At 37.6% G+C, this 72,089-nt stretch overlaps 3 protein-coding genes and 2 pseudogenes across 4 annotated transcripts; 2 read left to right on the top strand and 3 right to left on the bottom strand.

Moving 5' to 3' along the window:
* Positions 1-4,802: 4,802 nt before the first annotated feature.
* On the bottom strand, positions 4,803-5,848 carry LOC143544486 (protein SRC2 homolog). The gene is made up of 2 exons (XM_077036584.1): positions 5,381-5,848; positions 4,803-5,344 (listed from the first exon to the last, which is right to left on the bottom strand). Exons 1-2 carry the CDS (start codon positions 5,814-5,816, stop codon positions 4,881-4,883), a joined length of 900 nt encoding a protein of 299 aa, XP_076892699.1. The 5' UTR covers positions 5,817-5,848; the 3' UTR covers positions 4,803-4,880.
* Positions 5,849-12,281: 6,433 nt separating this feature from the next.
* LOC143544501 (mediator of RNA polymerase II transcription subunit 14-like) lies at positions 12,282-20,644 on the top strand. Its single transcript, XM_077036597.1, has 8 exons — positions 12,282-12,807; positions 14,295-15,380; positions 15,508-15,593; positions 15,866-16,040; positions 16,113-16,839; positions 17,526-18,496; positions 18,575-19,584; positions 19,656-20,644. Exons 1-8 carry the CDS (start codon positions 12,598-12,600, stop codon positions 20,446-20,448), a joined length of 5,058 nt encoding a protein of 1,685 aa, XP_076892712.1. The 5' UTR covers positions 12,282-12,597; the 3' UTR covers positions 20,449-20,644.
* A 5,423-nt stretch (positions 20,645-26,067) lies between these two features.
* LOC143544491 (heavy metal-associated isoprenylated plant protein 35-like) lies at positions 26,068-29,956 on the top strand (annotated as a pseudogene).
* An 8,612-nt stretch (positions 29,957-38,568) lies between these two features.
* On the bottom strand, positions 38,569-40,825 carry LOC143544500 (putative protein phosphatase 2C 40). The gene is made up of 3 exons (XM_077036595.1): positions 39,606-40,825; positions 39,265-39,529; positions 38,569-38,813 (listed from the first exon to the last, which is right to left on the bottom strand). Exons 1-3 carry the CDS (start codon positions 40,623-40,625, stop codon positions 38,686-38,688), a joined length of 1,413 nt encoding a protein of 470 aa, XP_076892710.1. The 5' UTR covers positions 40,626-40,825; the 3' UTR covers positions 38,569-38,685.
* A 2,975-nt stretch (positions 40,826-43,800) lies between these two features.
* Positions 43,801-53,386, bottom strand: LOC143544485 (uncharacterized; annotated as a pseudogene). Its single transcript, XR_013137262.1, has 8 exons — positions 53,295-53,386; positions 53,095-53,228; positions 52,913-53,013; positions 45,316-45,408; positions 44,957-45,059; positions 44,803-44,877; positions 44,067-44,163; positions 43,801-43,875 (listed from the first exon to the last, which is right to left on the bottom strand). The product of XR_013137262.1 is annotated as an uncharacterized LOC143544485 (transcript).
* Positions 53,387-72,089: the final 18,703 nt, after the last annotated feature.

Raw genomic sequence — 72,089 nt, 5'->3', positions numbered from 1 at the left:
TGTATGTATGTATGTATATACATTCATAAACGAAAGATTTTCACGAGATCAGATAAAAACATAAACTCCAAGATGCTGGTTTTAATAAAATAATACTTATTTAATAGCCAATATTTATTTATCATTTATTTATTATAATAATTAATTAAAAAAATGATAAAAAATAACCTAAACCGGGTTCGAACCCGCGACCACCATGTCTTAACACACACACACAAACCATTTGCTCTAACCTGGCAGTTGGTTATAAACTGGAAACAATTCATTATATACAGACACAACATAACCCCCAAATCAACTATGAACCCTAAATCACAAAATTGTTCAATCCGTTTGATTTCGTGTAATTAACCACAGGGTTAATATAGAATGATAAACGACGAACTTGAATACATAATTAATTACTTATTAGTTGTTAAACAGATGGTTAATTTGATCAATCCATTGCTGGCCAAACGCGATGACGAGCAGGGTATTGCATGACCTTTTAATCAAATTAAACTTAGGGTTACGTTTGACGACGTAATATGCCTTTTGATATTGTCGGGTTTGCTAATAAGTTAATTTGTATAATTTTTGATCGTGTTCCCTAATTCAAAGTATCGGTAAGGTACGTAATACATGCTTAAACGATCTGTGAATATCAATTCCAAAGTTAGATGCGAGGATTAGGGTGCAAGCCAAACAACTGAATATCCAGGTTTACTAATTGGGTCACGGGCTTGGGTTGTAAAATGGGGTAAACGGGTTTGATGATCAAAATAAGCTGAAATTGCATTTTAGTCTTTGAAGTTTGGAAGTGGAAACGAACATGGATAATAGTTTAGTTTAGGGATAAAGTTGTAATATATTGAAAGTTAATTTATATAAACTAATTAAATATAATAAATAATTACATATGAAATAATAATTACTCGACAAACGCGGTATTTTATTTGATAAAATATCCCGAACATAAAAACGGGTCGGGTAATATAAATTGAAAAAAAAAACCCGAGTTGTTACACTCATATCCCACGAAATCCCATTCTCCATCATCAAGTTCTTCAAGATTTAATCGATTTCATTCAAGACTAGTTGACTTAGGTGCTCAAGACTTCGTTGACCATGAATTTCTCTTAGTTCCAATCCTTTTTTGAGTAAGTTGTCTTCTTCAATAGTTTAGGTTTTTATCTCCTTTACAAAAGCCCTCAATCAATTTCGAATGCTGAGGGGATATACCATGTCAATTGTACTCGCCCCTTTAGTGCATAAAAGTCAATTTCAAAGATTTTTCATTTACTACTACTTCTGGTTCAAATTAGCTTTCGAGCCAGAAGACTTTTATATTTATTTAGAGATTTTGAGTGTACCAAAGCCTTACTTGCAGTTCGGATTCTGGTCAGTAACAGCTCGCTTATTTATTAAAAATCTCATAACCGGAGTTTTATACATCCATTTGGATTGATTCCAACGGCTATGTTCTTGGTTTTTACTCTACTTTTATTTTGTATAAGTATCAGGTCTGGTTGGACTAGAATAATTTTCGCGATAACCTTGCTCGTTTATTTTATCTCTCGGTTTACTCGCTTAATCGTCAATGTGAGTAATCACTCTCATATTTTATTGTTTTCAAATACTTTTGGGGAGTTTATGCATATCTATTCTTATTTTTCATACTACATATTATCCATACAAGCAAATCATGATTATTGTGTTGTTGATCAATTAAATGTTTATTTGCTAATTGCTTATTTGCTTATTCGTTTAAATCTAGCATTTGGAGAAGTCTATCATTGATTCTAGCATGTCGTCATAGTAGCCATAGCCCGTTTGTGAGACATGGTCAACTGACACCAGTTGTTTGTTTTCATTTAATTGTTGATACTCATGATATTGATTTGCATATTTTATATATATTATATTATTACATCAAAATCTGATTATTATTTACTCAACATGTGTTGTTGACAAAATATATACTTTTACGCATATTGCAGGTTATTCTTTGGTTCGAAGTGAAGATAGAAGATCACATAAATTGGCTTTAGTTATATATAAAAAAGACAACTAGTTTGATTTATTTGTTTTTTTTGTTTGTAACAAGTTGATACAATGTGTATTTGATTAAATTTTATAAATAAATTAGATATTGTCATATTTAAATTGTATAATAGTACATTGTGAGCAATCAGTTCGCGTCCCGACATTTCCGCCTTTGGTTGGGATATGACACCCAACAACAGAGCGAGCAACACAGTGAGTTAGCTGAGGTTTTTGTGGTCGTTCAGAACCGCGGACCAAGGCCGGACAGTGGGAGTTGCCCCCTCTCAAATGCTATATGTGTATGTATATAGTACATTATTTTTAAGGTTTTAAAAAAAGTTTTACAAAATTAAAGTTTTTTTAGGTTTTCTAGCAATAAAAGCATTTTTAAACACTATTTTTTTCATTCTTATTATGTTATTAATATACGTCAAATCTAGAAAAAAAATCAAAAACAATATGTGAATTGCAAGTACATATATGTATTTAATATGAGTATGTAGCTGATGGTCGAGTATTTTGTATATATATTAGTGTATTAATTATGTAGTTTTGTTGAATATATTGTTAGAACTTTGGTACTTCATACGTGTTTTTGTATTTCAGGTAATTGATCGTTAAAGATGCTAAATGGGAGACCTGTACGAGCATGGAATGATATCTCGGGAAGACCGAAGCATGATTTGATGTCTTGGAAAGTGTTACAAGGATTCGGGAAGAGCATGGATGAGAAATCATAAGCCGATGCTAAAACTGAACAAGATTGGTTGACAAAATGCGACCATGAAGTAAAACGAGCATATCCTGAGCTAGAAAATGAGTTACGGGACCTATAATATATGAATTTTGGGTTTCTCGACGGGAGGAATCCAAATATGAGGTTTTCTTAGGTCTCGGTATGCGACAGGTAGGGTCTATGGCCATCGCGGTACGCGATGGTCTTAAAAAACGTGAAAAAACGGATTTTGACCTATATCTTCTATTTTCCGAACCCTAATCGAGATTGACGACCAGCAACAACTATTAGGCGATTTTGGGTGAATTCCAGGGCTACCAATCATCTCTTGATCAATCCTAATGGCCTTCCTCATCATAATTGAAGATCTATCGATGACGATGACGATGCTCGGCTAGTCTTCTCCGAATCATACCTGGGATGTAAAGTTTGTAACAATTTCAGTTTCCTCATGTGACTAAGAACATTCATGTATAATTGTTTATGGGTAATCTATGATTATTGATGTTTAGTATTTCTGTGTGTTCAGTCGGTTTAGGTTTACGTTGATCTGAACGATTAGTTACCGGTTGCTATAATAATTGATCATAGGGTTGTTTGATTAGGTTGAATACGACAAAGCATATAATTGTCCTTAACTAAGTCACACTGGCAGGGAACGTTGATAACCAATGCCGTGTGTAGAGCAATTATTATTGCCTAAGGTTTTGTCTAGTTGATCAGTTTGTAGTTAACCGTTAATGATTAATCTGTTAGGTTGCATGAGATTATTGTAAGTTACCTACTTGAAGTTCCGGGTGTGATTTGCTTTGTTAATTGATTGAAACTCGTTTACTTGTTTGTTTGCTTAATTCTCTAAATTCAACTTAATTGCTTGTGTGATCAGCACTAAACACCAGTACTTCATAATATTAAATATGTACACGAATTGCATTGACCACATACTCCTTGTGATACGATACCCTACTTGCTCTAACTATTTAGAATAATTAGGTTTTTGATTGACTCAAACGACGGTCATCAGTAGATTTATAGGAAAAAAGTTGTTTTAGAAGAATTTTGAAATATGATATGGTAACTGATGTGACGATTTATGTAGGCTTAAAATGTTACACGATTGATGCTCTGTTAGGTTCAAACCATTGCAGGTTCAAACCATTGCATAGATTCATTTGTAATATATGTAATATTTTAATTAGATTTTATGCAATTACAATATTGAAGATCAGGGTCATAGACCGAGGACTGTTTGATTTGAAGGCTAGAAGATGAATAGGTTTTTGTCTTTACAACTGTGTAACTAACTACAAAGTATCAACATTTTACTATTAAAAAAGATGCATTTATGTGATTATTATATAATTAATTATTGCTAATAAATAGGAAGTTTGCATCATAAAAGTTGTATGTGACTTTGGAATAAATTAATTTTCACGAGTTTGTAAGCAATCGAAGTCATGAATTGTTTCAGGATTGATAATTGTGGTTCATACTTAGATAATACGTTCATCAACCGTCTGTATGTTCCGGTTAAACAAATATTATTATTGTATAAATTTAATCATTGAAAAAGTTGATTGAGTCGCTCATGGCAAGGGCAATAAATAGTTTATACTATTTATGTAGAAGCTATACAAACGAATGTACAAATTTAAACACAAGTTGTCATTGGTAAAGAACAACAACCTCCTATTAAACAAGTTAAATAAAGTATAAACTACCCATCGATCATAAGTTTAGGGAGATGAGAAGATGAGATCATCCTCTTTATTACGAATCGTTGTAAAGGAGATACCAATCGAAATAGAGACATTGTTTTAATGAATACGAACTCTTTAACTAAAACGATGAGTGTTTATACTCTTGATTTACTATTTATAATATTTGTAAAGAATAATGTTTTTTTCATATATATTATTTATTTATCCAAGTAGTCATATGAATAGACAATATCAACATTTGAATTGTTTTCGGCCATCGGTTGTTTTGTACCAATCTTTAGCCTCTACGTTACTTCTAGTTGACTTATAACAAAACTAAAATACATGTACAACCCTCCTTCATCTCTTTTGATTTTAGGATGACAATTACAACGAACTATTAAACACTTTTAGAGGTTTCAACATCCGCCACCGCAACCGCCTCCACAACCACCACCACCAGCAACGTCCGACATAATATCCCCTATCAACAAACCGCCCAACGCTCCTCCCAATAATCCAGCTCCCAATCCAAGACCTAATTTATTCTTTTGAGGCTTTTGTGGTTGTACCACAGGCGGGTACCCATATCCTGCCTGTGGAGGAGAATACGCTCCGTACCCCATTGGTGGGGGCGGAGGGTAACCATTGTAACCTGACTGCTGGTGTTGGTACCCATATCCCACATGTGATTGAGTGTACCCTGTAGGAGGATAATACACTCCTCCCACAGGAGGATAAGTACTAGTAGCATCAGCAGGGGCCGATGGTTGTGGTGGATAAATTCCCGAACCAGCATCGACCGCTGGTGGGTATAATGAACTATTTTCATAACCCACCGTTGGATAAGCCATAACAGGCTTGTCCAACTTATTATCTTTCCCTGGTGGATATGCCATCACCGACTCCTCAACCTTACCAAACACCGCCAATTTCTCACCAAACTTATACGAAAAACTGAGTTCGCCTTTCGGTTTACCATTCGGTTTCCTCACCTGATAACTAACAAACTGCAACGGTTTCCCTCCAACTGAATAACCGTCCATAAGCTCCATAACCGGAACATGCACTTCTCCTACATCTTTATCCATTAACAACCCTTCCGCTTTGATATCAACAACGAGAGTTAACCTGTTTTGTAACGCAGCGTGCTCGTCTATCGTAAACTTCATCGGATGATTCCACGTGGGATTGGAATCTCCGTCTTTATCGACGCCGGTTCTCTGCTTCTGGTCTTGTTTCTTCCCGTTGCCGGTGATGTACACGACGGCATAGACGGCCATATTGCCGATGAGGTTGACTTTGTTAAGTCCTTTAGCTGACATGAGTTTGAGTTCTAATGGTATTTGAGTCATGGTTGCTTGCTTGTGTTGAATATTATTATGATGAATGAAATTGGACATGAATATATTATGAATATATGTATATATATATAGTTGGGATTTAGAAACCGAGTTTTTCTAGATAAGGAAACCACGGAGAACACGAGAAGACAGTTTCGAGGAAATCAACAATGTTGTTAGTTGTTACCGTTAAGCAAAAGTTATTAACTTATTTTGTTGTCATCGGATATAAATTAATATGATAATATAATATTTATAATTTAAAGAAAAAATATTATACTAATATATATTATTATCCGATAACAACAATAATAAGTTAATTTGTCTAAGTTAGTGGTGGAGTGATAAGAGATAAACTTGACGAGTATGTGGTTTTTACTAGTTGAATTCTTAAACTGAACTGATTTTATCTTATTCTATTGTTGTGCCTTCAAGTGAGTGTTCACAGGCGTTCACATTAGTTAAGGGTTTTTTCCGAATCAAAAGACGAATATATCATGTTACGGTGAATTTAGTCGGTTGCCAAATTTGAATGACTCATTAATCGTTAAAAAAAGTATAATAATTTAGTTTAGATATAGGATTTTAAAATTGTTGTGGTATTTAATGGTATTAAATATACCTAATTATTTTGGAGATCTTGAATATTCGAGAAATGTCTTGCCTACAATTTAATCTATTTTTTTTTTCAAAATGAATAAACCAGGAATATGACGTCAACGCGGGGTTGATGATGTGGTATTCTGATTTAATTTCCTTTTATTATCCTTTTTTAATATATAAAAATCCGTTTTCCTAGAAAATACTTGTGGGTCATAATTAAATTATTTGGTCAAGGCTTTTGGATGAGACGGTTGAATCCATCCGATCTTTGCTTTCTTGGTTTGGAATCTCTTTGAGTATCACAATTCACTTATGCAAGATAACGAGGTGTCAATCTTTACATGTGAATTCTAACATCTTAGTATCTTTTGCTTTCTTGGTTTGGAATCTCTTTGAGTATCACAATTCACTTATGCAAGATAACGAGGTGTCAATCTTTACATGTGAATTCTAACATCTTAGTATCTGAAGAGCAAGAAAAGGCACGATATTCTCAAACAAGGAAAGATGCACTTGAAAAAACGTTAGGAAAGGTAATCGGTTTTTGGTAGGTAATATATAATATGAATAATCTTCGGTGGATTCAATGGTGTAATTTTAACTTTCATGATATCTCTAGTGGATAATCGTTGTACTATATAATTCTAGCACTGGTAAAAAAAAATATACATACCATGAGAGACATGTTAAATAAAACCATCGTCATTGCATTGTCCTCAGCCATGCCTATAGGCCGCAGTCGACATGGAAGTGAAGAGAAAGAGAATGTAAATTCTAAGATGGCCATGATAAAGAAGAGGTAAAATTCATCCTTACAAGCTGATAAAGACGAGAAATGTGAAAATGGAAGAGAGAAGAAGGCTAGTCTATGACTAGTCCGATGTGAAGGGAAAGTTGGTGACTTGGTGCCCTTGAACATCCAACTATAGAAAATGTATAATACAAATTAATGGATTTCTATGTTTTCAAATAAACAAAAGCACCATTTCTTTTTTATTTATCTTCCTGACATTTTGCTTCTTACTATTTCAAGTTAAACATATTATATCAGTATGATTACGATTCGATTAACAAATGAGCCCCGCGGCCTAACTACACTCGTCAAGTTTCACTAGATTCGTGAATTTAAAAAGCTTATTATTTATATAGATTTTGTTCAATAAAAATATATAGTTATTGCTATAAAATTATGATAAAAGTAAATAATACCGTGTTATAAGTATTCATTATATATATATATATATCATTAAATACTTATACATATATCTAAATAAAATAGTCAAATCATTGATAAATAAAAGAGGTGAGTAAAACTTGAACTTAAAACCCTAACTACGACCCAAATTCAAGCATTATATATAGAGTTTGAAATATTCTCACCTCACTTGTTTACAATAATCTCTTATCATTGTAGGAAAACATTGTGTAATACATACGCGAATATAAAGTTTATTAAATTTTCCTACTTTAGTATTTATTTATTTATTTATTATAAATACGCTTTTTAGAACAACAATTACTATCATACATATACATTATAAATCTAAATGAAAATTAGTCACAGTCGACCATCTAGACATAGTTTGTGTAATGCAGAATAATTAACATTCATATTTGGTTTAGAGGTCTAAAACAAATTAAGGAATGTTCAAAAGGGATGGATAGGATGAAATGATGAAATCATAGAAGAATCCATCTAGTGTGCAAGTACCAGAATGACCAAGAAGGGGGAATAGATGCAATATAATGGAATCGGTAGTCTTTTAGCCATGTCTCAACCGTGTGAACTACTATTAAGGCTATTCAATCGATAATTTCTATTGTACTAGACTAGATACTAAAGATCCATGATGTAAAATGTTAAAAAATAATAAAAAGAGTTCCTTTCATTCACTTAACCCTAAGAATGGATTATTGATATTTAATAGTAAGTGAACGAATTAATAATGTGAAATATAAATTGTGTTTATGGTTAGTTGCTATGATTCTTCAGTTTTGATAAATATTTAGTTGCACAATTATTCAGGGGCTGATTTCAGGTGAGAAATTATTTTAGAATGAGAAGAGTGAGAAATTAATCTTGATCTCTAATTAGGTTTGATCTAAGGTTAATAATGAAAGTGACAATCTTGTAATTATTACTTTTCCTCATTTAATGGATTTTAATATCAGAAGGGTATTTTAATACTTGTTTAGATAGAGATTATGAAATGCACATGTAATAATTATCTCCTCTTTTTTTCTCCTATATCATCTCTTAGTATTAAAAATTTTGCTGGAACCAATTATTGTTATGTTTTTCTTAAAGTGTAGAACTAATTTTGCTAGTGTATGAATGAGTTTTGTTATCCCTAAAAAAACATACTTATGATTGAATTACTTATTGTTATGTTTTCCTTAAAGTGCAGAACTATGGTGTATGAATGAGTTTTGTTATTTTACAAAGTTATGGTAGTTAGTGTAAGAACATCATGTTTTCGTGTAGGTTTGAATTATAAATTGTATATAGCTAGTACCTTTTGTGGTTGTATATAGTTACATTATATAGTAGACATTATGATATCTATACTGTATATAATGATAATGAGGGAAAGATATTTCATTATTTTTCAAAATAGTTACAAGAATGCCCTTTAACTTTAATCATATTTTGCAAATTCAAGAAATAATTATAACTATGGTCCTTTATCTTTTAACTATTTATTCTTCATAATTTCATTTTTAACCCAAATACCCCAACGATTTTTAAACAGTTATAACTTTTTCACACGTTAATATTATTTTTTTAAAAATTGCACCATAAAAACGAGCATTTAATTCTCTTTAATTTGAGTATGATATTGTCATAGTTTCTTTTCTGTTAATTTTTTTTACATATAGCCGTTTGTCGTCCGGTTTTAATGGTCTTAAATTAAACCATGAGCCAAGCCAATTATTAACGGCTTTTGGTCGGCAAATCTGAAGCTAAACCGTTGAAAATTACCCAACAAAATCCATTAACAATGGTTAGGTTCCGTTTCGTTTGTACTTCGATATTAAAATAAGTTTAAAATAAGAACTATGAATCTACATGTACCAATAAATGGTTTCACAGTTACAAACGAAACGAGGAACACCCATAAATCTATAATGTAATTACCAATGTTCGTATTCCCCGCTACATTGCGCTGGCATCCGTCTAGTTTTATAAATGTAGGAATAACAATATTATGGTGTAGGAATAACTAAGTTACGTACTTACGTTATGCTAAAACACTAAAATAGAAGTATATATATACACTTCTTTAACAAAAATTGTTAATAATTTAATAATCTCATCAATCATCATATGATGATAAAAAACCTTGGAAAGGTTGTAGGTTAATAACCACTTTTACAAAAGGAGTTCAACTAGTCTAACACGAGGCTTATTAACATGATCAAGCGTGTAGAACGTTGTTTAACCACTAAGCAATCTCTTAAATTATGAAGTAGAACTATCAATTGACTTATAAAATTCACAATCAGTGTTTTATAATCTTCTGAAGTTAGTGAGGGCAATCAATAGAGTTTTGGTAGTCATCATCCCATTTTCAGTTGTAAACCATATATCATACCTGATCTTATACCGTTGAGTACCCAATTACTCATTACCCATGTGGTTTGTGGCTTTCTTCGTATGACACTGAGTTATAAACATGTATAGTTTATGGCTCTTACTCCTCTTAGCAATCACAATGCATGCCAAGTTATAAACCACATCTTACGTGTGGTCTCATACCGTTGTGTGCATGTTGCACATCACTTGTCTAGCTTGTATGTTTATCATGGAGTATATGGGATCGCAATTTTATAAACTTATGTTGCTAAAGTTTACCCGTCAAGATTCCCACTACTAGAAATCTTATCTCAAATTCATCTTAACCACTTAAAATACCATACTACTTCAAGTTTCCAATGAACTAAAAAATGCTACTTATTATTTTTTTAAAGATTATATAAAATATTATTTTTGATGTGTGTAAACAAGTATGCAATTAGTTTTGGATAATTGAGCACCATAGTTAGTATAAACCCACTATTTAGTAATCGCATACTATATTTGGCACGAGCAAATGCTTTAGGTTTCATGTTTCTTATTTTTTGTTTTTTATTTAAATTCGGGCGTAAAGAGTAAGATGTAAATGAACCCCTTTCATTGTTCTAAACTATTGTTATACCTGGCGTGTTGCACCGGACAAGTTGGTAAAACTCAGGTGTTGGTAAAACCCAAGTATTGTAGGTCCCGGCTTTGAGGTAGTAAGTCGATATGAATTCGGTCAGTTTTGATTATGTGCGCTATGGTATCGGAACTAAAACAAAAGATAAAACAAAAACAATTTAAAAACTGAGGTTGACCAATGGGGTGGCGTCGACCAGTAAAGCTCGGCATTGATAAACCCCGAGCGTTTTCAAATCCGGGCGTTGAGGCAATGGGTCTACACAAATTTAAAATTGGTCGGTCTTCGTCACGTTCGTTACAGTGCCAGAACTAAAAAAATAACAAAAATAAAAACACAACTAATATTCGGTCTGTTTTCGCTAATGTAGCATTACTAAAACAAAATGCGGTGATTGTACGCACCAAAGTTAATGTATTGAAAGACAAATCATTCTAACATATATAAAAAGATAAAATAACACACTTAAAAAATGAAACTCACATTTGGGGCATCAACCAAGGTTACAACCGGTACAAACACTTACACATACCAACCAAACCATTCAGACAACACCAGTTTATCTACTAAGTATCAAAACCATTACTATATATAAAAAAATATAAATAGCACATTTTGTAACATAAAAATTCTCAATTATACTAATCATGCTAATTAGATAATTATTGAAATATTTCATCATGAAAAAAACCCAATTTATATTTCAAAAGTAATTAATTAATATCAAAATTACAAAAGTTGTTATTAGAGACCGGATATAAATCTAACGCTGTTGGAGCATGTTAGCAGTCCCTCACTTAGTAGGTTTGAAAATGAATCAAGTGTTCATCGAATAGTTCGTAAACTATTTGACGGGAAGTCCGTTTATGTTCAGTTGTTTAATAAATGAACAAGCACGACGAGAAATTTTGTACGATTAGTTAAATAAACAAACATGAATAGAGACCCATCCGTTCAATTGTGTTCGTGAACGTTCAATAATGTGTTTATAAGCTTTCGTTCATGTTCGCTTGTGTATGTCGTTCATGAAAGTTTTTTGTACATTTATTTTTTGCATTTAAACATATTCTATTCTTTAATTTATTACACTAACATAAAATATGAAACCATATTCCCACATTTTTTTTGCAATGCTTCCATTTCATTTCTCATTATTCACATTGATAAATACATCAACCTCAATTTCAATGCTTTTCTTATTTTATTTGTGTTCTTGAACACATTCATTTCCTTAATAATGAACACATACATAAAATCTTATTCGGTAAGTGTTCACGAACCGTTCGTAAACATATTATTTTCTTAACAAACAAACACGACAAGGTCTTGTCAGTGTTTTCGTTTGCAACCCTAGGTCAACGCACGAGGCATTGGAACCACTCCATGACGGGAAAAGCAAGCCACATCGACAATGGAGACACAAATCGCCTCAAAACGTTGTCCTCTGTAACACGACTCCACCCTCCACACCTTAGACGCTCTCTCCGGCACGATGTACCTCTCGAAAAACTCCCCCAAAACATTGCCTCATTGACGCTTCACCGTCCACGCCACTACACATGCCCTAATATTGTAAAATTTGAAAAGATTAAGGGAAATATACTTTGGCAAATATTTATAAACGAAGGTAGTTTTTATAAAATATTACCTTTTGACCTTGAGTCCTTTATATATATATATATTATTACACACACACACATTCTCTAAAAAAAAGGATTACCACCACTTAAACGACGCCGGAGCACACAAGATTCGCGGCGGAAGCAGACACAAAACGACGCCGGATTGGCTGAATCCGCCGGAGCCAGCAACCACGTGTACACTCTTCTCCGATCGGTGCCACCGTGGACCGATGACGCAATTAAAAACCGGAAACAGATACGATTCGTTCCGCTAATTACAAGCCCTAATTATATTACGTATTCACTGAACCATTGAAAGTTGTGTAATAATCGGTGTACGGACACAGTTAGTTAATTAGACATATAATAATGGCGGAATTAGGTCAGGAATCGGTGGAGTTTTCGACACTGGTGAATCGAGCTGCGGAGGAGTCGTATCTGAATCTGAAGGAGTTGGTGGAGAAGTCGAAAGGCGCCGAGATGTCGGATTCGGAGAAGAAGATTAGTATACTTAAGTATCTTGTCAAAACTCAGCAAAGGATGCTCAGACTCAATGTGCTTGCTCAGTGGTGCCAACAGGTTTATAACCTAATTTTATTATTATTATTATTATTATTATTATTATTATTATTATTCATGTTTAGTTTTCATTTGTTTAATTTGTTTGACCTCTTAACCATTAAGCTTCAAAATGATGCTGAATGAAAATTATTCGGTTTATTTGATCCGTTAACTAGAAAAAACTATCCGGCCCTTTCATTATATGTCCAACTACAGCGTATAATTATGTTCGATAACTTTGATGCGAATACGTCTTAGTTCACACTTGTGTAAGTAACGAAAAACATTTTCCTTTTATAATGCAAATGCTAACAAGAATATTACAGATAATACAAATAATAATAATAATAATAATAATAATAATAATAACTGGGCTTGGATCAAATCAAGTTAAATTAACGTGCTATCTGTGTGAATCAACTGGTGTAATTAAATACACAACATAGTGTAATTATACTGCAGTGTATTTACATAATTACACTACTTGATTCGCACAGTTAGCGCGCTTTTGTTAGTTTGTACGTTAACTTTCCCCATAATAATGCATGAGTAGGGAACTGTGAAAAAAGATAATCATAAAAGAAAAGAAATAAAATAATTGATAGTCATTTCTAGATTGCTATTGAAAGCAAGATCTACAAAACAAACTAATATCAATATGCAAGCTTAGAGCAGTAATGAAGTTAGTCGTTTTTTTGGCGTAAAAAGAATAAAACTGGAAAAGCTAAGATTCGGGCTTGCGCATTATTGAATGCAGGGCAGAGCTAACGGATATAGAATAAGTAAATATAATATATGTTATATCTATTATACTTTTCTTTTTTAAAAAAGCGAGGCCTGAAAAATTCGGGGGCCTAAAGCCCTAGCTTTACTTGCTTACCTTGTTGGGCCGGCCCTGCCTTCACCACCAATTACCACCGCATTGAAGTAATCAGCAGTTACTGGCTCAAAGTCTTTTAACTATGCGGACCTCTTACTGAGTTAGCACTTACTGGTGGTGCAGAGATTGCCAGACAGTCCCTTAACACTCAAAAACATTATTGAACAAGCATAAACGTACAAAAACGAACATAAGTTAGCATTCACGAATACAAACTATCGTGGATGGTCATGATGATTTTTTTTCCACTAAAAAATAACCAAGTAAATACGTATATATCTATGTATGTATGTGTGTGATTTAAATGAGCCCCTTGTATGTTTATATTTATATATATAACTACCATTTATATATTAAAATTAAGCAAGTAAACATAAACGGACGGACGTAAATAAATGAATGTCCATAAATGGAGATTCACTAGCATAAATGAATGAACAAAACATGTTTTCATGTTTGTTCATTTAATTAAATGAACAAAAAATTTTGCTTGTGTTTGTTCTTTTATACAATAAATGAACATAAATGAACTTTCCGTCGAACAGTTTTTTGAAAGTTTAGTTCGTTTATGAGCCTAGTAACTACAAACATATTTTTTTAAATAATACTGCCTTCTGATATGCAGGTACCACTGATACAATATTGTCAGCAGCTTGCATCAACCTTATCAAGCCATGAAACATGTTTCACTCAAGCTGCGGATTCGATGTTTTTCATGCATGAGGGACTACAACAGGCTCGTGCTCCAATTTATGATGTTCCATCTGCCGTTGAAATTCTTCTTACTGGCACTTACGAACGGTTGCCAAAGTGCACAGAGGAAGTAGGTATTCAAAGCGCTTTAACTGAAAAACAACGAAAACCTGTGCTTAAGAAGCTTGATACTTTAGTGAGGTCGAAGTTACTTGAAACCACACTTCCAAAAGAGTTCTCTGAGGTCAAGATCTTTGATGGTACAGTAAATCTTTGTGTTCCAGGAGAGTTTAAGGTGTTGCTAACACTCGGTTACCGTGGACACTTGTCTATGTGGAGAATATTGCATTTGGAAATATTAGTTGGTGAAAAAGGTGGTCTAGTGAAGCTTGAAGAAACGAGACGGTTTGTTCTTGGAGACGATTTAGAACGCAGAATGGCTGCTTCTGAAAATCCTTTTGCAATTTTATATTCTATTTTACATGAGTTTTGCGTAGCTCTTATCATGGACACTGTGATAAGACAAGTTAGAGAACTTAAGGCTGGTAGATGGAAAGATGCTATTCGGTTTGAGCTTATATCTGATGGTAGTTCAGGTCAAGGTCAAAGTAGTGCTGCTGGTTCTATGCAAACGGGCCAAGATGGAGAAACTGATTCTGGAGGTTTAAGGACACCTGGATTAAAGATTCTTTACTGGCTGGATTTTGATAAAAACATTGGAACATCAGACTCAGTATCATGTCCTTTTATCAAGATTGAACCAGGGCCGGATCTGCAAATTAAGTGCATCCACAGTTCATTTGTCATCGATCCTGTAACTAACAGGGAGGCAGAATTGTCTATTGACCAAAGCTGTATTGATGTTGAGAAACTGCTATTAAGAGCTATATGTTGTAATAAGTACACACGCCTCCTTGAAATTTATAAAGAACTGGGGCAAAAAAGTCACAGCTGTAGAGCTGGGGATGATGTTATACTTCACCGACCAGTTGATCAAACTGGCGCTGATTACAATAAGGTAAGTGTCGCGGGTTTGATTATAAGAACTTTAATCTGTATAACGTATACCATGGTTTCATTTTTTTATCGCTTATTAGTTTATTTTGGTGGTGCATCATGTTGTTCTGCTTGATTTCTATCTGCAGGATGACAATTTGGATTCTGAAGGGCAGGAAGTGTTACGGATGCGTGCCTATGGCTCATCATTTTTTACACTTGGAATAAATATAAGGTCTTACTCCAACTCATGGATATATATTAATGCTCATTGATGATTTAATTTTTAAATGTGATTGACAAGTTGACTAAGTTCACTTGGCTGACTGTGCCACGTAAGTAGTGATTGTTTGGCAGTTTATTTACAAGTATAAAAAAATCTTGTTCCACAAGGCTATAATAGTATACCTTATGAGTTGATTTAGCTATTTAAAAAGCTATTATTCTACAATATTTAAAAAGAACAAACTTCTGGATGTTTGAACTCCTTTCCTTTATGAAATGAAGGACGGGGCGATTTCTTCTTCATTCATCAAAAAATACAATTTCATCTTCAGCATTAAGAGAATGCGAGGAAGCACTAAACCAGGGAAGTATGACTGCAGCTGAAGCATATATAAGCTTGAGAAGCAAGAGTTTATTGCATTTGTTTGCATGCATTGGGAGGTTTTTAGGCCTTCAAGTAAGAACATCTGTTCTAGAAATCTTGAAATATATGAAGATTGAATGTATTATCTAAAAGGTTGCATTGCAGGTGTATGAACACAACTTTTCTCCAGTGAAGGTTCCAAAACACGCCTTAAATGGTTCCAATATGCTTCTTATGGGATTTCCTGAGTGTGGGAGCTCTTATTTTCTGCTGATGCAACTTGAAGACGACTTTAAACCTCTTTTTAAGTTGCTGGAAACCCATGCAGATCCATCAGGAAAAGCCGAATCATCTGTAACTCGCATTAAAAGTGTTGACATTAGTCAAATGCATCTGCTTGAAGGCGAACCCAATTTGAGCCTTCTTGATTATAATCCCCTAACATCCTCTGAAAATGATTCGGGCCCTAGTCGGGCTTCTGACCACGGTCTTCTTTCTGATTTGACCGTTCAAGGCTCTGGTCTATCTGGTTTTTCTTCACTAGTGGATGAAATCTTTGAGCTAGAAAAGCGATCCTCTGTATCTGCATTTTCTACCCAGAGTTACAATAATATTGATAATTTTGTGAACCTTACAAGTGCAGGCTCAAATTGGAATAGTTCATTGTATCCTGTGAGTAACAATTACAAGGGTAGGGTACCATCTGCTTCCACCAGTTCAACCACTTCTAGAAGTACAACCATGAAGAAACTGCCGGCTTCAAAATCTGATCAGGATTTGACTTCTAGATCACCGCATTCTGCTGAAGTTGGTTCTTATATCACTGGTGGCACTCGAGTTTCTGCATCAAGTGCAAGAGGAAATACTTACAGAAATTCGGTTTCAACTCCAGGTGGGTCATTTTAAGTTTCTGGATCTACCATTTTTAATTTTTACATAAAACTAGGGAAGGCAATATCAATGCATTCATTTATGAACATATTTATTTGGGTTATATTTTTCTCCTTTATTGGTTGAATGGGTACATTTAGAAGATTAGCTTAGTAATAGGAAACAGATCTAAAGTCGGCTGAAGTGTATTTTAATGCATAAAACCTTCTAAACCATCTTATATAAAGATTTGGTTTATTGTTGAAGAAATATAATTATTGTTTTTTTGTGTGCATAAAATACCAATGTCATTGTCCTATTTTACAGTTTTAGTCACTGCACTTTTTTTGTGTGGACGCACATGGCCACATAGGTCATCAAATGATGACTTTGTTGTGCCGTTTTGGCTATTATTATGCTAAAAACCGACTGTCAAAAAGGTAGTTTTTTTATATAAGATTTAATCGTCTAGAATGTTTAGATTGATGTATAATGTTAAGTTTATCAAAATGTTAAATTTGCTACATTACAAATGACCCAAAAAGGCACATGACATCATCTTGTGAGTTGTGACGACTCAAACAAGATAGATGCCGCCTTTAGTTATAGCTAAAAGCATAGTTATTTTCACCCATGATATTTAATTTACTTACAATATCAGCGATGAATTTGATCTCACAGCTTAAACTAGTTGCTCCTTTTTTTTAGCCCCAGCACCAGATTCTTCTATGAATCAAGCCCCGAGAGAAAACGGATCAAGAAAACGCACATTATTGGACGTATTAGATTTACTTCCATCCCTCAGATCCTCGGACATCCTTGAACGATCTTCAAAAAGAAGAAAACTCACTAATGCAATTCCTACACAAAATCAGTTAGCCAATGTCAGTAATATTGAAAAATACAGATTTGTGAATCGTATAGCAGAAGCAAATAAAGGAGATGCACCGTCAAGTATATATGTGTCAGCTCTTTTGCATGTGATCAGACACTGTTCACTCTGCATCAAACATGCTCGGTTGACTAGTCAAATGGATGCACTCCACATCCCATATGCCGAAGAAATTGGTCTAAGAACAGCTTCATCAAACATATGGTTTAAACTCCCATTTGCAAGAAACGACACTTGGGAACACATATGTTTAAGGCTTGGTAAAAAACCTGGAAGCATGTATTGGGATGTGAAAATTAGTGACCAGCATTTCAATGACTTGTTTGAGCTTCAAAAGGGAAGCACTAATACTGCATGGGGATCTAATGTCAGGATTGCTAATGCATCTGATATAGATTCTCATATTCGTTATGATGCTGATGGTGTTGTTTTGACTTACAATTCTGTCGAAGCCGACAGTATTAAGAAACTGGTGGCAGATATTCAACGGTTATCTAATGCCCGGACATTTGCTTTAGGAATGAGGAAATTACTGGTTGCTAGATCTGATGACAAAACAGAAGAAAATCAACCCAAAGGTGTAAACAGTAGTTTAGAAGCGGGTGATAAATACTCTGAACAGATGAGGAAGGCGTTTAAAATTGAGGCTGTTGGGTTAATGAGTTTATGGTTTAGTTTTGGCTCAGGGGTTTCAGGGGTTCTGGCTCGTTTTGTTGTTGAATGGGAATCTGGTAAAAGTGGTTGTACAATGCATGTGTCACCTGACCAACTTTGGCCTCATACCAAGGTATGTTTTGAACTCTTAACCTTTCTTTATTATCATGTTTAAAACCGTGAATGATTGATTATAATTATGTATTTTCAGTTTCTAGAAGATTTTATTAACGGGACGGAAGTTTCATCTCTTTTGGACTGCATTCGTCTGACTGCAGGACCCTTGCACGCTCTTGCTGTTGCAACACGTCCTGCAAGGGCTGCACCGGTTCCCGCGGTTCCTGGTGCTGGTCCATCAGGCCCGGCTGTATCAAAAGCAAACGTATATGGGCAGATGTCAAATGGTTCAAACCCGAATGTTGGTCACAGCTCTAGCCCTGGTCCTGGTGGAAACCCAGGTGCATCTGCCATGTTAACAGCTGCTACCTTGGCTAGTCGAAGTGGTCCGGGAATTGTTCCAAGTTCACTGTTGCCAATTGATGTCTCGTTTGTTCTTCGTGGCCCGTATTGGATTCGGATAATATACCGGAAATATTTCGCAGTTGACATGAGATGTTTTGCCGGTGATCAAGTCTGGTTGCAACCCGCAACACCGCCGAAAGGCGGTCCTACAGTTGGCGGTTCATTACCTTGTCCGCAGTTTCGGCCCTTCATCATGGAACATGTGGCTCAGGAGTTGAACGGGTTAGACCCTAATTTTGCTGGCGGTCAACCGTCAGTTGGACCAACTAATTCCAACAATTCGGCTGCATCACCCGGTCCACAAATCTCAGCCACCAATGGCACCCGGGCGGGCCCTACTGGAATGTCTCGTCCAGGAAACCAGCCCGTTGGATTTAACCGTTCTATGAGTGCCATGTCAGCATCACCAAATGCACTTATGGTACGTAGAGCTACTGGTGCAGTTCCTGCTCATGTTAGAGGAGAGCTGAATACCGCCATTATCGGGCTTGGAGATGATGGTGGTTATGGTGGCGGTTGGGTTCCTCTTGTTGCCCTTAAAAAGGTTCTTAGGGGCATTCTGAAATACCTTGGTGTATTATGGCTATTTGCACAATTACCAGATCTTTTGAAGGAGATCCTTGGATCAATTCTAAAAGAAAATGAAGGTGCACTTTTGAATTTGGATCAGGAGCAGCCTGCCTTGCGCTTCTTTGTCGGGTAAGACTAGAGTTTGAATCGACTCGTATCCGTTTAACCCATTTCTTGTAGTAACCAAGTTTTTCTTGCAGGGGATATGTATTTGCTGTTAGTGTTCACAGAGTTCAACTTCTTCTCCAAGTTCTTAGTGTAAAACGGTTCAACGCTTCACAGCAACAGCCAAACAATTCGCTATCGGGCCAAGATGAATTAACTCAATCTGAAATAAGTGAAATATGTGACTACTTTAGCCGTCGGGTCGCATCTGAACCGTACGACGCGTCTCGGGTTGCATCTTTCATCACTCTTCTCACATTACCCATTTCCGTGTTAAGAGAATTCTTAAAGTTAATAGCATGGAAAAAGAGTCTAGCTCAGGCCCAAGGCGGCGATGTCCCGCCAGCTCAACGGTCACGAATCGAGTTATGCCTTGAAAATCATACAGGTTTGGATGGGAATTCAGAAAACTCTTCAGCTTCCAAAAGTAATATTCATTATGACCGCCCTCACAACGCTGTTGACTTTGGGTTGACCGTAGTTCTTGATCCTGCACACATACCTCACATTAACGCTGCTGGCGGTGCTGCGTGGTTGCCGTACTGTGTTTCCGTGAGGTTGAAATACTCGTTTGGTGAAAACCCTAATGTGTGTTTTCTTGGAATGGAAGGCAGCCATGGTGGGCGGTCATGCTGGCTTCGGGTTGAAGATTGGGAAGCTTGTAAACAGAGAGTGATTCGGACTGTGGATATGAACGGGTCTACAGGTGGAGACGCGAACCAAGGACGGTTGAGAATGGTGGCGGATAATGTGCAAAGAACACTACACATGTGTCTCCAAGGGCTGCGTACCGGTGGCGGTGTTGGTGGAGGTAGCAGCAATACTTGACTTGTGGTTTCTTATACAAGAATATAGTGAGTTGAGAGTTGGTGGTTTGTATTTGTAATCTATCTGTAGGATGATTACATGTGTTTTTAGGGTAACAGTAGACTAAAGTTTTCCCTTTGTATAGGAACTGTTTAAATTATCAGTTTGTATAAACATTTTGCCTTTGTTTGAACAATAACAAATAGTACTTAGAGTGCCTTCATGTTAAAGGCAGTCCCGGTTTTGTCGGTTTTGATGAAAGATATGACCAAACGAATCGGTTGTTTTGACAGTTTGAACCGATTTTTTTTTATCGAAACGCATTTTGTTTTAGAAGTTTTATAACGATGCATGTTGGCGTTTTGTAATACGTTTGGGGTTCCACAATAACTTTGCAACCCATCAATCTGTTTTTTATTTCGAGTGGAAACTTCCTAGATGCATTTGGATTGCTCTCACTCAAACACGTTGCACGTTTAACTGAAGAGACATCATTTCATCCACAACTATTGCACTCAAAATAGGTGATATTTAAGGCTGCGATTCCTTAAGGCCAAATTTATCTTTTTGTACCCTATTAGGAGTCATTGTACTCGATCAATGAGGTTTGTCACACGATTGTAAATAGAACAAAACATATGTAGCTTTGGTACAATCAGTAACGTCTAATCCCTTAGTAGCCGTCCACTTTGTTCACACACATTAACAAACAAATTTGCTTTCGCTTGCTCGACTTGAAACTTTTCAGTAAGTGGGTATCGGCGGGTAGAAATCAAGTATGAGACATGGTCGTACAACTATTTCCTAGATATGCAACCAAACAAATAGCACACTTAATCAAATGATTTTTTCAAGAATTCCAACAATAAGTGATCATATATTGTTACCATTAACTTGCATTCATGTATTAAAAAAAATTAAGTCCTGTGAGTTGAGTGAAGACTCACTCTTGACAAGTATATGGGCAAAGAAATATAAAGAGAGCATCTAATGTCACTTTTCTGTATCGCATTTATATATATATATATATATATATATATGGGTGAGATCAAGAGAGAACTCCTTTTAATGAGAGAACTAGAGAACTCCTCTTAACACCCTTGATTTTAAATAATCAAAGGCTAAAAAAAGCAAGGGAAAAAAGAAAAAAAAAGTGGGGGATTTTAATGAACAAGGGCAAAATTGTCACTAACTTTCTTCTGTTTCATCTCAACTCCTGTTCCTTTCTATCCTGTCGTTCGTCTTTTTCTATCAATCTAGGGTTTCACTTGCAGATCATCGTTTTGGCTACACAATCAAGTGAATCGACCGCGATATCAAGCACATATACTAAGAGATACCATCAGGTAAACGAGCGTAATAGCTAATTTCACATATTCTATGATTCGATTAGGGGTATTAGATGAAAATCACGCCGATTGTCCTTGCTTCTGTTTTTTTTTTCCTATAATCGAAGAACAAAATAACGTATGATGGCATACAAAAGTCATGAACAATGCTTATGTGACATCAGTTCACCTATATTGATTATTCGTCGAATATTACATATATGTAATACAGGTATAGTTTACAGTTTTTTATTAGTTATATTACATATGTGTAGTGTTTAATGTAGTAATGTTAATGTAATTTTATTCGTTTAGTTATAATATGTATGTGTAAATGAACTTTTTTTAGTTATATTTATATACAATTGTTCAATTTTGGTGTGTATCTAATTATAATATGCTTAATTTATTGATTCATTTGGGATGCCCTCAAACTGTTCGATGAAATGTCTAGATGAATACATTTTTGGTAATCACATGTTTGATCAATTACTTTGTATAAAATTACTACTTCAAGCTACTTATACTTTAGGGTAAAACATATTGAATAATCTAATTATGGCCAGAGTTGTACGGTTCAGTTGCTAGTAATTGAAATATCTCGTTGTAAAACTTATTCGCCATTAATTTCTTGAGAATATGCAGCAGCATGGCAAAGGAGATGCTAGCAACACATCACCAGAATCTCAACTCAATTAAATCATCAAAAATTGTTGGTTTTCTTCTAATTCAATTCTTTGTATTCGTTAATTTTAAATACTCGATAGATATGTTGTTCTCTCAGTTTGTTCAACCTTATTAGTTTGATTATGTGAATACCGTCTAAATTGTGATACATGCATTTAAATCATGTTATTTTTGGGTTGATCCTATAGTATAATGTGTTACATATATGTTACTATTGTGTCATATATAAATTGTAATTGTTTGCTTTAATTTGTAATTATGCTATGAAAAATATAAAGCAAAGATAAAAACAAATTGTGGTGCTGCAAAAAAAAAATATATGCATTAATATTGTATAACGTATGTGTAGTACTAGAGTAGGCATATTACACTGAAATCACCTTCTATAGTTTGTGCTTTTTTTAATGTTTAATCAAATAATGCATATATGCAATACATTTATAAGCATGTTATAATGCATATACACAATACATGTTATATGCTTATTTACGTATAGGCATATGAGTTATGTTATCTACATATATGAATTATTGTTATAAGTTGTATTACATATATGCAGTTATAAGATATAACATGCATATGAATGTTATATGTTGTATTACATATGTGCAGCTATAAGATATTACATACATATAAACTATCTTGTATTACATGTATGCAGTTCTAAAATATCACATGCATATGAAATATGTTGTATTACATTTATGCATTACTATTATGGGATTTTTATGATCATATGTTGTAGGTTGGATTTGGAATGAGTTTACTTGGTGTTGGTGTAACAACAGGTATAAAGACACGATACTATGAGCTATGAGTAATATAATTGTTTGGATTGCAGCCTGTGATTGTAAGTAGCTACTGCAAAATTGACATTACAGTTAGCTGAATCGTTGCTTGGGTCCTATGGAGGTATGATTGTGTCTTTGATATGACGTGGACGATTGTTATTAAGATTTACAGTTGGATTTATTGTTGGGTCGGGTGTAAAAGTCGGACTAATATGCACAATTTTTTGACATGGGTGCACAAAATCCAGACTTGAGTAATGATTTAAGTGTTAAAGGCTTGTTATTGCTCTTTGTTAAGCTCTATATATTTGCAGTGATGTTGAATTCGTTTAATTCCTTATGATAATAAAATTTTCAATTGTTGGCAGGTAAATAATAGCTCTTGGTTATGCTTGAAGCCTAGAAACAGATTAGTTTTGGTAGGTTTGGTATCCTTACAAGATTTTATCTAAAGTGTTGGATATGAAGCCTGGTAATTGGATGCTGCAGATGGATTGTGTTGGTATTTGCAGTTGAATGACGTATCAAAGAATATGTCTTGCTGCTACAACATGAAGACTTCAAGTATTGATGGCTGAAGTTATTATCATTTTGTTTGTGTATTGGTTTGTTATAACTGTTGTGGGTTGGTTTCTTTCTTTAGTTTTGGTTATGGTCTTGGTTGGTTATTTAGGCTTAATGTTTGTTTGGATTTGGGGCAAGTTGTCAAATTTGTTTGAGATAGTGGCGTTTAGGCTGGTCAACTTTGGTTTTTTTATGATTTTTTTTGTTGGTGAGCGTCCTTATTTCGGGACTCCAAAGGCATTAATTGTAATGTTTTTTTTCTAGTATAGTTTATTGAAGGGGTCGTTTTTATTAAAAAATGCAAGAAAAAAAACATAAACGGAAGATCCAACAATGGCACCAATTAAACGGGCATGTTTTTAGTACGCTTATCTTCTTATTGTATATGATAGGATTTGTGTATCAGTTGTTAGAGTGTGTGATGGAATTTCAATATAAATGTTATGGTATATTTACGTGATGGTGTTAACTGATGTATGAAATTTGTAGCTGACTATTATGTTTAAAACAAAAAAATGTATTAATATTATAAAATATTGTTGTAGTGTTTATATATGTAATGTTAATATATTACATATATGCAATAGTGACGTATTACATATATGCAACACATATATTTAGTGCTGATGTGTTGAAAGTAGTATTGTTAGTGTAATTGTACATGTTTAGTTATACATCATACATGTGTAATATGTTTGAACCAAACAATGTTAGAGCAACCGCATTTATTTATTGGTAATACATATATGTAGTGAATAAAAATTATGATTATAATGTTAATGCAAGATTTGTTTAAGCATGCTACATATATGCAGTATTACCATGTTTCCATTGTGTCTATTATTTATAATATTATTATATGATTGTAATAATTGTATTGCATACACAGAGTGCTACTGTAATACATATATGCAGTACCATTGTATTACAAATATGTAATACTACTGTATTACATATAAACGCAAAGTGTTTAGTTTACAAACGGGTGACGAAGATAATACATTAAAGAAACCAATAAAAAGAAAATAGAATTCATAACCAATGTATATTTCTGGTAAAAATATTTATACAAAAAGTACTCATTAACAATCGAGCACGTCTATTTCGTGGTCTTGGTATCAGGTTAATATGCTTGATTCAACGCCCAATTTATATGTACGCTCGTTACTTGACGATGTAGAATTTGCGATATCGTGCAGTATCTCAGCTAAAGGGATGATGGCAATCGGTAATTTTTGTATCCGGGAACAAAATTTTACCTGTATAATGCTCGAACAACAACCAACATACCAAATATCAATAGTATGATCATAAGTCAACTCCAAAACTGCATAATACAATGTTTGAATAGTCAATAAACTGCATATATTACACATCCGTTGTAAAAAAGTAGATAGTACACATATGTAATACTCGGTATTATGTATCACACACCCTGTCCAATATTTCTAATCCATGTATACAATCCATGTATTAATACACGTATGTAATACATGTACTACACGTATGTAATACATGTATTAAACCTTGTAAAACCTAATCCATCAATTAGGACTCTGTTTTCCTAATTTTTGGCATAAATGATAATTAACATTCATTTATCTACTAATAATGTCGTAACTCATGATTGATCAAATAAACTATCAAACTAATACATGAAACGAGCAGAATATGAATCAATTTGTTGATTAAAAACATAGAATTTCGAATTGAAATACCTGCAATTGACAGATTAAACGACCGATTTAATCACTGATTAGGGTTCGAAACAATCGAGTAGTCATGATTTGTGATTTGCAAGTGTTAGTTTCTATAGAAGGAGGTTTGTATTGAGATTATTGTACAAGGAGGCTGAAGTATACGTCGTCGAACAGGGAAGCGCTAATTTTCCCCCTTTATTTGAGCAATTTACAATTATAACCCTAGAATTAGGAGTTCCTTAGTTCTCTCTCTAAATAAGAGTTCTCTCTTGATCCTTCCCCTATATATATATATATATGGTTGATATCATTTAAGAACTCTAAAAAAGTTAAGAACTCTTAGGAACCCTTAAAAGCCAAACAATTTTTTAATTTTTTTTATATATTAACATTATTTAAGAGTAGTTTTGTCATATTTTATATAAAAAAATTAGATTGCGTATATTAATCACAAGTTTACATATATGTAAAATTTGTGTACAAACAAATTTACATATGTGTAAAACAAAACATAGATATATATATAAAAACTAATTTTCAAAATTGTAATCGTAGATATAGATATAGAAAATGATAAAACTACTCTCAAAGAACGTTAACATACACAAATTTTTATAAGGTGCTGTCATTATATTACACTAACTTGTATTTATATGTATATATATAGATGTATATATCAACTCTTTTGCATGTTAATATTGTTGCAGACATGTGTTCTCAAAGTGTCCATTCACTGTGTTGGCTGCAAACGCAAAGAGAGTCCTCCAATCCATTCAAGGTCCTTTCTTTTCTTACATCATACTCACCAACTTTTTTTCATCTAATAATAAGAACACCAACAAAATGAACATTTTCACTGACAAAATAATACACTTATCTTTTATAAAAATATCATTTGACATTTTTTTTTGCTTTTAGTTAAGAACTTGTACTTTTAGCCACGAATGCAACACATTTTGACATGGCTCAATAGATTTCCTAGCTTCTGGCGAAAGAGAATGGATATGTTGTGCCAGATGGAAATGTGTTGCCCCAAGGTAAAAATATGTTGTATTAGATGACACTTGTTATTGATTCTATACGAGAAAAAAAAAGCCAAAAGGATATTTTTATCAAATTCATTGGTTAAAAACTTAAGACAACCATTTTAATGATTTTTCATATAAAAAATTAAACAAGTTTGGGATTGATTTATCAACATGTTTATATTGGTTTTGCAGGTGCGTATACCATTGATATTGATTCAAAGCAACACAAAGTTACTATACCAGGTGACATTGAAGTGAATTTACTTGTAAAGAAGCTGATCAAAACCGGAATACATGCCGAAAAGTGGCCGGAAAACCCCAACAAAAAAGAAAAGCCACCCACCGCCGACGACAACAAGGAGAGGGAAAAAGGTTCCGAAAGCAGTGAAAACGACAACGATGAAGAAAACAACAACAATTATAATCCAACTGATCAAAATAATAAACCCGGTGGTCCATCGGTGAAGTTTGCCCGTGTGCCGGATAATACTCCGGCTCCAGCGGGTGATCAAACAGCCGGTGGTAAAAAAAAGAAAAAGAAAAGAAAGAAAATGAGTGCAGGTGCAAAGGCTTCTGGTGGACCAGCAGACACGGGAACGGTAGCCCCGGATGTGGGGGCTACTCAAGTGCCACTCAGCCCTCCACGTGGCCACTCGTATCCAATGCCTGCTGGTCCAGCTTATGTTACGAGTTATAGTGAGTGTCACACCCCGATCAAAGGCGGCGGAACATGCCGGGGTGCAACGATTGCTCATAAGCGCATGACACTATTTAAAGCGACAATATTTAACAAACTCATTTCATTTCACATCATCGAAAATGTCACATAACTCAAATACAACAAAATATAACAAATCAAATATTGTTCAGTTTTGCTAATATCCTAACGGTATTTGTGACGTTTTCTTCACCGAACTCCATAATCAACCTAGATGCAAACCTGTAACATTTCATAAAATAAAGTTTATCAACACAAAGGTTGGTGAGCAATTCATAAGTTTGAACAATAGATATATAGTATGAAAAGCCACAAAACTAGTATACAAAACCATAAATAATAGCTATAAACTTGGATAAATAGTTATCGCTAACAAGTTAGCGACACCCAACTATAAGGGGTTGCCAAATAGTTTAGGATTTTATAGTTATCGTTAATTGCATAACGTTAACGACACCTTGCCATGAGGGGTTGCCAAATGGTCTAGGATTTATAGTTCCACCATCCAAAAGCAATAAACACATAGTCAAATAAGCATAGAACACCAAATCGAGCAATTATTCAAGTAAGGTATACAACAACGTTTGTGGTTTAAGACCCCAAGTATAAAACATTTAGTTTAGATAAGTTGAAATGTCACCCCCAAAATAAAAGATAGAAAACGGGGTATGAAGTTACTCACATTCAAGTAATAAACTTGAAAGATTGATTATTTGGAGATTTGCCGGAACGACGAGTTTAACGTATGAAGCCTAAATAAAAGAAAGTCTTGGATTTAGAAAGGTTGTCTTGAAGATCTTTAAATAAAATAATTGTTGCAAAAACTAATCAATTAAAGTTCAAGGTTTAAAATGTAACTATTTAAGAATTTATAATAATAACCCTTTTAAAAAATGTAAGTTTGCTCAAAACCGGGTTAAAGTATCTAACCTTAATATTTACTTAACCAATGTTAAGTAATAATGTGTGGAAAATGCTAAAATGCAAGTTCCATTAGGCTAAAGATACTAAAACGGGTTTTTAACGAGTGTTCGGGTTGTCGGTTCGGGTCTTGACAAATGGTCAAACCCAAAGTCAACTTTCCAAAATATTAATTGTTATGAGATAACTCATTAAAACATACTAACACTTAACCAAGTATGTAGATCTATTGTTTAGAACTAACAACGCACGTTAAGCGAGTGTTCGGTTTTGTCGGTCCAAGCTATGTTATGAGATTAAGTTGGATCCAACTATTCCAAGTACTTAAGAAAATAATTAAAATCAGTTTGTAAACTATTTTTTTAAAGAAATATACAAGTCTTGATAACTAAAAACACACTTGTGTGTCTTAAGCGAGTAAAAGTCGGTATAGTTCGGTCTCCATCTCACAAATAGTTCATAGATGGTTTCTACATGCCCAAATATCATAGAACTTGTATATTGGTTTATAAATGAAGAAAACTTAAATTTTACAACAAAAAAGTTAACTACAAGTCTTTTAAGCAAAAGTTTCGGTTTAGTTCGGTTTCCATCTCCCAACGAGTTCATAGATGGATTCCATATGCTTAATATCAAAGAACTTGTAAAAATGATTTTTGAAACTCAATCTAGCAATAAACATGTTTAAACAACTATTTTAACAAAACTAGTAAACAAAAGTTCGGTTTCCGGTTTGGACTAGTTTCGGTTAAACCGAGGTTAGTCTTATACAAACCCATACCATGGAACTTGTAAATAAGATGAACAAACTAAAGAGTTAGAAGTTAGTCATAAGAGATATGTATAATAAGTTATGTGTGTGTAAATACATATCAAGAACACGAAGTCCTCCATGAAGCATTGCCTTATGACATTCGAAACTTAACCAACCAAAGTCGGTGAAGTAACAAATAAAGGAAACAAGGGGTGTGTATTATATATATGTTGTACCACCATATTCAAGAGTTAGTAATGTTAGATGAACAAGTTAGAATGAAAGACTATAGTTAGTTTGACTTGAGAAGTCAAAACTTCAAGAATACATAAGAAATAACAACCTTGAATCTATGGAGTTTGAGAGAGTTTTTGGAGATGTAGCAAGAGTAAAATGAAGAAGACGGGTGTGTATATATAGGGAAGGAGTGAAGGGTTGGGTATAAAGATTCTTTTATGGTTTGCATAAAAATGGGTATGTTTAAATGGTCAAACAATGCATAATATAAAAAAAATATATTTTATATATTTTATATTTTAAATGACAAGATCCAATATTTTATATATTTGAAATGTTCGGGTTACAAACGGGTCGGGTTTACATAACAAAAGTGACCCGAAATTGACGAATGTCACAGTGAGACGCACCCCAGTGGTAATGGTGGGCTAGTGTACTATATTCCTCCGGCCCAGTACACTTATGATTATCCAGAGAATGTTTATGACTCTGTAATGTTATCTTGTTCGTCAGATACATTTGAGATGCTTAGTGATGAAAATCCGTACGGGTGTTTTGTCATGTAATTATGTAAGGTTGTTGTTTGTTTGAATTTCATGATCAGGACATTTTGGACTCTTGTTTTTACTATTCATGGTAACAACTATATTGTTTTTGTTAATATGTTATAGATAGTGTCATTGTGAGGCCTTATATGATACAATGGTGGTGTATTCACTTAATGAAAAACATGTTTAAATTCGCATCAACCATTCATTACATGAAATACATGTTTAAATTCCCATTGTATGCACGTATACACTCATTTATAACTTTTTTATCGTGTATCATGCATCAATAGAAACGTATTTCATGTTGATAATATCCAATTCATGCATATATATATATATAAGCATTGCTTATTTATGTAATTTTTCGTGTAAATGACCACATAAAGTTTAGACAAATCTAAAAATCAGTTTAATAGCATGAAGTTTAGACAAATCTGATAATCAATATAAAAACTTAATATACATTTACAGACAAATATATCAGCATGAATCGTTTGTATTTTTATCATAAACATATCGAAGCTCTATACAATCAAAGGATCAATCATGATAGTGTTGTTGTGCAACACACTATCAACTTATCAAAATAAACCCGTGTAATGACCTAATAAAGTAATTACTTTAGACTTAATTTAGTGTTCTAAATTCTAATTCAGTCATGATAGTGCGTTCAATTAATTTTCTATTTCAGTCTACTGCTAATTAATGAAAAATTGTATGTTTAATATATGTATCTCAAAATTGTATCGCTGCCATGTTTCATAATTTTAAACGTCGAAGAACATATTAACGTAATATCGATGAAAATATATATACAATCATATAAAATATAAAAGTGGTTTTACTAAAAGTAAAAATGTATATACATAATTCATGGTATATTATCTTAACTTTACAGATTAGGTTAGGGTAACCTTAACAGATATATTTATTACACAAGTGAAATGAAATTATCAGAAATAGTATATCCAATATTTTACAAGTTTAAAATCCCACTTCTAAACACCTTTTTACATAAACAATAAAATATTCCATTTTCCTAAACTAATATTTAAAATAATAAGCTTTAATATTGTTTTAAATTAATTTGAAAGCATAGATTTAGGGGGCACAATGCTCCACATTTGCACTTTAACGTACTTTCCTTTGTTAAGTAGTGACAAAATTTCTTTTATTCGTTTAATTATATATGTCTTATCTAACTATCTATATAATTGCCTACCATAAAATCTTATATGTCGCTCTCAGGTTGTTCCCCTCATTCTCTAAAGTCACTAGATTACTTGATTTAAATGGAAGCTTCTCATGCATTTGACCCGAATTCATGGGTATAAGTCTTACCAAACCCAGATAGTCTTTAAATGGGTTATAACATCTCATATATTTATGAAACTTTCATAATCAAACAATAATTTTTGCGGGTCATGGGTCTCACCAAATCCGGATAACTCTTAAACGGGTTATAACATCTCATTTATTTGTGAAATAACCTCTTAATCATCAAATCCCAAGAGTAATTTATACGAGATATGGGTCTTACAAAACCCTAATAGCCCTCAAATGGGTTGTAAGATCTCATTTATTGGTAAACACTATCATTAAACCCTAATTTAGTTTATCTCCTTTACATGTTCTCTGTTGCTGGTCTTTCGTCTTAATCGCCGGTTAACTTTCGATACTACCCACCATTGCCTACTACATTAACATCCCCTTTGTCATTAGACAAATATCTGTGTTCATGTTTGTTCATTTAAAAAAATCAACATGCTCGTGTCTGTTTATGTTTGTTCGTTAAAAATCTAAAAAACCTACACATCTCAATTGAAAAAAGTAAAAACTCAAACGCTAAAAAATATAATAAAAAACTAATATATATGTATAAAATTACAACTAAACTACGTTAAAAAAAAATAAAATCATCATAAAATAGCAAAACAATTTAAACAAAAACTTGAATAAACCCCCGTAACACGGGAGGATCAAACTAGTAATAATATATAGTATTAACAATATAATTTACTTAGCATTTTTGTCTTAGAGTAATATATAGTATTAACAAGTAAGATGAATAGATTATCGTTGATGCTAAACGGGTTACCTTTATACACAATAATGTTTCTACCGTCTCTTGTCATCAAGTGCAAAAACACAACAATATAGAAAACAATAGTTTAGTATTTACGTTATATCCTTGTTTGAGTTCTTTATTTTAAATAGCTTTCCAAACTCTACTTTTCAAAGATTAAAGCTTTATCAAAACTAATTAGAAAAAAGTATAACGTGTGACTAATATGTTTCATCAAAGTATTTATAAATATTTAAATGAATGTTAATCAGTTGTACAGGCGAAAATTGAGAGAAAATAATTATTTTCTTTTATCAAATTATGTTTTTAAAAAACTTTTTAAATGTATGGCTAAGTCTTGGTTAGTAATGTGTGTATTAAATTTGTTTACCAAAAAATACTTAAAAATATATACTTGGGTCATTGTTCAATTATTGAGGGTTGAATATGTACATCTAAGTTTTTAAAACTTTATATTAATTGAATAATATAAATTTTAAATAATACTTAATAAATATTATATATTGTCTGCGCGCAGCTTCTTAGGTACCTCTCAACAACCCGTTTTACGTATTTTCTAATAGATATGGTATTATCTTTCTCGTAGATTTGGTAGTATATTTTTATTAGGTAACCCTCGCCCAAACTTAACTAGAAAATCTATACTCGAGTAATAGTGTTTCAAACACATTACATTTGCAACTAACAATGAAAAAAATTATGGCTAACTATGCTATTAGGTTTTATTACATATCGTAAAGCATTTACATTATCCCACATTAGCAACCGCCTTAGATCCTTGTTCAAAATGTATTTTTTTGTGTTGATTAGTGTCTAGCAAGTCTTTTTATTCGTTCGAGGATAGACAAGACAACAATCACAAGGTTATACATAATGTAACGGGTATCTTTTCAGAAGAGTAGAAGATGATAAAATATACTAATATTATATAATTATTAATTTTAAAGTGGCAGCCACACACAAGTCTTTCAAGCGCATTTCAATTGCCTTTTTAAAATTTACTAATATTATTATAATTATTATTTTACTGTTCTATTACTAGCCTTTTTAAAGCATACTTTACAAGTCTTTCAAGCGCATTTCAATTGCCACCTGGGTGGTACACGTGTCTCTCACTCATCTCATCGTTGTTGCTAATTTGGTGCTAAGTGAGTTAATCTTGGTAATTGTATTTGTATATTATCTAATGATATGATGTACAAGGAATATAAATAGGAAACATAAATACACTCTAGACCCTCTATTATAAGATAATATAAATATTGTCTAATATTCCCCCGCAAGCTAAGGCCGAGGAGCGACTTGTAGCTTGGACCGTAGCTCAATAAACCGTTGAGAGGGAAGTGGCTTTGTAAAGACATATGTGATCTGATCGTCAGTCGATATGAAGTGAACAAAGAGTTGTCCTCGAGCAACCAGTTCCCGAACAAGATGGAAGTCCACCTCAATATGTTTTGTACGTGCATGAAATACCGGATTCTTCGACAAGTACGTTGCACCTAGATTATCACACCATAATGTTGGTGCCGTTTTCATAGGAACCCGAAGCTCATGTAGAAGTGCTCGAAGCCAAGTGAGTCCAGTGACCGTATCGGCAAGTGCTTTATATTCTGATTCAGTAGATGACCGAGAGACAGTTTTCTATTTTCGTGCACACCAAGAAATAAGATTCGATCCAAGATAGACTGCGTATCCCCCAGTGGATCGACGGTCATCTGGGTCGCTGGCCCAGTCAGCATCATAGAAGGCATTCAAATGGTTGAAAGTAGAATCTGTGTAGGCATGAAGGGTAGTACCCGAAGAGTGTTTGAAGAGAAGACCATGATGTGCAGTACCTTTTAAAAACCGAAGAATGCGTTTAACTGTGGACCATTGGTTTTCGGTCGGCGAGTGCATAAATTGGCATACCTTGTTAACTGCATAGGTAATGTCTGGGCGAGACAATGTAACGTATTGAAGAGCACCCACAATCTGATGATATTGGACTGGATTATGGAACTGGGGGCTGTCACCGAGAACAAGATTAGCTGTAGTAGTAATCGGTGAGGATACAGGGTGTGCATGAGATAGATCAGCCCGCTCAAGAAGTTCAAGGATATACTTTTGTTGTGATAGGAGGAGATCTGAACCGTTAGTAACAATGTCAATGCCTAAAAAATATAATAACTTGCCCATATCTTGAACATCAAATGACTGGCCAAGTCGGCGGACAACGTAATCAATTGCTTGTGAGTTATTACCTGTCAAAATGATATCATCAACATACACAAGCATATACAATAGTGTGCCCTTAGAGAAGTAGATAAACAGTGAGGGGTCGGTCTTGGACCCCCTAAACCCGAGCTCATGAAGAGCAGTAGACAATCGATGAAACCATTCCCTAGGCACCTGCTTTAAACCATATAGGGATTTGTGCAAAAGACAAACATGGTCAGGCTTATGAGGATCAACAAATCCGGGAGGCTGCTGTAAGTGTACGGTCTCCTTTAGATTGCCATGTAGAAAGGCATTTTGTATGTCAAGTTGCCTTAGGGGCCATTTTTGTGTAACAGCCAACGAAAGCACCACGCGGATTGTTGTTGCTTTAACAACAGGGCTAAATGTTTCCTGATAGTCAATGCTCGGTTGTTGTTGAAACCCCTTGGAAACCAGGCAGGCCTTGTACCGTTTGATAGCCCCAGTTTGGTCTCGTTTTAATTTGTAAACCCATTTACAATCAACCACATTAGAATTCTGAACACGAGGTACTAAAGTCCATGTGCTGTTTCTCAAAAGAGCTGAATACTCTTCAGCCATGGCTTGACGCCATTGAGGATCCTTGTTAGCAACAGTAAAGGTGGTGGGTTCAGTGTCGGATTGAATTGTGTGGGTATGAAAAGAGGCGACGTTATATGGTGTGACGGTTTTGGGGTTTTGTCGAAGATTGGGAGGTCGGGACCTTGTTAGGGTAGGAGTGGGTTGTCTGATGTTGTTGATGTTGTGACAACTGGTGGGACGGTGTTGTGTTGTTCAGAGATAGGAGTTGGGGGCTGTTGGGAAAGGACGGTGGATGTTGGTTGGTTGGGAACAAGTTGGTTAGGGGCTGTGTGGGTGGAAACGGGTTGTTTGGGGCGTCGTTGATAGGTCTGAATAGGAGAAACTGGCTGATTAGGGGCTGTTTGGGTGGGAACAGGCTGCTGAGGGGCTGTTGTGGACTGCTCGGGTATAGAAGGCTGGTTAGAAATGGTGGTGGTTGTAGTTGGATTAGATGGAGAAGACTGATTGTTAGGGATGTGGGCTGTGTTGGAGGGTATATCAGAGGTGACAGGTTGGTTGGGAGGAATCGAGAAGGAGGAGACATAGGGGGAGGTTTGAGGGGATGGATTTGGGGTGTGAGTAGGTTGAGCGAATGGAAAGTATTGTTCGTTGAAACGAACATGTCGGGCAATGTAAAGGCGACTAGTTGTGGAATCAAGACACCGGTAACCATGATGGGATGGACTATATCCAAGAAAGATACATGGTAACGAGCGGAAGTCCATTTTGTGGTGATTATAAGAACGTAGATGAGGGTAGCATTGGCATCCAAAAACCCGCAAAAAGGAGAAATCGGGTTTAAATTTAGAAATGTGTTCAAAAAGAGAAATTTTGGAAGCAACACGAGATGGCATTCTATTGATAAGATAAACTGTTGTGTCGAAAGCAAAGTTCCAAAATTTCTTAGGAACACCCGACTGAGCAAGAAGGGTAAGACCCGTTTCCACAACATGTCGGTGGCGTCTCTCAACAAACCCGTTTTGCTCACTGGTGTGAGGACAGGAGAGACGATGAATGATGCCAAGTGAGAAGAAGAAAGATGAGAGAGGTCGAAACTCTCCGCCCCAATCTGTTTGGACAGATTTTAATTTGGTTTGAAATTGGCGTTCAACCATGGCATGAAAATGTTTGAAAGTAATATATACATCAGATTTGTGTTTTAATGGGAAAATCCACATCTATCAAGTGAAATGATCAACACAAAGTAAGAAATATTTATCACCATTAAAAGATTTAACAGGTGCTGGCCCCAAACATCACAAAAATTAAATCCAAAACATTACTACTTTTAAAAGTTGAAGATAACAAATGAAGTTTTGAGGATTTCCCCATGTGACAAGAATTATAAGAGGTACGCAAACTTTTATTGCTAACAGGAAGTAACAAAATTAAATAACATAGACTTCAAAAGATCTGGATGAGGATGTACAAGTCTTCGATGCCATGTATCGGTAGAGGCACGAACAACAGAGAATGCAACTTTGTGAAGAGGACGAAGAGGTGGCAGACAAATGGAGTAGAGCCCGTTGTCACTTGGACCCGTGAGGAGGGTATTGCGTGTAAATAGGTCCTTCACAGCAAAAAAGGTAGAGTGAAATTCAAAGAAAACATTATTGTCATGACAAAACTTTTGAACAGAAAGAAGGTTTCTTTTAATTTGTGGAACATGAAGTATAGTAGAAATTGAAAAAGTTTTGGTAGGGGAATGAATTTTGGTTGAACCGATATGTAAAATAGGTAAACCCTCACCATTGCCAACATGAAGTGAATCCTCACCATAATAGTGTTCTAAGTTGTCAAGGCTGCGGATATCTGATGCAACGTGACTGTTAGAACCAGTGTCCGGAAGCCATGAATTTGATGCCTGTGAGCGATAATCAGCATAGTTTGCGGATGGTTGTCGTGTCCTTAGAGTGTTAGGATCACGATTGGGGCACTCAGACGGGATATGCCCGATTCCACACCTATTACATGTACCATAAACTGTATTTTGATTAGATGTCCAATTAAATTGACCTCGATTACCTCAATTGTTGTTTCCAAAAGAACGGGAGTTACTTCGGCAACCACGACCGCGATTAGAGTAGCCGCGACTGCGACCACGGGAAGCATAGAAGGCTTGCGGTTGTGGTGTTTGTGGCTGAACTTGAAGACCAAGTTGAGACATAAATTGTTGGAGTGCTTGAAGGGTCTCAGCAAGTATTGGACTAGTCGCAGCAGGAGGAGATGACCTACTGGTTGTGGCAGTGAAAGCCTGAGCGGGAACTGGATCTGTTTTCTTAACTATAAAATCATGGTTAGAAAGAAGACTATGAAGTTCGATAAAGGCTGTTGGAAACTGACGGGTCAATATAGTAGACTTCAAACTATTGTACTCAGCGCGAAGACCAGCCATAACAAGCATAACTAGGTCTTTTTCTTTAAACGGTTCACCTATATTAGCCAAGGCATCAGCATATTCTTGTGCTCTCGTGAGGTAGGCAGAGGGGGTTTCATCATCCTTCATCTCCTCATTTGGAGTTTGAGTAACTGTGATTTTAGAGTATATTCACGAGAAGTCGTGTGAGGGGCAAAAGCACGTTCCAAGGACAACCATAATTCTCGAGAAGTACTGCCCTGAACATGCTGGAACACTCCTTCAGAAATTGTTGACATAAGCAACATTCGTACGTGGGCATCATTAGATACCCAAGTGGCATGATTGGGGTTTGGTTGGGTTGTGGGAGGGTCCTCCTTGTTAGGGGATGCAATTGTGATGGTGGAGTCGGGACATGGGATAGACCCATCAACATAGCCAAAAAGCTTGTTGGTGATAAGAAAAGGTTCTATCATAGTTTTCCAGTAACCATAGTCGGTGGAAGAGAGGGTGAAACCAAACTTGTGAGAATTATGATTGGTTTTCTCTGCTGTGGTGAATGAAGCAAGCAACGCCATTGTCTTTGTTTATGAAGAAGAAGAAGAAGAAGAAGAAGAAGGGTGGTAGCAGCAGGCAAGAGCTGATTGGCAGATTTAGGGTTGTAGAATTTTTGGCGGCAGATTAGGGTTTCAGAGACGTGGCTCTGATACCAAGTTAATCTTGGTAATTGTATTTGTATATTATCTAATGATATGATGTACAAGGAATATAAATAGGAAACATAAATACACTCTAGACACTCTATTATAAGATAATATAAATATTGTCTAATAAAGTGGCAGTATTATTTCATCTAATTTTATCATTAATTGCATGTAGGTTTCTTTGGTGCTTCGTTGTAGGTTTTGATGTGATTGAGTTAGAACTTACCTTACTTTGCAAAATCACATCCCATCAAAACCTATAACGAAGCACCCAAAGAAACCACATGCAATTGATGAGAAAATTAGATGAAATACTAGCACCAAATTAGCAACAACAATGAGATGAGTAAGAGGCACGTGTATCACCAGGTGGCGTGGCAATTGAAATGCGCTTGAAAGACTTGTTTAAGAAAGAAGTCAAAGTTTAAAACTATACGAGAACCCTAATAGGACTCGAATTGATTCCCGTGTTGTATATTCATAGACTCCTCATGGTTGTTTTTTTAGAAAGATATCTAATCAATCCATTTTGCCACCTCTACTTTAAACCAACTCAAAATTAACCAACGCGTCTAATTGATCATCAATGCTAAACCTAAAGTCGCGGGTCCTGTACGAGTTATTACAATCTAAAAGAATGGTTGCTTTTGCGCACACAAAAAGAACCGGAAAGAAAGAACTCGATACTCCAGAATCTATGCTTTACAATAAGATCATTAAAAAACAATCAGATCATAAAAAAGGAAAGAAAGAATATATTTAAATTGCTTAATCACCAGCCAAAGCAAAGAAAGTTTGTTCTTTGTATCAAAAGTTCTTACAACTTTTAATTATGCTTCACCAACACCATTTATTAAACTAATACATTTGACTTTCAAAAGTCAAATACCAGAATCGAAAAGGAGATATGCAGCAACATATTTCTAATGTATCAATATCATAAAAGAAACAATAAGGGACTAGACGATACAAAATAATATTGTCGAATGGAAAACTGTACGGAACTAGCTACCGTCTAAAACAATATTGGGAACAAACTATATGCAAGTTGAAGCCTTTGAGGTGCGCTTATTCGTACCTAGCATTATAACAATAACCGTTACATCATCATGGTATTTTCTTCGCCTGCCAGCAGGGACACTCATTAACTCCTCGGTACTAAAACCTGCAAGATTTACAATCATTCATTAACATATAAGAAACAAGTAACATAACCCATAAAACTTTTTACATCCCAACAAAACATATCTTTATCTTTCGGTATTGTGTGGTCATAACTATAAAAAGTTTAGTTTATATAAAGAAACTTATGAATTTACAACCTTTCACTAACATATAAGAAAAAAGTAACATGGCCCATAAAATCTAGCATCACAACAAAACATATTACAAACTTTAGGTATTTGTGGTCCTTTTAGTTTATATAAAGAAACTTATGACCGTTCAAAAAATAAAAGAAGCTTATGAATTTACAATCTTTCATTAACGTATAAGAAAAAGGTAACATGGCCCATAAAAAGTTTTACATCCCAACAAAACATATTTCTATCTTTGAGTATTTTTTGTTAAAAAGTATAAAACTTTTCAGTCTATATAAATAAAGCTTATGAATTTACCTGCAGAACAAGCGGCTTTAAGTACAAGTTGCTCCAACAGATATTTTGCTGGATCCCCAAACGGTTTTGCAGATATGTAGGAATGAACAAGCTTAACAGCCTCATCGTTTGAGAAGAAATCAAATAAACCGTCACTCCCGAGTATTACAAAGTTATCAGAGCTTGAAATTTCATGCATATATAGTGACGGTTGTACAGAAACGTACGGAGGACTTAGAAGATTACGAACGCGAAGAATACCCATTAAAGCATCGTTCAAAACTTTCTGCACAAAAAAATAAATTAAAAAAGAAATCCAAACACCCTCTGAAACCATATGTGTTAAAAATAAAAGATTTTACCTTTTTCAAATAACCGGCTCCAAAAGCCCGAGTAACCTTCAACTTCCCTTTAACTTTCCCATGCACAATTGTCTTCGGGTCATCGGGATGTTCTTTGAGAATTTGGTTTCTTTCAACTTCATTATCAACCGTATGACTATCAGTTAATTGGACCGCTTTCAATCCTTTAAACCCGTTTGTTTCGTCATCATCTGTTGCTAAAACTGCCCGACTATCTCCTAAATTCATTATATAGAAATCCTTCCCTTGAATAAGCCCTACAAGAACACACGAGCCCACCGACACAATATCAGGCCTATCCTCCATTTCTTGCTCAACCATGTATAAAAAGTCATTTTCTGCTTGGTTAAGCGCGCGCTGTAAGCTTTCAAGAACTCGGCTTTTAGGCCTCATAGCGTTACTATTACCATCTCCAACAAAATAATCAAATTCAATATTCAGATTACACCTAATGGTTTCGTAAAACGTGCCCGCTAGAAAATCAGCTGCGTCACGTCCGTTAAATCCATCATAAATTGCACAAAAAAGCCAACCGTTTTCCTCAGAACAAACCGCTTGAACTCTATCTTCACCTGCAGCCCCACCTGCCACTTGTACTTCAATTGCATTAAGAAAATCTTCGTTTCTTGACGGTGCACTCAACGGTTTTGATAAAAAGGAATCAAATTCAAGATTTTCAGGGGTGGATGGGCTGCAACTTAAATTGGACATGCTACTCGGGAAAGAAGATGATAACAAGTCTAGTTTTGTGAATGATGGTGAAGACGGGATTCGTCTAAATGATTTTGGAGAGTCTAATGATGGAAGGATTTCGGAGCTAATTAAACCGTTGCAAATATTAGTGTTGGCTAATGTTGCGTTGGCACTTATAGCAGCCCCCGATAGGCAAGTAAATGAACTGTTTTTTCTTACATGTTTTTTCCCTGTGGGGATATCGTATCCTTCGGTTGTGTTGCATTTATAGCCAAAACTCACTTCCAGTTCTTCACCGGGATCAAGAATTGATTTTTCGTGCATCATTTCAGTCTGAAAAATCAGAAAGAAAGAAAGAAAAAATTAGCTTCTTTAGTATATAAGTATCTAGATATAAGTATCTAGAACAACCTTAAATTACCACAAACCATAAGTTAAAAAGTTCCAGATTAACCTAAGTCTCGTGGACCAAAATCAATACCGTAACGACATTTGGGAAAACCATGTAATTCAGACTGTACTTTTGTTAAATTGTGTAATTCAGAAGCTAAAGACTGAGATTATGGACTCTTAAAAAGGATTTCAATACTATTAACAAATCCCCAAATTTAATGCAATTAATCTAATGACAATGCTCTCATCAGCAAACAGGTAATTAACAATTAAAAACATAAAATACTTATTAAAATCATAAACTAATAAATATCATAGACATTAAAGGGTCAAGATTATGAAAGCCAAACAGATTTTAATAAATCATATGCCAAAATTAATATAACAATAAAGGATCCTAAGAACAAGTCAAAACTAAAATTAATAACATAATGCAGCAATCAGAGGCCAAATAATCACAAAACATAAAAAAAAAAAAAACCAAAAAACACTACAGTTACAAGATCCACAGGTAATCAAACCTAATCATACACAGATCAAATCAAATTAAACACCAATGCAGCAATCAAGAAACAAATAATCAATCCAAAACTGATCACACCCTTAAAACCAGCAAAATCAACAGGGGTTTGATAAAAAAACAAGAAACCCAGATAAGAAAACACAAATTAACAAATACCCATCAATCAAAACAGCATAAAAATCAAAACTTTAATGAAGAAACAGAATCTTGATGTTACCTTGTTAACACCCAGATGGGGAATCGGTTGAAACCCTGAAATTGATATGAAAATGGAGTGAATTGAGTATGAAATTGAGGGTTTTTAAAAGAGTTTGAATGCAAAACGAATCAACGATTGGATGGTTGTAAAGAAGAGTGTAAAAGAAAGAGTAAAAGAGAGCATGAAATGGCGGAAGGAGTAATAATAATATAAGTGTTTTGTTTTTGTGTGGGATTCATGAATAATAATAATAATAATAATAATAATAATAATAATAATTGGTGAATTTGTTAAAACCAACCAAAAAAAGGGTGAGTGGGACCCACTGCCACTTGCACAAACAACAAGAGTTTAATCTTTTGTGACTGCCAAGAGCCAAACACCTTCTCAGTTTGGTTTAAAGATTACTTGTTGGTTGAAATAAAAATGTATAGTACTTGATTCATCACATTGGTTATACAGTTGTGTGTTTGTTGGTTTGTATGCCTAACTAATTGGATCACTGTTTGGATGTTTGTGTAACAAGATCATGTTGGGGGCACATTTAACAATGACTGAATTGGGTTTCTAAATTAATTGTCCTTTGTGATACGATCCGTGACCCAAGTTTAATATTCGCTTGTGTCATAGTTGTGGATTAAGACAATGAATGATTTGAGTTAAGACTTGTGCAAGGTTGTTAGTTCGAATACCAGGTCCATCCAAGTTTTCGTCTCATCATGTGTTACGCTAAAATTTTTGCTCTTGTGTTGGTATATCGACTGTCTAGTGGCAACTTGCGGTATAGTTTTCTGGGGGAACATTTAAGCTAAACTCCGAAGTCAATGCGGCCTGATTAAGACAAAATAGTTTGGCCAGAGTTGGGAAACCGGGCTCTCCAATATAAAGAGTACGATAACCCAAAAACACAAGAAAGTTGTCGTTCCAAAAAAAATTGTAAAAAAAATGATAGACGTGTACTATTTTCAATAATATATGAACATAAATGTTAATTAATCCCTAAATTTGATTCAAAACTATAAATGCACAAATATGAGAGATTGAAAATATCATAAATCATTTATTGTGTACATTTATTTTATTTTTTGTAACTTACAGTTGTTCTACTTCTAAAGTTCTAAACTCACTAACTCACATACCATATTTTACTATCTTTTTATATTTTATTTATTTAGATTGTTGTCAATATATAAAAACAAAAACTGCTATATTTTTTGATAGATGAATCCATGCTCACATGTTTAATGTGATAAACACCTCACCTATGAGAAGAAAAAGATGCTTTTATACCAAATTTTAGTCCTTTTCATAAAAGTTTTATACTTATTCAAGGAAACATGGTATTGGAAATTGTATAAACATTTTATTTTTGTAACAAAGTGATTTAAAGTTATGTTTAAGTTGGTGATTGTCCAAAAAAATAATTTATTTCCAAACGTTAACTTTTTTGTGTTGTGCCTATACGGTTTTGCTAAAAACAAATCACTCGTAAAGTCATGAGTTACACAGCTAAAAGTAACGTATCTACTTTTACTCGTGTCATACTTTTTTTCTACTAATAATTTCAGCTAAAGTGATATAAAACACCATATCATGCATAGATTCACATATGCATTCTTATTCATGTGTGTGCATGTGTTGTTTTTCATGTGTATATCACATGCATATTGTTATTAGCGTATGAAATTCAAATATATAGGGTCTAAGCAAGTAAAGGTAAATACAAATCAAATTTGTGTATCACATGACTATATATGTTAAATTATTCTACCATAAACAAATAGACATTAACTAGAAATATTAACACTTTCCATATTTTTTTTTTCTAATGCGATCCATCACTTCTCAAAATTAACAATAAATATTTATTAAAATTAAAATGTCACAATCTCTTCATAATGTCAAATCTCTTGATAGTGAAATGGGTGGAGAGTAGATGAAGGAAAAAAGAAAATAATAATAATAATAATAATAATAATAATAATGGCATGCATATAAGTCATTTTCTAGTTAAGGTTTATGGATTCCAAAGAGACAATCATGTCCCCCATGATTCTAGACATTGATAGTTTCATACTCAAAATTTAGTGGCGTGCTTGGTATCCAATGTTTCTACCTAGAAAATAAAGATTAATTAAACCATAAACCGATATTAGTTTCAAACAATGTAAAACGCATATACAATCAACTTTTTGAAGTATCAATTTCGGGAGCAATCGGTTCTTGATCTTATCACCCTCATATGTTAGGATCTTAACCGCTTACAACCAACAAAAAGGGGCATCATAATAAATTTATAAAAACTAAGTGATTTGATATTGTTAGTAAAAGTTTTTAATTTCATGGAACTAATGTTGTAATATATTTTTGCAGCCTTCTCTGCCTTATAGTATGAAGATGACTTATGATCCAATAGTGTAATATACTTTTGTAACTCCCTTCTTTGTCCTCATTTGAGTAACCTGAGCAAACAACCCAATCAAATCTCACGAATAAGATATACGGGCATGTGTGAATATGATTCTTTAGCAAAACAAGTATACACATTTTACGAATGGCGTGTTAAGAAAGTACATTCAATTTGTTGCATACATTTAAAGTGAGCATATCTGGTTAGATTTTATAAGTAGCTTATCATTTGCTACAAGTGTACCTTAATATTGACAAGATCTGAAATGTCGGAAACATGTGTACCACCCACAAGGGCATCCTGGAAAATCACCTAACTTCACGATATGAGGAGTGCTTCCCTGCATAGTTTCCACATCATCTCAATAAGAAATATGTTTGACTTTCAGAGTCAATGAGACTGCTCCAAAGATGTAAACTTTTATAGCAAATTTGCAACGATCACTAACAGGGAAAGTTGCAAATTTGTATTTTTCTGAAAAGGAAAGGATGGAAGGTTGTGTTTATTCATGTTGGATGGTGTATGAGTATGAATCCTAACAGTTGTCCGTTTGACCTAAAAAGACAATGTATGATTTTACCTCTTAATCATTGTTATTTAAAGATTTAGATATTATTGTGAGAATATTATCTTTACAATAATATAAGATGTTAACCATCTATAAAAAAAACTAAAAAAGGACAGTATTGGTCAATCCGAGTTGTCTAGCCTACCCATCTTAATTCTTTTTTATAAAGCGTGGAATGAAAATAGTTCACGAATAAATTCAGAGTAGAAAAAATTGATAAAAAGGCTCATTTGAATAAAATATTAAAAGAAATTTAGTAAGATTGTTTCTATTTTAAAAGAAATTTAGTAAGATTCTTTCTATTTTACACAGAAGATATGATATGTGAATGATATGTTTATTTTGTAGCCTCGGCTAAATTGGGCACACATGAATATGAATCCTGGTGTCATAATTGCATCGACACATTACCTTAGGAATGTAATCCGGAAGGGCCCCGCCACATAGCACAGAAGCTTCTTCATACGAATATGCAGCAACAGAAACCTGAAACTCGCAAAAATATATAATATATAATCCATTTGTGCAAAAGTAGATAAATAATAATTAAAATCTATAAACATACCTTCATTCCCCTGGATATCATATTGTTTGCTTCTAACTCTAACTCCTGCACCTTTCTCTGCAGTTCAGCCTGTGGAACTGTTCCCACGTATTCAACCCATGGCCTAAAAAACAAAGATTTTGTAGTCAACATCAGAAAATAGTCAAGGTACTATTTGATGCATGCTATAAGTTTGTGTAGCCCAGCATGCCAGAATTGCATGATAAAGAATCTACTTTCCACAAGTTTGCATTGAACACTTCCTTACAAATTGCAATGCCCCCAAAGATTTAATAATTCAGAACAAGACTGTACATGAAACCATTAAAAATGAAAATAAGATTGATAAGAATGTGTAGTATGTTGAATCATTCTCATACCCAGCAGGGAAATGATAGGCTTTGCTTGGCTTCAAATGGCCTAATCCCACTTTAGGGAGGCACACATCCAATAAATGTCCGGCTGAGTGTAACCTGAAATGAAATATATGCGTTCTTTTGATTAATAGCTTGGAAACATGTTCACATACACAAATAATGTTGTAGAAGCATTATGCGTCGTTATTAGGTGGTTAAGTGAACACATTAGCAGTTCCTTGCACATACATGAAAGTTATTTTTTTTATATAATGTAGCTATGCTGGTTGTTATTGATCAAGCTCAGTAACTGCATAATAGGGCTGACCTAGTTTAACCAATCATGCTTAAATCTTGCTTGCTAATCAACTTATCAATCAATCAATCATGCCCAGTAAAATCCCACCGACAGCAAAGCTATAAGTAGGGTCTGGGGAGGGTGGGATGTAGGCACACCGTACCTCTATCCAAAGGAATAAAGAGGTGGCTTCCAGAGAGACCCTCGGCTCTAAGTACATGTGTATGAAGCAAAATAAAGGAAATCAAAGTTTAACAGTTATATAAAAACTACTACTAATTATAATAATATTAATAATAAGATCACAGTTTAACAGCTATATAAAAGCTAATAATAATTATAATAATAATAATAATAATAATATATGTAAGGGAAATACCATTATGGTATGTGACCTAAATAAGTTAAGTCTAAGCCCTAAGGTATTCAATTCTCTCTAACTTTAATTCTACTTCTCCACGAATTCCTATCCTCAACCATGTCCTCGGAGAGGTTTAGGTCTATCAAATCAAGCCTAATCCTCTCATCCCAAGTCAATTTCGGTCGTCCTCTACCCCTCCTCCCCTCTATAGTAATGTTTTCTACGGATCTAACAGGATTCGTCGTCTGTCTTCTCTTTACATGTCCAAACCATCTCAATCTCCACTCTCTTATCTTGTCTGCTATGTTCGCCACCCCTAATCTCTCGCGAAACACAACGTTTCTTATTCGGTCTAGCCTTGTGTGCCCACACATCCAACGTAGCATTCTCATTTCTGCTACCTCCATCTTCCGCACTTGTGCCTTCTTGATGGCCCAACAATCTGTTCCATATAGCATTGCAGGTCTAACTGCCACCCTATAGAATTTTCCCTTTAGTTTAGTCGGGAAACTCTTGTCGCACAATATACCTGTGGCTGCTTTCCATCTACACCATCCTACCTGAACTCGGTGGGTCACATCACTGTCTAATTCCCCATCGCTCTGTACAAATGATCATAAATACTTGAACTTCGTTACCTGCGGGACCACCTGCCCTTCAATTGTGATCTGTGCGTCTTCATTGTCGTTTATCCCACCAAAATCACAGTGGAGGTACTCCGTCTTAGATCGGCTAATCTTTAAACCTTTTGTCTCTAAGGTTGTTCGCCACTCCTCAAGCCTCATGTTTAGATCTTGTTTTTTCTCAGCAAGTAACACAATATCGTCTGCGAACATCATGCACCACGGGAGAGTCCCCTGAATCGACTTTGACAACTCATCCAAGACTACTGCAAAAAGAAACGGGCTCAACGCTGACCCCAGGTGAAGACCTACCTTTACAGGAAAGAAATCAGTATCCCCCACTGGCGCACGGACACTTGTTTCACTCCTGGTATACATATCCATAATTATCTCTATGTATTTCCTGGGCACTCTTCTACCCTCCAAGCACTCCCAGAGCACCTGTCGTGACACACTGTCGTAGGCCTTTTCTAGGTCAATAAACACCATATGTAGATCACGCTTCTTCTCCCTATACTTTTCCATTAATCTTCTTATAAGGTGTATTGCCTCTGTGGTGGAACGCCCCGGCATGAAGCCAAATTGGTTGACCGTAACCTGAGTTTCTCGTCTAAGTCTAACCTCAATCACTCTTTCCCATAGCTTCATAGTATGACTTAGTAGTTTGATTCCTCGGTAGTTACCACAACATTGGGCGTCTCCTTTGTTCTTATAGATAGGAACTACAACGCTGCTTCTCCACTGGTCTGGCATCTTACCTGATTTGAGAATACTATTGAACAGAGTAGTTAACCACATGACTCCTTCCTCCCCCAGACACTTCCACACCTCGATGGGTATGTTGTCCGGGCCAACCGCCTTAGACCTTCCCATCCTCCTAAGTGCATCCTTCACCTCTTCTCGTGTGATCCGTCGGCAGTAGCAGTTATTCGATTGTTGTCGTTGAAAGTTTGTGTTGTCATGTTCTTCTTGGTAAGCTCTCCCATTGTTAAAAAGATTGTGGAAGTAGGTTTGCCATCTTAGCTTGATGTCCTGCTCCTTAACCAGTACATGCCCATATGTATCCTTTATGAACTTCACCGGTCCTAGATCTTGCCTTCTACGCTCCCTGGCTTTGGCAATCTTAAACATAGCATGTTCCCCCTCTTTTGTTTCTAGACTTTCATACATCCGTTTAAAGGCCGCCTTCTTTGCTTCCGCCACTGCCTTCTTCGCCTCTATCTTGGCCGTTTTGTAGTTGTCCCTCAATTCCACTCGCTCCTCCTCATTCGTGCACCTCATTAACTACCTAAAACATCCTTGTTTGTCCCTTATCTTGTCTTGCACTGCGTCATTCCACCACCAAGACTCCTTATGCCCACTTGTCTTTCCTGTTGTGACCCCGAGAGTCTCCTTTGCTACTTGGATGATCTTTGTCTCCATAGCTTCCCATATATGAGTTGAGTCCCCATTTAGTCGAGCCCGCGTATGCAGTAAGAGTTTATCCTTAAACAGTAGGAGATTTTCGTCCTTCAAATTTCCCCATCGAATTCTCGGTGTACCTTTCTTCTCTCAAACAGTCAGCTTATTTCTGAAGGCTATATCTGTCACTAGTAGTCGATGTTGAGTCACAACTGCCTCCCCAGGTATGACTTTGCAGTCCTTCCACCAACGTCGGTCTCCTTGCCTCATCAAAAGGTAGTCAATTTGCGTGTCGCGTCTGCCACTGCTAAAAGTGATTAAATGAGAATCTTGTTTCCTAAAATAAGAATTTATAATACCTAGGTCATGTGCCACCGCAAACTCTAGAAGATCTGTTCCGGTCTCATTCCTATCACCAAAACCGAAACCCCCATGTACGGCTTGAAAACCATCGTTAGCCTTACCAATGTGTCCATTAAAATCACCTCCTATGCAAATCCTCTCCCCCCTAGGTATGCCCCCTACCACTGCGTCTAGGCAATCCCAAAATTCTCTCTTTTCCTGATCCCCTAGGCCTACATGAGGCGCGTAGGCGGAGACTACTGCCACTACTTCCTCTCCTAGTACTAATTTCAACACCATAATCCTGTCATTATGTCTTGTCACCTCCACCACACTAGTGTGTATTTCCTTAGCCACTAGAAACCCCACTCCATTCCTAGCTCCATCAGACCCCGAGTACCACAACTTATACCCATTACACTCAGCCCCTCTATGTCCTTTCCACTTAGTCTCCTGGAGGCATGCTATCTAAACCCTACGTCTTTTAAGCACATCTACCAATTCTAGCAACTTACCATTTAATGTTCCTACATTCCAAGAAGCCAAACACAATATACGCTCCCTATCTTTACTCTTTCCTACACCCCTCGTTTCAGGACATGGTCTCAAGTAATAGTCATGGGTTGAACTATATGATGATAATTTAAACAGCTTCAAGTAGTAGTCATGGGTTGAACTTGCTAATCAACTTAAAGGCTAATAATTAAAACAGCTTCAAGTAGGCTTGAAAATGGGTTGAACTATATGATGATGTCACTTATTGTTTGCAACGATACAAGATAATTTAAAACTAACTGATTTCATTTATGGTATTGTTAAATTATATAACAATTAGATCCAAATTATGTTGTTTTGCTAACTATGCTATAAAAATTATATTGGTATTATGGTTTACATACCCAGACAACATACCCATCGAGGTGTGGAAGGGTCTGGGAGAAGAAGGAATAATGTGGTTAACTACTTTGTTCAATGTTATACTAGAATCTGGTAACATGCCAGACCAGTGGAGGAGCAGCGTCGTAGTCCTTATCTATAAGAACAAAGGAGACGCCCAGTGTTGTAGCAACTACCGAGGAATCAAACTACTAAGCCATACTATGAAGCTATGGGAAAGAGTGATTGAGGTTAGACTTAGACGGGAAACTCAGGTTATGGTGAACCAATTTGGCTTCATGCCGGGCCGTTCCACCACAGAGGCAATACACATATTAAGAAGATTGATGGAAAAGTATAGGGATAAGAAGCGTGACCTTCATATGGTGTTTATTGACCTAGAAAAGGCGTACGACAGTGTGCCACGCCAAGTGCTATGGGAATGCCTAGAGGGTAGAGGGGTCCCGAGGAAATATATACAGATAATCAGGGATATGTATACCAGGAGTGCAACAAGTGTCCGTGCGCCCGTGGGGGATACTGATTTCTTCCCGGTGGAGGTAGGCCTACACCGGGGGTCAGCGCTGAGTCCGTTTCTTTTTGCAGTAGTCTTAGATGAGTTATCAAAGTCGATCCAAGAGACAATCCCATGGTGCATGATGTTCGCAGACGATATAGTGTTAGTTGCTGATAGAAAACAAGATCTAAACATGAGGCTAGAGGAATGGCGAACAAAACTAGAGACAAAAGGTTTAAAGATTAGTCGCTCTAAGACGGAGTACTTACACTGTGACTTTGGTGGGGTAATTGACAATGGGGATATCCAGATCACCATTGACGGGCAAGCGGTCCCGCAGGTAACGACGTTCAAGTATTTAGGATCATTTGTTCAGAGTGATGGGGAATTAGACAGTGATGTGGCCCATCGAGTCCAGGTAGGATGGTGTAGGTGGAGAGCAGCCACAGGCATATTGTGTGACAAGAGATTCCCATCTAAACTAAAGGGAAAATTTTACAGGGTGGTTGTCAGACCCGCAATGTTATATGGAACAGAATGTTGGGCCATCAAGAAGACACAAGCACGGAAAATGGAGGTAGCAGAGATGAGAATGCTACGCTGGATGTGTGGACACACAAAGTTAGACCGAATAAGAAACGGTGTGTTCCGGGAGAGATTAGAGGTAGCTAACATATCCGACAAGATAAGAGAGTGGAGACTCAGATGGTTTGGTCATGTGAAGAGAAGACAGACGACGAATCCTGTTAGAATCGTAGAAAACATTACTATAGAGGGGAGGAGGGGTAGAGGCCGACCTAGATTAACTTGGGAGGAGAGGATTAGGCAGGATTTGATAGACCTAAACCTTTCAGGGGACATGGTTGAGGTTAGGAGTTCTTGGAGACGTAGAATTAAAGCTAAGGATTTTTAGGGCGATATGAATTATTAAAGGAGCTACTGTTTACCTTATCTTGGTCTCACACCATTATGCTATTTTAATGTCATATATTATATAGTTTTATTTATTAGTAGTTCTAATTTTATTCCGGGCTATTACTAATTATATTATTGTTAAACTTTAATTTCCTCCTATATCCCCTCAAAAATATTTTTTTAGAGCCGAGGGTCTCCCTGGAAGCCACCTCTCTACCCCATCTAGATAGAGGTACGGTGTGCCTACATCCCACCCTCCCCAGACCCTATTTATAGCTTGCTATGGGTGGGATCCCACTGGGTATGATTGATTTTGATTTTTGATTTTGATTTGATTGGTATTATGGTTTACAATCTTGTATTGTATAATTACAGGTTACCAGTCCTCGACAAAATACAGGTATTATTTACCAAATTAAGGTGTTGCTCTTTTGGCATACGTTTGGTATACATGTAAATGCTTTCTTACAGATATCAAAAATTGATGAGTTTGCTGCTAAACATTTTCCAGATTTATCCAAATTTGGTTAAAAGAAACGACTTAGACTTGAGTAATTATTATCATTTTGGTGGTGCAAATATATGAAAATTAGCGTTTACACAATTTATCCTTCTGTAGAGGAAAATACAAGCATTTCCCCAGTCAAAGGGGCGCATAGCAGGTAGAATTTCCCACTCCTAAATTTAGATGTTGGCATACAAAACACTGTCATTTATGGGAGGTTTCTTTGAATACAACAAAAGACGATTGGCTGAGAAGACAAGGCTTCCTTCCTCACAGGGTGGGAACCTTCTGTGCAGAGGTCATGCACTCATGCCGTTTGGCTCAGCCTAAAGAATGATGGAGCAACCTGTAAGAGACTATGACAGCCATCTTACATGAGATAGTGTGTAGATTACATGGATGACATTGTAGTTAAACTGGAGACAAAGGTCAATCACATAGAAGTCCCTCCAATTAGGCGGTTGAGTGTTGACTAGGTCAACCACGGGTACTCAAGATGTTGCGGTTTGGCCGAGCATTCGACCTACTCCAATTAAGAATGATTTTGCTAAACAAAAAGCTGAGATAGCGAGGTTTTATAGACCACTCAAGGCTATGGCTGCGTAGTTGACAACTCATTGATGGGTTGACGCTGAATAACCAGGTCTAATATAAGACATTCAGATATTCTTGTTCAACTTTGCTTGATAGTGTTGGAGTGCATCCAACGTGCCTTCGTTAATGTTGGAATTAAGTCTAAATACTTAACCGCCTAAGTTTTTCAGATGTTAAGAGCCTCATGTGAGCGTCTTAGCTCGAGAAAATCGTTGTCTTTGATCAGATTTGCTGAGTGAAGCATGCAACTTGTATTATCAGCTTAAGAAAACATTATGTATGACTAGATGACTAAATAGATATAAAGATGCCATCTTTGATTCTCTATGGAAAGGAGTACAGCTACAAGCCTACAATATGTGTGGCTTGAGACTTCAGCTTCTTTTGGTCAAAGTTGGATATAGGGCTTTTCTTAAACTTACATTTTGAACAACCCATGTTCAGCGTTTGGGTCTAGTAGTTGATTGACTTGTTTCTTCGCTATGCATATCTTTTGCTTATTATTTTCCAAGTCTTTTAAGCTTTATTTACTATATAAGCTTTTACATACAAATGACTTGTTATTCAAATTTTATTTTCCTAAGAATTCAGTTTTGAATTATCATCAAATTTACATATCTTAAAACGGTGAACTAGAAATAGCTATTAGTGCCTAAAAAGAATAATCTAAATCCAAAACCTCATTTACTCCGAACTTAAACAGCTTAAAGCTCTCTACTTCACTGAATAGAATACACATCAATGACTTTAATTCCTTAATCACTTGGGGTTCCAAATCCTATAGTATATTAATCATTTTCACAAATTATTACGCTTGCATAACGAAACAATTGCAACCGAATACACCTAATGTTTCATAACTGTTTGCTCTGTTGAAACAAAACATTTTACTAGTGCATTTAGCTCTCAGAGCTCTGAAGAAAAGGAAGCAATTATGAAACAATTGTAACTGAGTGCACTGATCATGATTAAAAAAACTCGAAGTTAACAGGTTATAAACGATGCCAAGTATCAGACATTAATACGACTCGTTTAACTAACTACTATATATGTCATGGCTATAAGACGGTTTTAAGTTTCATGTACCAATAAAAAGAAATGATTGAGCCTAACCTACTAATTTCATTTATTTAAAAAAAATCCTGCGCTTTATCGATGATTAACAGATGTTTTAATTAACTCATTTTACCTAGAGTAAAGCTTCCGTTTGGATTCATCAACTGACAACACAACTTCAACACCTGCCTCAATATCCTCAACACTCTTCTCAAAAACGCCATAATGATAAACCTAATTAATACAATCAGCCAAAATCAGAAACCATATAACAATTACAACTGTAAGTTTGTAAATAAACAGATAGATACATACGACACCGTTTCTGGATCGAACATCTTGCACGACGAATTTGAAACCAGAAGAAGTTATGAAGCCCGTATCGGAGGGCTGGCCACCACCTTGAGGATGAAATACTGTGGAATCAAGTGTCAACACGTGTCATCACCCTGCATATGCACCAAAAATTAGGGTTTTGGGGAGTAAATGAGAGGAAATTGAAAGGACTAACTGACCAGAAAAGAGGATATGAGTGTAGCAGTGGATTGAAGCTTCAACATATCCACATGGTATAACAGGATTGTTGGAGATTCAATATGATCCATGACGCCGGTGGTCGGAGTCACTGACTGACTTTGGTGGTTATTTCTGTTGAAGTCACTAACGGCTGCCGTTGTGAGCCTCTTCGAAACTACCACTCATAGTCATGGACAACACTATTTTGTTTTTTGTTTTTTTCTTTTTTTCGGTAGGTTCATGTTGTTCGTTTTCTAACCCTCTATTGTAATTGAATTCTTTTGTGAAATTATCAATGAAAAAAACTCATGGAATTTTGGTACAGTATTTTTTTAAACGCATAATATACCACAAGGCCACTAAGGCACTAAGTATTCAGGTACTGGATCAGTACATGACTAATTAAAAGCTCACAAAATCGGTGCGAGACCACTGCAGTTTCAACGATGAATGTAGTTTATTAGGTCTTTTCCATTGAGTTTGTTGATTGAATGCATATTGCAGGCCCAAGAGGTCAAGCAACACAATCAGAGAGCTTAAGGCCACGGGCCACCAACCTCAATTTTTTTAAATTTTAATCTGTACATTACAGTGTAAACCAAAACTAATTTCAAATTTTTTTACTCAGTTTTTTCCTTTTTTATTTCACTAGTTTGATCACACACTTATAATTAAATGTATGTAGTAGCAACTAATTTCATCAAAGTTTAGTCTTTGGTTTGAAAGCAGAATAAAAAAATATATAAAAAGATCCCAACTCAAAAAATTGCCTTACACCTTCTGAAAGATTGGGCCGACCCTGATTGAACGAGGTAGTATTGGCATGGCATCAATGAAGTTTCATCTTTATTTAATTTCTATAATTATTAAATCATTTTCGTATGATATTTTTTCGTGTATGGACTTGAAATTATGTCCCCATACTAATTATTATTTAGCGGCCCATCAATCATCCAGCACCCAAGTAAGCCAAATATTATAAACCATGGATCGAACCATATAAAATAATAAACCTCGTTGAAGGCCCATTTGCTCAGTTCAGATGGTTTTACCGGTTTATAAACACCATACATATATTAGCAATATGGTTTTTTAGTTAGCTACTTAGCTGATTGTTTAGGAGGCAAAACGATCACATAGGTTGTTGATCCTTGATTTCACAATCTAGTGTCAAAAAATTGAATTGTTTGTTTACATATGGTACTAACATATTATTTAAGAATTGGTGAACCAGTAGACAAGTAGTTCTTGTTGTTCACATGTCTATTAACTGAGGCTAAAAATAAGTTTTGACTTATTAGTTGAACATTCAGTATATTGTTGGACGGAAAATTTAATCAAGCAAACTAGTATAAACACATATTACACTCGTTAATTTACATTCATCAACGTTCATTTATGTATGTTTACATATACATTCAAATAAATCAAGTTCAGTGTTTTAAAGATCGTCCGCGTAGTCCAACCAATATAATTGTTTACTTTTTTGACGTAACTAATTATTGATGTTGATTGGAATATAACTTGAATATTACTGTCTATTTGTAATATGTGTAAGTTTGTGTTAATTTAGAATATTAAAGAAAACACGTTAACTTTCTTAACAAACAAACATGAACAAGAAATTTTGTTTGTTTATTTATATGAACAAATGTGAAAAAGCCATGTACATCTTTGTTCGGTTCCTTTCAAAGAGAGCAACACCCAATGCAATATAGAATAGTTAAATTTTTATTAATTTTATGTAGCGTACTTGAAATCTTTTTTTTTTAACAACAAATGAATCCTTTAAATGGGCTAATGGCTAAATTACTACACACTCGTCTTTCGATCCGGGAAAACCCCTCATCTAAGGCCAACACCCGTGAACACTTGCCCGAATGCACGACAGTGCGGAGAGATAAAACCACATGTTCGCCTAGTCTCCATCATCACCCTGGTACATTTGAAACTAAAAATTGTGCGCATAAATCGAACTTTGGTCACATGAAAAATCAAGTCTCTCTCTTACCACTTCACCACTAGTTTATTGGCTAATGTACTTGAAACTAAAGTAAAAATATGTTTTAACTTTTGAAACTATATTAATTAACAAAAATTTAATAAAGAACTTTATACAAACACCAAACGAACTATAAAGATGCTAGTGCAACAACATCATCACACCAACATACAAATACAATGACTCCACCACACTTAACCTCCTCATTTACATCAGAAACTGAAGAAACACTAATCGATCCCTGGCAGATTACGGATAATCTGGGGGTTAAATAGATGTTTCCCACGAGGGTTAGGTCCGGCAAGATGGTTATTCTTCTGATGACCTGTAAAACAGACACCGTGAGCTCGTCACTGAGAATGGGGGGTACCTCCTTGTGACCACCCTCCGGCGTGAGAATCAGACTAGATTGCTCTTGAATATAAGTGTATATTAAGAGAAATGACTAGAGCAGATATGATGGTATGAGATGAGATGATAATACCGTTCCAAGGTGTTGGAGTATTTATAGCCGAATGTAGGTTTCCAAGCAGGTACAGCTGGCTGAATAGTATTCCTGTTCTGCCAACTGTGGGCTACGCACGTGCCATGCTGGTGGTTGGTGGGTAGGCAGCGGCTGATAGTGACCAGGCCGGCTGTGTACTATTCCTGTTCCACCAACTGCAGGCTATGCACGTCCTCCGACTGGTTGGTGAGTAGGCAGCGGCTGATAGTGACATACAGTATAAGAGCGTGCTGTTCGTTCTACTGTTGTCAGTGAGCTGTCGTATCTTTGGTCAGATCTTTTGTCCATACCTCGTCAGGTACAGTACAAAAGATCCTCCAGTATCGTACGGACTGGCTCATTTGTGCGGGAGTGTTCCCGGCTTTGTGCGGGAGTGTTCCCGGCTTGCTCACTCCTTCTTCAGGTGACATTACTGAATTATTTAAGAGTTAAGTGCCTTGTGCGTGTAGCCTTGCTGCGCGGGTAGCCTTCCCTGATGGCTAGTATCCGTTACTGCGGGAACAGGCGGAGTACGTCAACCATTGGGAGGCTTTTCCTGCGGGAACAGCTTGCATACTGCGCGTAAGGACGTCACGTCTCTGAGCATGGTGGGTCCTGCGGATCCAGTTGGTTTCTGCGCAGACGTCTCTTCAAGGTGAGTCTTGCGAGTTTAGCCTTTGCACAGACGTCCCGTTGAAGGTGAGTCTTGCGGGTTCAACTGCGCAGACGTCCTTCTTTGAGGTGAGTCTTGCGGGTCCAACTGGGCTCTGTTGGGACCTACCTCTTCAAGTCCCCCCAGTCCAATGTTCTTCTCATGAATTGTTAATAAGTGAGGTGAACTTTTGGACTTAAGCAAAGGGTTTTGAAAAGGGTTTAGTTTTAAGGTTTTCCATGGGGATTCTTCCCGCGGAAGTCCTAATGTCAAGTACAGAAATTCCCGACTTTTCTGCTTGATCTTTGGGTATGATGCGGGTAGGTCTGTAACCTCCTCGCAAGTCAGGAGCGTTGAGTTCCACTTGTATAGATTCTCCATGAGGTTTTGGTAGTTTTGAACATAGTGATCAATTATGTTAAAACAACCAATTCCATCTTGGAGCTTCAAACAATCTAGTTCTCGACGTTCCCGCTATGCGGGGATGTTATTCCCGTTTCTGCAAGCATGGCCCAGAAGATCCTTCTTGGTTTCAATTCCCTGCGGAGTGCTAGGTATGTGAAGGGTTTCGCCTTGACACTGTACCCGCACTCGTCTTATAGTTACTTTACTTCCAAGGTATTCCTGGCTTCAATTCCCTGCGGGTGCTAAGTATGTGAAGGGTTTTGCCTTGACACTGTACCCGCACCCGTCTTATAGTTACTTGGTCGCCGAGGTATTATTGGCTTCAATTCCCTGCAGGTGCTAAGTATGTGAAGGGTTTTGCCTTAACACTGTACTCGCACCTGTCTTATAGTTACTTGGTTGCCAAGGTAAGGGGTATAGTCCCGCTTACTTTTGAATCTTTTTGAAATTTGAAGAGTTGGTGAAAGGATAAGAACAGTCCAAACTGTTGAAACGTCGTCCGACGGTTTCTTCTGACAGTGTCAGGACGTGCAGGAAGTTATGACGACGTGACAGTATATGGTCATTCCAGACGCTTTTTCAGGCGCGTGGGCGCGAGTTTTCGGGCGCGTGGCCGCGAAGTTTACGGCACGCGTCCTGTCAACAGCTGTTGCCAGCTTGCTTTTTCCACGTGTCATAGTTTCATTGCACCAGCGTTTTCCTCTCTCCTCCGCATTAAATTCATCGCATTCATTGCGATGAGTATATAAAGGGGGAGAGGGTGCAGCTTAATCCACACTTTCACTTCTCTTCTTCTTCTAAACGATTTCCGGCGAATACTCTAACGTTTCCGCCGAGCATTCTCCTGAAATCGTTCTTCTTTACATCCCAAACATGTCTTCTCATGATCCTGAGGTTACTGTCGAGGAGTCCGATGTATACCTCGAGAATCCGTCGTCCACGTCGGACAAGGATGGCAAGAGTACTGCTGGCGAGTGCCAGTGTGCTCTTCCGGTCGACCTCTATCAGTACGTCGTCAGGAAGTTCATGCTCGAGCCTTTCGAGCCTGAGTTTCCTGCACCTCATCAGACGGTGTACGATGCCCCCAAGGGCAAGATAGGGGTGTACGCTGCATTCTTCGTCTATGGGAATCTCAGGTTCCCATTGACGAAGTTTGTATACCGTGTTCTGGAGAGACAATGTGCATCTGACTGAGGTACACCCAATGGCGATCGCCAAGATCCGCCATTTCGAGTGGGTGTGTCTCATTCTGGGTGTGGAGCCCCATGTTGACCGCCTGATGACCTTCTATTCCTGGATGTGCATCCAGGTGTGGTATACCTTGGTCAATCGGATCAAGGGTTTGAAGATCTGTGCTACCGAGCGCAATCTTCGATCTTGGAAGCGGGAGTTCTTCTATATCTCCGCTCGCGTCGTCCCCATAGCGATGACGTTCAAGAACGGGAGAGCTCTCCCGAACCTTCACGCCTTCAACTACCAGGAGGCGGAATGGTTCTCCAAGGTTTCCCGGATCCAGTCTCCGGTTTACCGCTTTGCGGAGTCCGGGATGGTGATGCTCGGGATGAGCCGGGTGTGGAAGGAGGCGTCACAGATTCCCATCGTCCTCGAATACGGTTTGAACTCTGTCCCTTACGGTATGCTTCATATTATCCGTTAATTTAGGGTTTTTGTTCTAACCGTTTTTTCTTTTTGTTTTCAGAGGGAAACGACTTGCAGTCTCTCCTGCAGCCGCGGGAGAGTGATGGTCCTGCTCGGATGGGTACTCGTGCTCTAGATGAGAACGAGTTGCCCATCCTTGAGCAAACGGCGGACCGGTTCGTGGAGGTCTACCCACCGGGCCACCCGATTCTAAGCGCCACGCGGCCAGGTAAGGAGTTGTTTAACCCTCGACCTGTCAATGCTCAAACCTCTGCTGGAATTCCTCTAATCTTGTCATCTTCTGATGAGGAATCCGCAGATGGTCCATTCTTCGTGAGGAAGAAGAAGGCTGCTGGCGGGAAGGGGAAGGCGAAGGTTGCCTCCACTGTCGATCCGGTGAATCGGTCTGACTCAGAGACCGAAAGCGAGGAGGTGGCGGGGAACCCTAGTGGTGTTGAGATCACTGCTCCGAAGGTTGAGACGGTTGTCACCTCCGGGCAGCCCAGTACAGCGACGGTGACCGGCGTAAAGAGGCCGGTTCCATCGGGTTCGTCCCCGCCTGTTCGTACCTTCAAGCTCAAGAGGACTCGTAAGTACAAACTTCCTTTACTTTTAACTTCATATCTTTCCGCCATTATACTAATATATCTTGTCTTCGTGTAGGCGTGGATGCTACCGCATTCCAGGGTGGAGCGGGGAGGAGCACCTCCGGACCCATGATGGTAGGTTTGGTCAACCTACCTGAGGCGATGACCCAGGCGGCTGCGCCTGCTTCTGTTGGTTCAGTTGCTCACTCGGTTGAGGCAACTGCTCCAACTGTGACAACGTCTCCGCCGGTTGTCAGTGCCATATTCACTGATTCTTTCACTGAGCCGGCGGTGAGTTTTTATGTGGTCTCTTCCGCAGCAACGACCGCGGTTGTGAGTTCACCTCTGGTGAGTTCACCTCCGTTGGTCTCTTCCACGGCGGCCTCCGCCATGCCTCCGCCGGCGCCGGTGACTACGGCCGGTCCTTCAGGTAAGTCCGGGGTTGCGGCGTCTAGCCAATCTCTGCCTCCTTCCCATCTGCCTGACCTCTTGGATGGATATCCGTTAGGTTCGGGTGATGGGTTTGGCGGCTACAGGCCTGTCGTCGACCCTACAGGTGCGTAGGGTTATTTTGGCCTGTTATGTTTTTTTTTTTTTATCTTTTCCTAACTGCTTTTTGTTTTTGCAGTGTCGGATTCGAATGAGGTGTTTGTTCCGCGGTGGAACATCCGCCGGGGAACCACCCTTCGGACGGCTGTGGACTGCGTCGAGTGGGCGCGCCACGCCGCCCCAGTGGTGCACTGGGAGAAGCTATGTCAAGCTACCAGGAGGGTAGGCTGACAAACGAGCTTCGAATTCTCCTTGCCCGGATGCAGCCGCGCGCCGAGCTGCTTTGTCGTGAAAACGACAAGTTAAAAGCAGCTCGTATCCAAGAAGTAGCTCAAGCGCGGGCTGTCCGGGAGGAGAACAGGAGGCTCTCCGCCGTTGCTGCGGAGAAGGAGAAGGCCTTCAAGGCCCTTGAGGTTGAAGTTCAGGCCCGTCTCGAGGCCCGTTCCAAGGCTGCCCAAGCTGTTAACGAACAGCTTCGGTTAGCTAAGGAAACCGCTCGGAACGCAACTGAGAGGGCCACCAGGGCTGAAGCTGTTGCTGAGCCTCTACGCACCGAGAATTAGGAGCTTAAAGCCAAATTAGAAAGGCTCCAACAGGCTCATGATGCCTTGGACATGGAAGACGCCAAGAAGCTCCAAGAGATCTTGGACCAGAGGGGCGTGCTTGACCATACTGAGCGTAAGCTAAAGGGCGTCGAAGAGGCTGCGGCTAAAGAAGTGTTGCTTGCCAACCTTAACAAAAGTGAAGCCGAACGCGCCCGTAACCAAGCTCAAGCTGCCCTCCAGGAGGCTCTGGTTACCAAGGAATGGCTTCTACGAGAAGCGTTGTCGCAGGTAAGCTTAGCTTCATAACGTCTTTACGCTTTTCTTTGTACTAAGATAAGGTTTTGATACTTGTATTTTTTCTTGTAGGTTGTGCATCGGGTCTATACGGACACATCATATGACGATGCCATGAGCGCAGCCCTCAACGCTTCTCATGAGGATGGGGAAAAGGCTGGCTTCCTGCTTGGTCTAGGGTTCGTTGAGAAGGGCATCCGGCCTTCCAACTTCCCTTTATATGATGTGGATACTGAAGCTACTTATGACCAAGCAGTGAACCAGTATGCTGCCTTCCCGCATCCAGTGGTGGAGAAGGTGAACGAAGTTGCTGCTGCTGATGATGGGTTAACCATTCTCAAGACCTTCCTTGAACTGCCACAGCCAAGTGATGGTGCGGGTACAAGTGGGTTTGGAGGGAGTGGTCCTGAAGCTTGAACCTTTAGATCCCTTCCCACTGTTAGGATAGGTTTATGTTTTTGTATAGATTTACACTCTTGTAGGCGGGTAGATACCCGGCCATTCTTGTAATACTTGAATTTTTATGGAATGTAAATCCTTTGTGCGGGTAGGACCGTCACTCTTGCTTTATAAACGTTATACGACTTGCTCATGCATATTATAGTTTAATTTGGCACTTGTTTTGCCGCATAAACAATATATGATTCGCTTGTGCATACTTTAGTTTAACTTAGCAATTTCTTAAGTACTTCGAATAAGTTAACCTATCAACGTGGCAGATAATAGGTTAAAGTTTTGCTTCATCTTTCGTGATTGTGCGGGTAAGACCGTCACTTGCACTTAGTAGGATGGCTAAACTTTACCTATATCTGACCTGCGTGGAGGTTTTCCTCATTTTTTCCTTGAAGATATTTTCTAAGTGTTCTGAATAAGTTAACCGTTCGACGCGCGGTTGTCAATAGGTTAAAGTTCAGTTTCCTCTATCATGATTTGTGCGGTTAGGCCCGGCACTTTCATTTAGTGGGATGACCGAACTTCACCTATGACTGACCTGCGTGAAGGTTTGCCGTTTTTTGTGTTTATGCGGGTTTTGCCGCTTTCCACACGCAACGATTTCTTCACACTTATTTATGCGGTGAAAACCGGCATCAGTGTTTTGAATAAATTAACCGTTCGACGCGCGGTTGTCAATAGGTTAGTTGGGTTTCCTCTGTCATGATTTGTGCGGGTAGGACCGGCACTTTCATTTAGTGGGATGACCCAACTTTACCTATAACTGACCTGCGTGAAGGTTGGCCGTTTTTTGTGTTTATGCGGGTTTTGCCGCCTTCCACACGCAACGACTTACTTCCCCACTTATGTATGCGGTGAAGACCGGCATATCAGTGTGGAAAGTTTATAAGTATAAATGTAAGATCATCAGCGTCAATGTGATAAGGAGAACCATTTCCATTAGAAGTGGCTCTGGGCCTTTTCTTTTACAAGTTTGGAATTGATCTACATGCAGACTGTGTAATTGAGCTCCCTTCCATGTTCTTGGGAGTGTCATCGAGCCTTTCGAGCCGATATGCACTTGGTTCGGAATCTCGTTGTTTACGCAGTATGTAGTCTCCGACATTGAAGCTGCAGTTTTATTCGTGTTTTCCCCAACTGGGGTTCTACACGCATTAGCCCGCTCAGCATTCATTACGCCACGAGGTGCGTGAGCATCCCATATCTGACAAATGCTTCGACAATGTCCTTCAAGTCTATGCATTCCTCGGTGTTGTGGCCTCTTGTCCTGTGGAAGTCACAGAATTTGCTCTGATCGGCGTTGTGACGCTCTCGGATTATTGGAGCCTTTGGCCATGGGAGCCTCTCGGTGTCAAATATTTCGGTGACGCTTTTGGTGAGTGGCGTCCATCTGGAGTTCTGGTTCGACGACCGCGTGTTATCCTTTCCGCCTAACCGAGGGTGCGAGCCGGATGAGGTGTCAAAGTTTACCCTTGACTGCCTAATGCCTAGCTTCCTCTTTTTGTTTAGTCGGGCGGTAAGGACATTGTTTTCTCTTGTTTTCTGGGTGTAGAGGTTTGTGCTCTGGGGAAGATCTCTACCCAATTGCTTTTCCGTTTCCGCGAAGCGTTTAGCTGCTGTCATGATGGCATCCCATGTGGATGGCATGCCATCTTTACCCGTTAAGGTGCGGATGAGCTCTGGGTCTTTCGCGCCCTGGATGAAAGCAGCGCGAACAAGATCTTCGCTAATACTACCCAGACTTAGCTTCTTTGAGTTGAAGCGAGTGATGAAGTCTAGCAAAGATTCATCTTCCTCTCGAATGCAATTGAGGATTGTCCATTGCTCTTCGGTATACTTTCTTTGTTGGCTGAAGTGTTGGCTAAACTTCTGTTGGAAGTCTGCCCAATCGTAGATGTGGTGGACCGGTAGACGGTCGAACCACGCTCTGGCTGCTCCAACCAGCGTCATCTGGAACATATAACACTACGTGGGTTCCGTCCAGTTGCTGACGGTTGCCCCCGCTATGAATCTGTTCAAATGATCGTCTGGGTCAGATATACCATCATAAGTGCCGATGTTGGACATCTGTTTGGCACTTCTTGGGGCGATTGCTTCCGCAATGTCCCTTGCAAACTTGGAGGTTCCCGCATTTGCAGCGGTTGGTCTGAAGGTTTTAGAGAAGTCACGTGGGTTTCCACCCGCGTTTTTTGGTTTGAAGGTTTCTCCAAAATTCCTTCTCGGTTGGAAGTCCGTTTCCTTACGCTTCCCTTTTGCCCTATGGCGAGGGTTTGCGTCGGTGTCAGATTCCTCCGAATCATCGTCCAAGTACTCGCACTCATTGCTCATGTTGAGCTGTTGTCGAGTGCTTTCGAATTCGTCAGCCTGTTGGAGTGAACGTAAGCGTTCATCCAACTCAGATTGGAATTCCCTTTGACGTTTTTCCGCCCACGCTTTAACTTGTTCAAGTGTTTGGCGGGGGGGCCTCGTCTGTTGTCTTTCCACCTGGGTATCAATGAATCCCAGGGGAGGATTGTTTACTGCACTTGCCCCGGCTCGGGTAACCGGGGTAATGTTCGTAAAATTTACTGCACTTGCCCCGGCTTGAGTAACTGGGGTAGTGTTCGTAAAATTTGTGTGCTCGCCGGTGTTCCTCCCAGTAGCTGGGGTTGTGGTTACCGGGGTTTCTTGGTTACTCCCTGGCCTGGGGACCTGAGTAACGTTAACCATCTTTTCGGAGGTTTTGAAAAAACTGAGAATTAGTTCTAGCTTTTATGCACGGATGGCGCCAATGAAGAAACACTAATCGACCCCTGGCAGATTACGGATAATCTGGGGGTTAAATAGATGTTTCCCACGAGGGTTAGGTCCGGCAAAATGGTTATTCTTCTGATGACCTGCAAAACAGACACCGTGAGCTCGTCACTGAGAAGGGGGGTACCTCCTTGTGACCACCCTTCGGCGTGAGAATCAGACTAAATTGCTCTTGAATATAAGTGTATATTAAGAGAAATGACTAGAGCAGATATGATCTTATGAGATGAGATGATAATACCGTTCCAAGGTGTTGGAGTATTTATAGCCGAATGTAGGTTTCCAAGCAGGTACAGCCGGCTGAATAGTATTCCTGTTCTGCCAACTGTGGGCTACGCACGTGCCATGCTGGTGGTTGGTGGGTAGGCAGCGGCTAATAGTGACCAGGCCGGCTGTGTACTATTCCTGTTCCACAAACTGCAGGCTATGCACGTCCTCCGACAGGTTGGTGAGTAGGCAGCGGCTGATAGTGACATACAGTATAAGAGCGTGTTGCTCGTCGTACTGTTGTCAGTGAGCTGTCGTATCTTTGGTCAGATCTTTTGTCCATACCTCGTCAGGTACAGTACAAAAGATCCTCCAGTATCGTACGGACTGGCTCATTTGTGCGGGAGTGTTCCCGGCTTTGTGCGGGAGTGTTCCCGGCTTGCTCACTCCTTCTTCAGGTGACATTACTGAATTATTTAAGAGTTAAGTGCCTTGTGCGTGTAGCCTTGCTGCGCGGGTAGCCTTCCCTGATGGTTAGTATCCGTTACTGCGGGAACAGGCGGAGTACGTCGACCATTGGGAGGCTTTTCCTGCGGGAACAGCTTGCGTACTGCGCGTAAGGACGTCACGTCTCTGAGCATGGTGGGTCCTGCGGATCCAGTTGGTTTCTGCGCAGACGTCTCTTCAAGGTGAGTCTTGCGAGTTTAGCCTTTGCGCAGACGTCCCTGTTGAAGGTGAGTCTTGCGGGTTCAACTGCGCAGACGTCCCTCTTTGAGGTGAGTCTTGCGGGTCCAACTGGGCTCTGCTGGGACCTACCTCTTCAGAAACTCATTCAAAAGTCAAAAGCTTTCTCTATCCCAAGTAATACTCGAGTTCTTCAACCTATCATAAATCCACAGGTAACTTAACATTTTGATCTCGCCCATAAGGTATCTAACCTGTGCCAGATTATATTAATGAAATAAGTCTTGAAATCGTATTCAAATTATTGGCTTAAAACGGCCCAATATTAAATGTCATGGTACTATAATTTATATGGTTTCTTTTATGTTTACACGTAATAATCTATAAATATCTTTTAATCATGCCAATCCAATCAATCGTTTCCGCGTTTCAATTTAAAGCAATTCACTCAATATAGGTGTAATTCTTTTTTCCTTTTCTTTTTATTTTTTTACATAATGTGTGGAATTTAAATTCGATTAATGGGTCCACAAACATACACATATTTGAAAGGGAAGAGAAAATTAATATTAAAATATATTTGAAACGGTTTAAGCATCTAAAGATTATTCCCTCAAAATTAAAATATTATAACCACCCGTCAAGTATTTTAAAATACTTAAGATTAAATGATAGCACGACTTATTAATATTTGATAATTTGTGTATTCATGCCCGGCTTCAAGAAAACAAAAAAAAATTTAAGTCAGAGGCGAAATTTTTTTTGGGCCTTAATTAAAAATGAGTATTTTGTTGGTTTAAACAATTAAATTTTTATATAGGTTTGCTTGGTTATAATTTGGGTTGTGTAAAAAATTTTGGTATAAAAAAAGGATTAAACATGTCTCTAATGAGACTTGAAACCATAACCTTTTGATTGAGAACAATGCCCCTTTGCCACTAGACCAAGCTAGTGGTCACGTGTTAAAGTTTAAACTTTTAAAGTTTAAACTTTAAATATGCATATTGTTTTTTATAAAAATAAATATATATTTTTTTAAAAAAAAAATCAGGCCTAACGGGTGTCGGGCCTGTGTCTGTCGACCACCCCGCCACCCCTATGGGTCGGCCGTGTGTGTATTTCGTTTTTGGTTTTCTTTAATTTCTCTTGCTAAGAGTGGTAGAGCGTGTCTCAGGTTCATCACGGGAACACCCCCACCAGTGGAACGGGCAGGGGCGGATTTATATACGTGTGTGCGGGTTCACGGGAACCCACTGAGTTTCGGATTTTATATGTAATGCCTATATAAAATATGAGAGTGAATCCATATATAAATTGTGAGTGAACATATAAACTAAATAGAACTATGGTCTAGTGGTAAACTCTTTGCCATCCTATTGTGGTAACCAGAGTTCTATTCTCTCTTTTAGCTGATTTTTTCTAATTTTTATTACTAGTTAGAGTGGAAATGTGGTAACCAGAGTTCGATTCCCTCTTTGGGCTGAGTTTTTTAACTGGTTAATTAATATGATTTTTCTATCCTCACATAGACCGGTATATCTTATTCCTAAAATTTTTTTGGTATGATATACGAGAGAACAAAAATATGCTACCAATCAATATTTCTTGAAAATAATTTATATAAAATGGTAGCTTGTGATATTGTCATATAAAAAAAGGAAAATTGGTTTTTATTGGTCCCAACTATTTTATTTTTGCCGGTGTTGGTCTCAACTATCATTTTGGCTGGCAACGGTCCCAACTTTAAAATACAATGATTCCACCAGTCCGCGACTAACGGGGTACTAACTCCGTTAGGTAATTGCTGATGTGTATTATTACTAACAGTTTATACTTAAACATTTAACAAACATAAATTCCCAATTATACACCACCCTAAATCCCCAAATTCTCTCAACTCAGGAACCCTAACTGCACCTTCCAGTCGACTGAAAGACGAACAAGCAACAAGCCCTAATCTTTAACAATGGATAATCAAATACGGGTTTCCTTCCACACTAATGGAGCCTTTGATGTTTGGTAAGTTGTTGGAACTAGTCATCGACACGATTCAACAAATCGCCGAATTCGAACCACCACTCACAAGCTTCAAAAGAACCCTGAAGTCGATCGAACCATCATTCGTAGATATTGAAAAACTCTCGAATCGTCCTGTTGAAGAGAGGACAATGCTCTGCGGCTTGTTAGACGATGGGATGAAGCTCGTTGAAGAGTGCTCTAGCATTGATTCAATTAGGGCTTGGCGATGGGACACTGCTCTGCGGCTTTTAGTGTGATTAAGGCTTGAGATTGAAATTGATTTAACTAGGGCTTGACTGTAATTTGGGGATTTTGAAGTAATGGAACGTTGGGATAGATTTGAGGATTAAGTATAATACACAACCGGTCCACGTAGGATGCCCATGTCAGCTGATTTTGACAACTAGAACGGACACATCAGCTTTTACCTAACAGAGTTAGTACTCCGTTAGTCGCGGACTGGTGGAATCAACGTATGTGAAAATTGGGACCGTTGCCGGCCAAAATGATAGTTGGACCAGCTACAGATATACCATGCCCCATTGAACAAGTTTACAAAATTTATATGGATCTACTAGATTTGTATTTCTCATTCACAAATTCATCTTTGTTTATGCTGCTAACTTTGACTTTGGTGGTCCTACTTCTATTTCATTTTTTTATTAGATTAGTCAAGTTAGTACGTTCCTATTCAAAAGAAAAAACTGAAGATGTATAGCACTACCGAAATGCTATATATTTTACTTCGATTCCCATAGAATCTATGGCACTTGCTTCCTGCGTCTGCGGTCGTTGCAGCTAAACTAACGGAGGAAGGAGGAGGGGAAGGGTGGGGGACATCAAATGGATTAGAGTTTTCACAGAACTGGAAGAGGTTCGATTCCTCTTTGATGTTGCTAAGCAAAGCGCATGCGCGAAATGAGAGCTAAAGGAATGGGAAGACAAGAGAATGCCGGGGTACTCCATCTACCAAAAGAAATGATTGAAATAGAGCGAAGAATGGAAAGGCAGGCTGCGAAGGCTGTAACACCCCGACCGATGGCGGATTATACATCGGGGCGCTACGTATTGTTTCATTACTCGTGAAACTATTTGGGTGTCAATATTTAATAAATACATTTCATTGCGCATGCGCATAACACACCATAAAGTAACATAAATCACATAACATAACTCATAATATTCAAATACATAAATTTGTCTTGTTATATTTTAAACTAGGTCCAAAGTAAAAGAAAACATCCTACGTGTCCTCGAGTTTCCAAAAGCAGCTACAGCAAACCTGAACATGTGTTAAAATAAAACGTCAACACTTGCGTGTCGGTGAGAAATCAAGTTTAATAGATATAAATAGATAATAACAAAGCACTGCGCGCAACATGTGTATAACTGGTGTTCAACATAGTGTGTAAACAGATTGTGATCAAGCCTAAATAGATCATAGCTCATAGTTCATAGCGTGCTCCAAATCGAGCAAAAACAAATAATCATTCGTGTATGTGCAAACAAATCAAGAAACTCGTAACAATAGGTCTCCCGTGTTCATCTAATGGATCCATGAAAACTTCGGAATAGGCCGATCAAAGCGGTTAATGATCCACACATACAAATATACATCACTAGTAAACGTCCATAACACATGGGTTTTGCGCACATAATTTCATAAACAAGTTTAAGACTCAAGTTGTACGAACACATGAACATCCCAAAACGTTAAAAATAAAAAGGGGATTAGGTACGAGATTACTCACCTGAAAAAGGTGCGTTGAAAGATAATGCAAGAACCAACTTTTAAACAAGCGAAAGTTAACCTATAAATAAGAGGTTATTGGTTTAACGATTGGTTTTTATCTCTAGAATATATGCAAGTCACTTAAACAAATTATTTAAAAAGGAAATTATATATTATAAATTTACCGAGATTTCTGGGCAGAAAAGAAGAGAAGACGGATTGCAAAGAGGGGAGTTGGAGGCGTCGCTGAGGATCTTCGGCAGAGAGTAAGGGAGAGAGATTTTGGGGAGTGTTTAAGTGTAGTGTTTAATTATCCAAGAAATTAGCTTTATTTATAGGAAAACCCTAGGGAACACATCCCTTGAATTGGGGAAAAAGATCTTATCAAATCAAGGCAAAAGATATCAAAAGCAAAAGTTATCACAAGCAAAATATATGGTGGCAGTTGCAGGGGATGGGGAAGGCTGACAGGTTACTGTTCATAGCATGGGAGGGGTCAGTCAAAGTACTGTTCAAGACATGGAAAAGAAGATTTTAAAAGATTATGTCAGTTACTTTTTCTGACAACCAAGAGGGTTGGTAAGCAAGCTGCGCCGAAAGTGACCTTTCGGACAGATGTCAGATCTGGCCTACTGTGCCCATACCTTGGCAGGTATAGCACAGAAGATAAGATATTTCAAAAGCATACAGGCTGGCTTAAACTGGAGAAAAGACTTAAGTGTCTAGCGCGAGAAGGCTGAGAGCGCGAGGGCGAAGGCAGACAGAACAATCCTTAGCGCGCCGCGGGAAGAACTACAATCCTTAGCGCGCCGCGGGAAGAACTACAATCCTTAGCGCGCCGCGGGAAGAACTACAATCCTTAGCGCGCCGCGGGAAGAACTACAATCCTTAGCGCGCCGCGGGAAGAACTACAAATCCTTAGCGCGCTGCGGGAACAGCTGGTCTTCACGCAGGCTTCCTTGTAAGGAGTCTGGCGCGTGGAGCTGCGCAGACATCCTTAGGCGGGAAGAACCAAAGGACAAGCAAGGAGTTAAGAGAAAAAGGGGTTCAAGGCTTAAGGGTTAAGCAGAGGGGCGGGACGGCGACAAGAGAGAAAACGGGGCGGGACGGCGACAAGAGAGAAAAAGGGGCGGGACGGCGACAAGAGAGAAAAAGGGGCGGGACGGCGGAAGAGAAATATTATTATTAGTAGTAATATATATATATATATATATATATATATATATATAATAAATTTTATAAAGATTATAATCAAATTTTAAATCTTAAAATCGGATCCGAAAACGGGTACCTGGGTCGGGTCGGATTGGGGCAGTTGCTACAGTCTCCCCTACTTTAAGAAATTTCGTCCCGAAATTTATCTCGAAGTAGGATGCGCAGAGAAAAGGTTTGGGTATTTGATCTTCATTTGATCTTCCCTTTCCCAAGTGAACTCGGCTCCGCGCTTGGACTCCCAGCGAACTTTGACAATAGGGATGCGACTGCGCTTGGTTTGCTTCACCTCGCGATCCATAATCTCAACCGGCTTCTCAACGAAATGCATAGACTCATCAACTTGAACTTCATCAAGTGGTATGTGGAGGTTCTCGTCAGCTAAACATTTCTTGAGATTGGATACATGGAACGTTGGATGCACATTGCTGAGCGCGGGTGGCAGGTCCAGTTTGTAGGCAACCTTTCCCACTCTCGCAAGAATCTTGAACGGACCAACATAACGAGGTGCAAGCTTACCTTTCTTCCCAAAGCGGACAACACCCTTCCAGGGCGACACTTTGAGGAGAACAAGATCACCAACTAGAAATTCGAGAGGCTTTCGCCTGCGATCTGCGTAACTCTTCTGTCGGCTTCTGGCAGTCAGCAGATGATCACGGATCTTGGCGATTTTATCGGTTGTCTCTTGAACTAGTTCGGGTCCTGTGATTTGAACTTCACCCACTTCGTTCCAACAAATCGGTGAGCGGCACTTTCGACCGTAAAGTGCTTCAAATGGGGCCATACCGATGCTGGAATGATAGCTGTTATTATAAGAGAACTCGATCAGAGGTAGGTGTGAATCCCAATTACCTCCAAAATCAAGAACACAAGATCGAAGCATATCCTCAAGGGTTTGGATGGTTCGCTCAGACTGTCCGTCAGTCTGAGGATGATATGCAGTACTCATGTCCAAACGAGTTCCTAACGCAGATTGGAGAGATTTCCAAAAGCGAGATATAAAACGGCCATCGCGATCGGATATTATGCTCAAGGGAGTACCATGACGGCAGACAATTTCTTTGACATATTGATGCGTAAGTTGTTCAACACGGTAGGTTTCACGAATGGGCAGAAAGTGGGCAGACTTGGTCAATCGATCCACTATTACCCAAATGCTATCATGTTTGCTTGCGGTCAAGGGTAACTTGGTGATAAAGTCCATTGCTATACTTTCCCATTTCCACGTAGGAATTTCTGGTTGTTCGAGCAAACCAGATGGGCGTTGATGTTCAGCTTTTACCTTAGAACAAGTTAGGCATTTAGCTACGAACACAGCAATATCCTTTTTCATACCGGGCCACCAATAAGTAAGGCGCAAATCTTTGTACATTTTGTCAGCGCCAGGATGAATGGAATACCGAGTTTTGTGCGCTTCACTCAGTATGACAGTGCGAAGAATCTCATCATTGGGAATCCAGATGCGATTGAGATAACAGAGAGTTCCATTCAGGTTAGGGACTAGATGCGCTTCTGCACCACACGCTAACTCGGCGCGTAGGTTGCCTTTGCTGATCGATGCGCGCTGCGCGTCGCGAATGCGCGATTCAAGATTGCTTTGGATCGGCGCGAAGTGAAGCTGCGTGCGCGGCAAAATACAGTTGAGTTGACTGGGTTTGCGGCTGAGCGCATCGGCTACCACATTAGCCTTTCCAGGGTGATATCGGATCTCACAATCGTAATCGCTGATGAGTTCGTTCCATCGGCGTTGTCTCATGTTAAGTTCCTTTTGATCAAAAATGTGCTGAAGGCTTTTATGGTCGGTGTAAATGATGCACTTAGTACCATAGAGGTAGTGTCTCCAGATTTTTAAGGCAAATACAACTGCACCAAGTTCGAGGTCGTGAGTCGTATAATTCTTTTCATGAATTTTGAGTTGCCTTGACGCGTAAGCGATAACCTTGCCTCGTTGCATAAGTACACAACCGAGACCTTGGTTGGAGGCATCACAATAAACGACAAGGTCGTCAGTACCCTCTGGTAACGTTAGAACAGGAGCTTCGCACAACTTTCGCTTGAGCGTTTGAAAGGCTTCTTCTTGCTTCGAGCCCCAAATATACGGTTTGCCTTTGTGCGTTAATGCTGTTAAAGGCAAGGCGATTTTTGAGAAGTTCGAAATGAATCGCCGGTAGTAACCAGCTAAGCCCAAAAAGGAACGGATTTCGGTAGGAGTGGTCGGTGTAATCCAGTGCTTGATTGCTTCAATTTTGGATGGGTCGACATGAATACCCATCTTGTTTACAACATGACCAAGAAACTGTACTTCGTCAGACCAAAACTCACACTTGGAGAGTTTGGCATAGAGTTGTTTGGTTCGAAGCTTTTGCAACACCAACAGAAGATGTTGTTCATGCTCGGCCTTGGTTTTGGAATATACCAGAACGTCATCGATAAACACGATCACGAATTGGTCCAAGAAAGGCCTACACACCCGGTTCATTAGATCCATGAAGACAGCGGGTGCGTTGGTTAAACCGAAGGGCATGACCAAGAATTCAA

Source organism: Bidens hawaiensis, unplaced genomic scaffold (assembly GCF_021521415.1).
Source record: "Bidens hawaiensis isolate Kalapana, Puna unplaced genomic scaffold, B.hawaiensis_p1.1 tig00013584_1, whole genome shotgun sequence".
Classification (NCBI taxonomy): domain Eukaryota; kingdom Viridiplantae; phylum Streptophyta; class Magnoliopsida; order Asterales; family Asteraceae; genus Bidens; species Bidens hawaiensis.
This window is presented reverse-complemented; position numbering and strand designations above follow the sequence as displayed.

What these genes read in the sequence shown, in the direction of transcription:
- LOC143544501 (XM_077036597.1), top strand. Translation starts at nt 12,598, where the DNA reads ATGGCGGAATTAGGTCAGGAATCGGTGGAGTTTTCGACACTGGTGAAT. An exon ending in GGAGGTTTTTAGGCCTTCAA is followed by an intron (nt 16,041 to 16,112) that starts GTAAGAACATCT and finishes GTTGCATTGCAG; the next exon opens with GTGTATGAACACAACTTTTC. An exon ending in AACTTTGGCCTCATACCAAG is followed by an intron (nt 18,497 to 18,574) that starts GTATGTTTTGAA and finishes ATGTATTTTCAG; the next exon opens with TTTCTAGAAGATTTTATTAA.
- LOC143544486 (XM_077036584.1), bottom strand. Translation starts at nt 5,816, where the DNA reads ATGACTCAAATACCATTAGAACTCAAACTCATGTCAGCTAAAGGACTT. An exon ending in TGAGAAATTGGCGGTGTTTG is followed by an intron (nt 5,345 to 5,380) that starts GTAAGGTTGAGG and finishes CATATCCACCAG; the next exon opens with GGAAAGATAATAAGTTGGAC.
- LOC143544500 (XM_077036595.1), bottom strand. Translation starts at nt 40,625, where the DNA reads ATGATGCACGAAAAATCAATTCTTGATCCCGGTGAAGAACTGGAAGTG. An exon ending in GAGCCGGTTATTTGAAAAAG is followed by an intron (nt 39,530 to 39,605) that starts GTAAAATCTTTT and finishes TTTTTTGTGCAG; the next exon opens with AAAGTTTTGAACGATGCTTT. An exon ending in TAAAGCCGCTTGTTCTGCAG is followed by an intron (nt 38,814 to 39,264) that starts GTAAATTCATAA and finishes TAAATCTTGCAG; the next exon opens with GTTTTAGTACCGAGGAGTTA.